Below are 72,089 nucleotides of genomic sequence, written 5' to 3'. Positions count from 1 at the left end.
AAAGGCTACAAGAATAAAAAGCATATAACTATCTGTTTGTGGATTGTCATTACTAAACTTTTCTAAGGGTGCCTTTGTTGTTATTTTTATAATAAGGGTGAAGTTCCTCTTTAACCTTTTATTAACCTCTTGTTATCTATAACTAGCCTAAATAGTTCCTCTCCCCCTGCTCCTATAGGATCCGCTTAGTGGGGCATCACTCCGTGATACCCCCGCAGGAGCTGCGTAGTAGATTGGGTTCTCTGTTCCTCTACCTCGACTCTGAAAACAACCTCAGCCCCACTGACACACCAGGTTAAGCAAATGTGATAACTCCTCTGTAAACAGTAGGCTATATGCAACCATGGAGACGCCGTCCATCCCACGTCTTCTGGTACTTCCGCTATTGCCCTCAGTGGCAAGCACTGGAATCGCCTCAAGCATCCAGTGCGCATGCACCATTTGGCGCACGCGCGGTGTATCGGCGGCCGGTCCGAATCGACGTCGGTGTGCCTGACGTCACTCGGACGGGGTGCATAAAGCAGTGAGGCTGGAACTCCGTTCCCTAGGTGCTCTGAAGGACGGAGGCATACAGCGTTACCTCGCATACAACCTGACCGGTCACTCTTTATACAGGGTATAAAGAGCAATATTTCTTATTTCAGGTATGTTCAATTGCGGCTTAGTTCAGGCTCCCTTGATAGGACTGGATGCCTTCTTACATCTATTTGCCGTACTCATTATGCTTACCGTTATAGGATCTGCCACCACTATTGCAGTGTATGGCCGTTTAAGCAGCTTTCTCTCCCAGGCAGATAGTCCTAGAACTCGGCGATAAATTAAAGGTAGTAGTTTGGTTGGTTTACTATATTTGATATATTTTTTTCCATGTATCCAACCCAATATTATAAATCTAACTAAATATACCTTGCACTATTGGCTTTTAACATACTTAACTATATGGCATGGTAAAATCCTAAATTTAGTCTTTTTTACAGACTATACAAGACTCCCTAAATGCCTATGAACATTTTTAAGGCCATATCATGTTAGCTATGTAAGTACAGTAACACTTATTGCAGCATTATAACTTGTAACATATAAATCAGTTTAGCAGTTATCTGTATATCCTATATTTATAGTTATCTGGCGCACCCCCATACCCCAACTTATGTGCTGGTCTCCTGCTGTTTCAGCGCCTGGTCCTGTGGTCTCCCTCTCCCTTTGGAGAGGTGGTGGGTCTGCTGCTGTGTCCTACCGGCATGGGCTAGCGTTGAAACCCTCTTTAGCACCATTTGTGGTGAGTTCATATATTTTGTGTATATGGTCATGCATATGTGTATATATCACAACAATTGTACATCCTATTACCAATATCTTATTCTAATTGAAGTTTATTCCTTTAACTAGAAATGCAGAAGCTCCTGAAGAAGCAACAACTACAGTCGCAAAAAATATTGAGCAAATTTTAATTTACTAAGGACCTTTGAAAACCCAACGGTCAATGCCATATCTCAGCGTGAGCCTTTTCGATACAAACAGTATAGCCCCATCGGAAGTATACAAGTGGTATTCCCCATGGGACATTTTCTATGTATAAACTAAATGTGTTTTTTATAAATGTATACTGTATATGTCTGGAATTTATATGAACTATTAAAATGTTGCTATTTTTCTATACCTGCCATTAAAGTCCATTTTTCCTCATTATCTATTCTTTCAATTGTTTAGGATGTGGCACATGTATATTGGGGTGTTTGATTGCCACCCCAGGGCAATAGCAAGCAATCCTTTCTTATATCCACTTTAGAGTGCACTTTCCATGAATGGCAGCAATTACATTTAAAACATCCTAAAGAGGTAGAATGTATTATGGACAACAGGTATTGTTCTTGTTATGCCGCTATCTGAATGAGCAGTCCTTAGCCCTAGTTCCTTCAGCCAGCCAGAGTTGGGGCCCATTCTTTACGGTGGTGCACATGCGTACAGTCCCAGTAAAGTCTGCATGCAGTAAATGATGTTGCTAGTTAGAAGGCCAGTCCTTATGTGCTCAGTCTCTGCTATCAGCAACAGGTTAATGGCAGCAGTGTCCTCTCACCAGTCCCAGCGATACAGCAACTGTGGGGGTCCCATTGTTCACATGTCAGCTCACTTCTGGATCTGCCTGGAGCGACTCCCGTCCTTACAAGCTTGTAGTAGGTTGATGTGCACACAGGTGGAGTGAGGTGCACACCTCAGTCTCCCCGCAGCAGAAAGGAAATCTCTTGGTATTCAGCCTGTAAGAATACAACTCTCTCCCTTATTACACCCGGCTTGCATTAGCAATTGTAGTCCAATAGTCCATAGTAAAGTTTCGTTCCCAAACTTCATTTCCCATGATTCAATGCTGCCAACCATCAAGTCTCTTGAGCTCCTTCTGCTTGTTCGCTCCCCTGGTGGATGGAGGTAATGTTAACCCATTCAGCTGAAGTCCATTGGGAGAAGCAGCAAGCACTGCAGCACAGTGTCCTAAATTGCTTTCTGTTTCTAGCCAAGAACTTGGCTACACATATATGCCTGACTTCTGTGTTTTATGCACTAACAAAGATATTGCTAACGTACAGTAATAGGGTAATAGGGGAAATGTGAATTGGGCTCTAGAGCTTAAAAAGAAGAGGATGAAAAATGGTAAAATAATTAATCCCGTGAGAATCAGAGGGTCCAGTGAGTGCCCAGCATCACTTAGGCTGCTTTCACACTGAGGCCTCTAACACCTGAAAACCGCCTCCCCATTCATTTCAATGTGACTTTTCACACCCGGGCTGTGCGATTGCGGGACCTTCTGAAAAGTCCTGCAAGCAACATCTTTGGGGTTTTGGAGGCGGTGTATACACTGCTCCCAAAACGGCCTGCACATTGAAACGAATGGGCAGCGCTGCTGAAGCACCTGCAAAGCGCTCCAGCAGCGCCACAACACGGTTTTAACCCTTTCTTCGGCCGCTAGCGGGGATTAAAAGTGCCCCGCCAGGGGCCGAAAAGCTCTGCTAAAACAACGGTAAAGCGCCGCTAAAACTAGAGGCGCTTTACCACCCACGCGCGGCACTTTCAGTGTAAAAGTAGATTAAACCTTTATGGGAACTTCTCAAACATTGAGATTTCCATCCTATTTATAGATCAAAACGTTTTTTACTTTAAAAATGGCGCAGAACACCACATTAGGACCTGTATGACAACAGATGGGCTGAAGCTGTTGTAATTATGAAATGTGGTCACAATTCTTATTAGGCAGTTTATATGCTTATGTCCACCTCCTATACAGTAGCTCTAGGTTTGCTTTAAATGAGCGTATTTTTTAAATGTGTGCATTTAGTAAAAAACTGGCTTTGGAAGAAAGGCAGACAAAGCAATAGCTAATAACAATTAATATTTAAAAACACATTGGAAATGTTATAACCAATATATGCAGTATATTCAGCACAGGGGATATCATACTGCACAGCTTCACAGAAACTCAGATGTGTTAGGGGTGCAATGAAAGGTGTGGAAGAAGAGCCATGTGTGAAGTCAATCAGCCAGAAAGCTTTACCATCAAAAAAATGCTAAGACTGTGATTACCTAACATTTTCCTTCATCCAAATTTATTCACAACTTTATGTAGTAGAGTTTATTTGGGCTCTTAGATAGCTGAAGAGCAGAGGTGAGCCACCGGATGACAGTTGAATGATGCAACAGCTCTGCAAAATGTTAGATCTGCAGCTGGCTTGAATTTTAAGTGCATGTGTGGGTTGCAGATAAGCACCAAATCTCTTCAAATATTATTTTATTTTTTGTCCAAATCATTAATTTCCACAAAAGTCTTCCAAAAAGATTATATGTGCATTTAATATATGTTATTTACCTGTAAAGGCCTCCCTGTGTAGACACCCACAAATCCTGTGACTGCTCATGGGTGTTGCCATCTTGAATGTGGGGCTGTGCCTGCTGTGTCCAGAGTGCTGGATACCGACCTCGGTGGTCAGTGCCTGGATCCGGTCTGGCCATTGTGATGAACCGCTTACTCGGCTTGGATCCAGCCAGGAGGATCCAAAATACTATCAAGTGGACCTGCATTCAGGACTCTGCACATTGCAGCCGTGGACATCCCGGAAGGCTGAAGCGTGCCTGGAGTCATCCCAGAAAGGCAGGGTTGAGTCTGATCCTGGTGACTCCCCAGCGAAGAAAAGCGACATAAGAGGAGAGGAAACTGCTATGGCTTGCGGCCTGGTCGGGGACCTGCTAACAAGTACAAGGAGCCAGATGTCCCTGAAATGCCTGCTGCATCTATGTCCCTTGCTATCCCTGACTGTAAGGAGCCAGCATTGGAGGGGAGTCTGCCCTCAGGTGAGCTGGAAGGGGAGTGTGGGGGCAAAGCCATAGATTGGGGATCCCCCAGACTGATAGCGGATTTCGGGTCCCTAGAGAGGGGGAATGGGAGACAGGAAGTTCCCAGGTCCTGGAGGTGCCATCTGAGGGAGGAGAGGAGCCAGATTTTGCTGGGGTGCCTGAAAGAGCTATAGGACCCCTATCTGCAGCAGACAACTATTTGTCCCAAGACCCTCCACCACCCAGACCAGAGCATCCACTTATAGGCAGTGGGTGAAGAGGTCCCCTGATGCCTGTGTCCTGCCCGGGAAAGGAAAACCTAGAGAGCTTCGCAGGTTTTCCGGGTTTCAACGGGAGGTCTGGACTTACCCTATGTCCCTCCCGGAGTCATGGATATCGTTGAGGACTCCCGGGGAGAGTGGGAGGATGACCTGATTTGGGAGTTTTTGCACGTCCCTAAGCCGCTACAGGTGCCAGAATGTGAGGAAAACCTGGACCCGCTTTGCAGACATTCAGAAGGAATGGCGGCTGTTGAGGTCCATCTATAGGGACAGAGTGATGGTTGCCAGGACGGGATGGCCTACAAAGAGTCACTCTGTCTCCATCAGGGAGGAAGGGGGTAGCAGGAAGAGGTTGCCTGACCCGCACTTTTACGCGTCAGAAGGACTGTTGGAGTACAGCTGCTACAAAGTGCCACATGGACTGCTGAGGATATGCAGAGTGAATGTGCCCTTCATTTTTCTCTGACTTTGCAGAAACAGACTGACCTGCCACCCTGGGTGCCCAATGGAAGAGATTGGAAGAGATGTTCCTGTTGCAAGGACACTAAGGGTGAGGTCTGTTCTTTGAATTAACTCTTTAAGGAACCTGTTTGCCCGAGGAGGGGCCCCTCCTATCAGGAATTCCAAGAAGAACTGTTATCCCTTAAAAATACAGTGTTTTCCCTTTAATGTTCTGTCGGCAGGTTATAACCCCCTTCTGACAGAACTACAGGTGGAAATGTATTTTTGAAGTGACCTGTGTGTTTTGTTACTGTTATTATTTCTGTCTGCAGGATTTTTAACCCCCTTCTGACAGAAGCTTTGTAACGTGTACATGTAGTGGTAGGATATGATGTTTGTCTGTTTTGCAGGACTCTTCAGGATGGGACGGCTGTCTATCTCCGGCTGGAATAATGGATCCTGCGGACAGTGGATTTCTCCTGAGGGGGAAATGCTCTGGTTCTATGTGTGTGTAATTGTTTGTAGCTGTAGGGACTTATAGTTAGGAATACAATGTACATACTGTATATGCCAGATAGGGATGAGCCGAACACCCCCCTGTTCGGTTCGCACCAGAACATGCGAACAGGAAAAAAATTCGTTCGAACACGCGAACACCGTTAAAGTCTATGGGACACGAACATGAATAATCAAAAGTGCTAATTTTAAAGGCTAATATGCAAGTTATTGTCAATAAAAGTGTTTGGGGACCTGGGTCCTGCCCCAGGGGACATGGATCAATGCAAAAAAAAGTTTTAAAAACGGCCGTTTTTTCAGGAGCAGTGATTTTAAAAATGCTTAAAGTCAAACAATAAAAGTGTAATATCCCTTTAAATTTCATACCTGGGGGGTGTCTATAGTATGCCTGTAAAGGGGCGCATGTTTCCCGTGTTTAGAACAGTCTGACAGCAAAATGACATTTTGAAGGAAAAAACTCATTTAAAACTACCGCGGCTATTGCATTGCCGACAATACACATAGAAGTTCATTGATAAAAACGGCATGGGAATTCCCCACAGGGCAACCCCGAACCAAAATTAAAAAAAAAAAATGATGTGGGGGTCCCCCTAAATTCCATACAAGGCCCTTCAGGTCTGGTATGGATATTAAGGGGAACCCCAGCCAAAATTTAAAAAAAAAATTGACGTGGGGTTCCCCCTAAATTCCATACCAGACCCTTCAGGTCTGGTATGGATTTTAAGGGGAACCCCGCGCCAAAAAAAAAAAAAAAAAAACGGCGTGGGGTCCCCCTAAAAATCCATACCAGACCCTTATCCGAGCACGCAACCTGGCAGGCCGCAGGAAAAGAGGGGGGGACGAGAGTGCGGCCCCCCCCCCTCCTGAACCGTACCAGGCCACATGCCCTCAACATTGGGAGGGTGCTTTGGGGTAGCCCCCCAAAGCACCTTGTCCCCATGTTGATGAAGACAAGGGCCTCATCCTCACAACCGTGGCCGGTGGTTGTGGGGGTCTGCGGGCGGGGGGCTTATCGGAATCTGGAAGCCCCCTTTACCAAGGGGACCCCCAGATCCCGGCCCCCCCCCTGTGTGAAATGGTAAGGGGTTACTTACCCCTACCATTTCACTAAAAAACTGTCAAAAATGTTAAAAATGACAAGAGACAGTTTTTGACAATTCCTTTATTTAAATGCTTCTTCTTTCTTCCTTCATCTTCTTCTTCTTCTGGTTCTTCTGGCTCTTCCTCCGGCGTTCTCGTCCAGCATCTCCTCCGCGGCGTCTTCTATCTTCTTCTCCTCGGGCCGCTCCGCACCCATGGCATGAGGGGGGAGGCTCCCGCTCTTCTCTTCATCTTCTTCTTCATCTTCATCTTCTTCTTCATCTTCTTCTTCATCTTCTTCTTCATCTTCTTCTTCTTCTTCTCTTCTTCATCTCTTCTTCCTTCTTCATTTCTTCTGCGGGCCGCTCCGCATCCATGCATGGAGGGAGGCTCCCGCTGTGTGACGGCGTCTCTTCGTCTGACGGTTCTTAAATAACGGGGGGCGGGGCCACCCGGTGACCCCGCCCCCCTCTGACGCACGGGACATGACGGGACTTCCCTGTGGCATTCCCCGTGACGTCACAGGGAAGTCCCGTCAATTCACCGTGCGTCAGAGGGGGGGCGGGGTCACCGGATGGCCCCGCCCCCCGTTATTTAAGAACCGTCAGACGAAGAGACGCCGTCACACAGCGGGAGCCTCCCTCCATGCATGGATGCGGAGCGGCCCGCAGAAGAAATGAAGAAGGAAGAAGAGATGAAGAAGAGAAGAAGAAGAAGAAGAAGAAGAAGATGAAGAAGAAGATGAAGAAGAAGATGAAGATGAAGAAGAAGATGAAGAGAAGAGCGGGAGCCTCCCCCCTCATGCCATGGGTGCGGAGCGGCCCGAGGAGAAGAAGATAGAAGACGCCGCGGAGGAGATGCTGGACGAGAACGCCGGAGGAAGAACCAGAAGAGCCAGAAGAACCAGAAGAAGAAGAAGATGAAGGAAGAAAGAAGAAGCATTTAAATAAAGGAATTGTCAAAAACTGTCTCTTGTCATTTTTAACATTTTTGACAGTTTTTTAGTGAAATGGTAGGGGTAAGTAACCCCTTACCATTTCACACAGGGGGGGGGGCCGGGATCTGGGGGTCCCCTTGGTAAAGGGGGCTTCCAGATTCCGATAAGCCCCCCGCCCGCAGACCCCCACAACCACCGGCCACGGTTGTGGGGATGAGGCCCTTGTCTTCATCAACATGGAGACAAGGTGCTTTGGGGGGCTACCCCAAAGCACCCTCCCAATGTTGAGGGCATGTGGCCTGGTACGGTTCAGGAGGGGGGGGGGGCCGCACTCTCGTCCCCCCCTCTTTTCCTGCGGCCTGCCAGGTTGCGTGCTCGGATAAGGGTCTGGTATGGATTTTTAGGGGGACCCCACGCCGTTTTTTTTTTTTTTTTTTTGGCGCGGGGTTCCCCTTAAAATCCATACCAGACCTGAAGGGTCTGGTATGGAATTTAGGGGGAACCCCACGTCAATTTTTTTTTAAAATTTTGGCTGGGGTTCCCCTTAATATCCATACCAGACCCGAAGGGCCTTGTATGGAATTTAGGGGGACCCCCACATCATTTTTTTTTTTTAATTTTGGTTCGGGGTTGCCCTGTGGGGAATTCCCATGCCGTTTTTATCAATGAACTTCTATGTGTATTGTCGGCAATGCAATAGCCGCGGTAGTTTTAAATGAGTTTTTTCCTTCAAAATGTCATTTTGCTGTCAGACTGTTCTAAACACGGGAAACATGCGCCCCTTTACAGGCATACTATAGAAACCCCCCAGGTACGAAATTTAAAGGGATATTACACTTTTATTGTTTGACTTTAAGCATTAATAAAATCACTGCTCCTGAAAAAACGTCCGTTTTTAAAACTTTTTTTTGCATTGATCCATGTCCCCTGGGGCAGGACCCAGGTCCCCAAACACTTTTTATGACAATAACTTGCATATAAGCCTTTAAAATTAGCACTTTTGATTTCTCCCATAGACTTTTAAAGGGTGTTCCGCGGCATTCGAATTTGCCGCGAACACCCCAAATTGTTCGCTGTTCGGCGAACTTGCGAACAGCCAATGTTCGAGTAGAACATGAGTTCGACTCGAACTCGAAGCTCATCCCTAATGCCAGAAGAGAACTCTATATTTTTTTTTCATACATCATTTATTTGTATATGTCCCGTCCAAGTTTGTTACCTTTTCCCCCTTCCAATTTGTTTTATGGAATGCCCTTACTCCTGGGCCTAGGAGCTATTTTTTTCTAAATTACCCAGCCAAGGGACTGGCTGGATTTTGGTGGGGGGTGAGTGTAGCACCCTCTAGTTAGGTAGGTGCTAGAGTGAGGATTTTTTTCTGGAGAGTAGGAAAATTTAGAATGGCCTAGCTGGCGGTTAGGCCTGTTTATTTTCATTCTGGGCTGGGAGTGGCTCAGGGAAGCAGCTGATGACTCACAGATAGCATCACTGTCACCTCCCTCTTCTTTCTAGAAGGTACTAGAAAGAGAGGAGGAGAGGAGAGGTGGAGCTCCCTGAGGTATTCTAAGGAGCCCTGACCAATCCCCAACTTGGATTGTCAGGGGCAGGCCTCTTTTAATACCTAGGGTCAGGCCAGCTGGGGAGGAGTTGTCGGTGGAAGAGATAGAGTGGGAGAGTGTGGAGGCTGTCTGGGCCCACAGGGAGCTCCCCAGTCTGGGGGGATGATCCTGGGCCAGGGCTCAGGTGCATCCAGGAGGAGTGAAGAGATGCTGGAAGGAGAGGCACATGAGAGAGCAAGGAGGAGGACAGTGGGAGAGAGCACTGTTAAGAGACTCCAGGGAGGACAACTGGTCGCAGCCGGGAGGGCTGGTGAGTGGAGCACAGTCAGGAGGACTGGGGAGACATGCCTGAGAGAACTGGGAGATTGCAGTTTGTGATGGGTGCAGAACCAGAAGAGAGGACTGTGTAAAGGGCAGTGGAGAGAGTTCATTGCAGCCAGACTGGCTGGCAGAGCCTGAAGAGTGCTATCTGGGATTGGTAGCAGTGCAGAGGACAGTTAGCACCTGAACTATTTCTACACCACAGGGGTCCAAGGTCCCTGCATGCAAAAGGCAGTTCTCTGAGGCCTTGCTGAGATATTGTTAGGCCTAACCATGAGGTGCTAGCTAGTCTGGAGGAGTAACATTCTGTAGCAAGGGAAGTGCTGGAGGAGTAACAGTGTGCAGCAAGAGTTTGTGCTGGAGAGAAGATGTATATAGAAGTCCCAAGCAATTTGCACTGAATATTCCTGGCCATCCCATAATTCCCTATTTACCATCCAAGTTCAATCCCCTCAAATAAAAAAACAAACAAAAACAAAGCTTATGGACTGTTCTATGTCTCTGTCTGAGTGACTGAGAGATGGATGTCTGGCTGTGCAGGGTGACAGGTGAACCACCACATTCAGCAACCCCTAGTGGGGCATGGCTACACCTATAATAAGGCTTACCTACACGTAAATATCTCCTAAATGTGTTCTGTTTAGGAGATATTTACTGTACATGCAGCCAGTGACATCACTGGCGCATGTGAGCCACCTGTGCCATTCCTTCAGAGCCCCGTTCAGTGACCAGTGGCTCCTGCGTGCATGCACAGGAGTGACGACATCACGGCTCCAGCCGGTCACAGAGCCGGAGTCTGTGAACCCGGAAGCAAGATAGGTGAAGATGGAAGCTGTCTCCAGCGATGACAGCAAATCGCTGGAAGGCTTCGTTTTCATGTAAGTTTTACTTAATGTGCTAGTATGCAACGCATACTAGCACATTATGCCTTTGCCTTGCAGGGAATAAAAAACACGTCCAGTGGTTTACAACCACTTTAAGATCGAAGGCACATTGCAAGTGATTAAAACATAATTTATGGAAAGAAAACACTAAAAGTAAACATTTAGAATATTATTTTTTTCCCATGCTTTTACCAGTAATATTTTATGTGGTCTTTGTAGGAATAATACCGAAATGCAGGGCCTGATACGAGCCATAAATCCTACATTGCAGATTACTAGGCAGTGTCCATGCCAGGCACAGAATCACCATTGTTTTCGTAATCATCCAGTTTGCTATTGTCTTTACCAGAAAACCCTATAGACAATATTATAGTGAAAGGCTAAAAATGTAACAGCATGGGGTTAATAGAATTAGCCAGCATGAGAAGTAACTCCACTACATTCTGTTCTCATTTGCACTCTGACTAGATGAATTAGATCAGTCTCATTAACACCACAGCTCAGCAGGGTGACTGCTTCTCCACTTTTTTCATTATCAGTGCTCCGTCCAACCAACCCTACATCGTCTTCTATTAAGAATATCGTATTCTGCATTTTGTGTAAGGCTGAACTCTAGGAAAAACTAAAAGACCTCCCTTGTAGTGGGGCTGCAGCAAGGGTTAACTGCTGGTTGATGTCTAGGGAGGCCAGGTACAGAGGTTTTTCTTACCTGATCCTCCACCCCCGAGGATCTTCTGCACCAGTTCATGCAGCCTCTTCTCCCCTACACTCTGATGATCTAGAGTTCTCTGACATCATAAAGGGCACATAGCTCTGCACTGGAAGTGAGGATCCTGAGGGACACCAGAGGCACCTCTGCTGGAGCAGTGGGGAGCAACACCTACTGAGGAAGCAGAGGAACGGGTAGGTAAAAGTGCTTTTCATGCCCTCTAGACACAAATGCCCAGCCCAACTACAACGGAAAATGTGGGGAAGGTTTGGGACTTTATATGAAGCAAGCAACCAGGGAGATAACACAACAAAATGTGTCTGGTGGGTAGTAGGTAAATTAGAACCACATAGGTACATAAAGCATCATGCATAGCAAAGAAGTAAAATACATTAAATTTATTTCATACAGAATATATGGTAACATGATAATATAGTAACATAGTAACATATAAGTTCATATTGTAAACATAAGTAAAAACACCAAACTCGTTGTGTGGCTCCACAACAAAACAGATTGGTACACTCCAGTATAGCGTGGTAAGTATAATATTAGTAACAATGATGCATTGAACAGAGGGGGCATCTAATGGCTCGACGTGTTTCGTGGCTATCGCCACTCTTCAGGAGAAGATGTAAACTAGGAGTCTATAAAGATAATATAGTTGAAGATTACTATAAAGTAGAAGTAGAAGTAAATTAGAAGTTGTTTAAAATGGGTCTATCTTAAAGAGCAGGAGAAAAACAGGGGATGGAAAAATAAACGAACGAACACCCAATCGTACTTACAGACCAACTACGAATCTGGGTGCAAGCATGGAGAGCCAGGGACCTGCCGGAAAGGTCTTTTTCTATACATTGTTTTGGTGGTTAGTCTGACTCTATTCATCACTATGTATCACCTCTATTGGAGTCTACCATATTATCTTTCATCTTTCACCATCCAAAACTATTTCTTACCTTGGTATAGTTCTACCTATTCTTCACTTTTTTTTTTTTTTGGTCACAGCACTATCACACTTCCCCCTGATTATTAGTCACCTCATCTTCTACCCTCATGTATTATTTCACATTATTATTATACTTTTTTATAGATGGGTATGTTGACATGATTTATATATGGGGGTTCATTCCCGGGGACTGCTGTTCCTTGTTGCCTACTTCCATCACTGCGCCTTGGAGTTTACCACCTCAGCTCCCGGGACTGATGATCTTTCTGACCGGTCCCTGGCTCTCCATGCTTGCACCCAGATTTATGGTTGGTCTGTAAGTACGATTGGATGTTTGTTCATTTATTTATTTTTCCATCCCCTGTTTTTCTTCTCCTCTTTAAGATAGACCCATTTTAAACAACTTCTACTTTATAATAATCTTCAACTATATTATCTTTATAGACTCCTAGTTTACATCTGCTGCTGAAGAGTGGTGATAGCCACGAAACGCTTCAAGCCAATAGATGCCCCCTCTGTTCAATCCATCATTGTTACTAATATTATACTTACTACGCTATACTGGAGTATACCAATTAAATTTATGTTTTATTGTGGAGCCACACAACAAGGAATTTGGTGTTTTTACTTATGTTTACAATATGAACGTATATGTTACTATATTATCATGTTACCATATATTCTGTATGAAATAAATTTTATGTATTTTACGTCTTTGCTATGCATGGTGCTTTATGTAACTATGTGGTTCTAATTTACCTACCATTCACCAGCCAAATTTTGTTGTGTTATCTCCCTGGTTGCTTGCTTCATATAAAGTCCTAAACCTTCCCCACATTTTTCAATGTAATAGGGATGGAGACAATTGTTCTTCTATGTTCAAGGCCTCATATAAAGTCCCAGTTCCCCCTTTCCTTTTTTACAACTACAAGGGAAGACATTTTGTATTCCTGGAGTTGGGCTTTAAACATTTAGGAATGACAGAACATTTGATATGCCAGTAACAAGTGGCAAATGTATAGTGTTTATAAATAAAGTTTTTTTTTTTAATTATATAAATCAGTAGAACAGTCCTTATCCAAGTATGAAGAAAGTCTGGCTGGCCGCACTTCCATAAAATCACCTTTAATGATGTCGAAAATTTCTGACAATCCACAACACACAAGTGAGGGATATAGCCTACAGCTAACGCGTTTCACGCCATTCTTGGCGCTTAATCATAGCTTGGAGCTATTTGTGCATTGCGGACAGTCCTTACATTGTGTAAGGTTTTCTTCTACAAAGACTGTAAACACACTTGTACTAAATATACTGTAAGTATATAGTACATGGTTAAAGAAGCAGAAGGTCTGACCTTAAAGTGGCTGTAAACCTCAGTCATGAAATCTGAATAAAGCACTTCTGAGAAGTTTTCCGACACATGAGATAAATTTGTGACCAGGAGGGAGCTCAGCACACAACTTGTCTATACAGAATACAGCTCTGTAGCCTTCCTTCAGTCCTGTGCAGTGTGTGGAGAGGGGTGTGTGCCTTTCCCCCAATCACCTCTTACACACTGTAACTGCAGCTCTCTGCCCCCTCCTCTGTGATACTAACAGATGCAGAAGATTTTAACAGAATTCTGCCCTTTTGAAGAGGTGTAGGGAAGAAAAGACTGCAGATAAACAAGTAAAACTTATGTAGGAGGATTTGTGTCATCTCTGTGTATCACCCAAGGCCGGTCACTTCATTGGGTATATGAGAGGGTTTACAACCACTTTAAAGTGTAACTAAACACAAAAACACAAATGTAATATATTGTGGCTTACTGGTATTTAGTTGCATATGGTCCTCAGCATTCATGTGAATGAGACCTTAAAGTGGGAGTAAACTCCCATCTCTGGCTTTTACCTATAGTAAGCCTATGAAAAGGTTTACCTATAGGTATTGTAAATATCTCCTAAACGTGCATCCTTTAAGAGATATTTATTGTACATGCAGCCGGTGATGTCACTCTGAAGGAACATTCACCTAAGCTGTTCCTTCAGAGTCCTGTGCCATAAGTGGCGGCTCCCGTGGGAGTGACGTCATCGCAGCTCCGTCTACTCACACAGCCGGAGTCCGCGGACCCGGAAGGAAGACAGAGTGAAGATGGAAGCCCTCTCAGCAGTGACACCGCGGCACTGGAGGGCTTCATTTTCAGGTTATTGCGATGCATACTAGCACATTATGGCTTTACCTTGCAGGTTGAAAAAAAAAAAAAAGAAAAACACACACAGCAGTTCACTACCACTTTAAAGTGGTTCTAAAGGCTGACAATTTTTACCTTCATGCATTCTATGCATGAAGGTAAAAAGCCTTCTGTGTGCGGCACCCCCTTCCCCAACCCTTACCCGAGCCCCCTCCAATCCAGCGATGTTCATGATTCTCGGCTGTATAGGAACTCTCCCTCCTCATTGGTTGAGACAGCAGCGGGAGCCTATTGGCTCCCACTGCTATCAATCACAGCCAGTGAGCCTATAAGTAGGGGGAGCTGTGGCTCTATGTTTCTTATGGATGCATAGAGCAGCAGCTCAGGAGCAAGCATGCAGCGGTGCCCCCAGGGCAAGTGGCTTTCTCTGGGGGCATTGCTTGAGGAGGGGGGCCCTGGAGCGCCAGCAGGGGACCCAAAAAGAAGAGGATTGGAGCTGCTCTGTGCAAAACCACAGCACAGAGCAGGTAAATATGCCATGTTTGTTATTAAAAAAAAAAAAAAAAAGAAGAAGCTTTAAATATGACTTTAACAAAACTGTGTATTCATTCTTTTAAGACAAATATGATGTACCCATAAATAATGTTAAATTATAATATACACAATTATAATATACACAAACATGATAATGTACCCAAATATGATGTTAAAAAGTATATACACAAGACTCTATCATGTAAGAGTCCTAACAAACATCAGTTAGTATATGTTTTATAGAAATCATTTCTCACCTAAGAATATCAGGGGACAAAGATTATAAGGTGTTACAGAAGAGGTAGAAAAGGAGGGAGTGCCCAATATCAAATTAAATGCAAGTCGAGATTTGACATTTGAGGCTGTATATTGAAAGTAGCAACAAATGGTCAAGCCAACGCGTTTTGAGGGGGAAAAGACTCCTTCCTTCCTCGGGGCTGCTGCTGTTTGCTGAAGGTGAACAGGGAAAGATCCTAAACGAGGTTGTCTGACACCAAAACTGGAATGAGCTGTGTCTGCTATGTTTGCAGCAGCATAGACCTGTGCATAGTCTGGGGCCTCTCTGGATAAAGATGTCTGCCCAAAGCTTGAGAAAGCCCAGTGTCCAATCAGATACTGGTTCACCCAAGATGCCCACCAGGAGCCATTTCAGTCCAGATCGTCACCTCACAGTGCCTGTGCATTACAGCCCTATAGACTTTTATGGGATCACCTCCCTTTGTCCCCGGCCTTGGTACACAGCCCCATAGAAAATAATAGGGCTGTAATGTGCAGGACAGTGAAGACTTGCAGAATTCATTGTAAATAAATACCAGATCATGGTAAGTATGCATCTCTGGAGGGGAGGGTGGGTTGAGTCAAGGTAGAGGGGCAAAAAAGATAAATGCACTTTGTTTTAAAGTTTACTACAGAGGTACACTACAGATAATACATTTCTCCAGTTGTTAGGCATTGGCTTTTATCAGTTTATGTTTTGTTCGTGTTTGTTCCCTATTGAAGTTTTTACATTATGTTTATCTTTGTTTTACTACTTACTAGGTGTGTTTTCCTTTATAAAGTAAGAAACATAATGCTGTACAAACTGAAGTAGCAATCAAGACCATCTATTCCTCAAATGTTGGTCAAGATTGCCCTCTGCTGGACAAGCCTACCTAATACAACCAAATTTCCACAAAGCAATTTATCAAAATGAAAAGCAAAGGAAATGGTGAAGGTGCCCATAGCCACTAATCACATTCCGGGTTATTATTTCTTCCTGCAAAGATGTTACATATCTGCACACACTGCAGCCTACAAGCCCTTAGATTCTTTGGCTGCATTTCTTTTCTTTTCATTTCTTTTTTCCTTTTTTTAGCTGGCAATCCTGTCAGTTACACATTTAGGCTCCATTCACACCTAAGCATAACGCAGTTGAACGTTTTTGGAGCGGCACCATTAATTTGAATGGGCCTCCGGCTGCTCCAAAAAAATCTCATGTACCAAATCTTGACAGAGAGCCAGGAGCATTTGCGGTTGCAATGTTTGTGGATGAGAAGGCATGGCTCGCAGTCCCCTCTCTAATACATCCCAAAGGTGTTCTATCGGGTTGAGGTCAGGACTCTGTGCAGGTCATTCAGCTTCCTCCACCCCAAACTCGCTCATTGATGTCTTAATGGACCTTGCTTTGTGCACTGGTGGGCAGTCATATTGAAACAGGAAGGGGCCATCCTCAAACTGTTCCCACAAAGTTTGGAACATGAAATTGTCCAAAATGTCTTGGTATGCTGACGCCTTAAGAGTTCCCTTAAGTGAAACTAAGGGGCCAACCATTTAAAAACAACCCCACACCATAATCCCCCTCCACCAAATGATTTGGACCAGCGCAAAAAACGAGGTCCATAAAGACATGGATGAGCGAGTTTGGGGTGGAAGAACTTGACTGGCCTGAACAGAGTCCTGACCTCAACCCGAAAGAACACCTTTGGGATGATTTAAAGTGGAGACTGCAAGGCAGGCCTTCTCGTCCACATCAGTGCCTGACCTCACAAATGCGCTTCTGGAAGAATGGCCAAACATTCCCATAGACAAACTCCTAAATCTTGTGGACAGCCTTCCCAGAAGAGTTGAAGCTGTTATAGCTGCAAAGGGTGGGCCAACTCAATATTGAACCCTACGGATTAAGATTGGGATGTCATTTAAGTTCATAAAGGCAGGTGTCCCAATACTTTTGGTAATATAGTGTATATGATTGAAAATACTGTATAACTGTATAAAATGTGGGCAATGTAGTAGCTGGTGTAGGAAAAGCCAGAAGGTTTTGGAGAGAAAATTGACAAATACTTAAAGAATAAGTTACCCTGACATTTATTGATATGTGTCTGTTGTACCATGCACTTGTCTTAAAAAGTATCTTGTTCCCTTTGTATTGCTTCATTTACATGAAATCCCTGTGTTCCTTACAGTCCCGTTTGCTTTCCTATGAAAAACTGATCACGCTAGGCATGAGAGCACATCCATCCCAGCGTGGTCGGTTTTCTGGCTGTGCTGGGAGAGCAGCCTGCCTGTCCTCCAATGATCAGACTGGTACTGACACGCCCCCCTGCACAACCATTCCCTGGGAAGACTAGTGTGCTGCTGGCTCTCTGAGCTCCTTATACAGCTGAGAATAGAAAGTATGTAATCACTTTTAACCACTTAAGGACCAAGCCTCTTTTTGACACTTGTTGTTTACAAGATAAATCATTATTTTTGCTAGAAAATTACTTAGAACCCCCAAACATTATATAGATTTTTTCAGACGCCCTAGAGAATAAAATGGTGGTCGTTGCAATACTTTATGTCACACCGTATTTGCGCAGAGGTCTTAAAAGCCCAACTTTTTTGGAAAAAATTCACTTTTTTGACTTAAAAAATAAGACAACAGTAAAGTTAGCACTTTTTTTTATATTGTAAATGATGATGCTTCAAAATTGCGCCCGCTCATGGAATGGCGACAAAACTACCCTTAAAAATCTCCATAAGCGCCGTTTAAACATTTCTACAGTTTCATGTTTAGAGTTACAGAGGAGGTCTAGTGCTAGAATTATTGCTCTCGCTCTAACGATCGGGGTGATAACTCACATGTAGTTTGAACACCGTTTTCATATGCGGGCTCGACTTACGTATGCGTTCGTTTCTGCGCGCAAGCTCGGCGGGACAGGGCCCTTTAAATTTTTTTTTTTTAATCTATTTTACTTTTTATTTTTACACTGTCCTTTAAAAAAAAAAAATGGGTCACTTCTATTCCTATTACAAAGAATGTAAACATCCCTTGTAATAGAAAAAAAGCATGACAGGTCCTCTTAAATGTGAAATCTGGGGTCAAAAAGACCTCAGATCTCATATTTACACTAAAATGCAATAAAAAAAATAAAAAAAGTAATGAAATGTCATTTGACATCGCTTCCGCTATTTAATGTTATGAAGCCAAGCGGGGGCCATTATTCCCTCACTCGGCTCCATGTTACTGAGGAGGAAGGATGCAATCGTCTCCGCCGCTACCGACGGCTCCGTTAAGCTGTGGAGACGACCAGAACACGGCGGGAGAGGGGGCCCCTCTCTTACCCCCGATAAAAGGGATTTTGCGGCGAATACGCAGCTGAGACCACTTTTATCTGAAAGCCAGCCGCTCGCTGTTACATACTTGCCAACTGTTCCAATCTAATCGTTTCCCGGGAAATGTCCTGAGAAATTTGTTTTTTCCCGATTTTCGCCGCCGGCCGCCAGACGATGTCTCCACCGGCCGCCATTTTCTAGGAGACCGTAGGCTGGCTACTGATGGCTACAATATAGATTGAGCTGCGACGCCGCCGACCCCCCGACCCACTCCGCCCTGCTGCCAGTCTCTGTGACCTGGTATGGAAAGGGGCGGGGGATGGGCGGCACCGCAGCTCAATCTCTACTGTAACCATGCGGCTCCGCTCAACCAATTTTGGGGCCGATCTGGATGTCACAGGGGGGGTCGGTCTGGATGTCACGGGGGGCTGGTCTGGATGTCAAGGGGGAGCGGTCTGGATGTCACGGGGGGGCGGTCTGGATGTCACAGGGGGGGGGCGGTCTGGATGTCACTGGGGGGGCCAGTCTGGATGTCACAGGGGGGGCCAGTCTGGATGTCACGGGGGGGCTGATCTGGACTCCTGCTGATGGGGACTCCTGATGTTTTATTTATTATTTATTTATTTCAGGTACTTATATAGCGCCGTCAATTTACGCAGCGCTTTACATATACATTGTACATTTACATCAGTCCCTACCCTCAAGGAGCTTACAATCTAAGGTCCCTAACTCACATTCATACATACTAGGGACAATTTAGACAGGATCCAATTAACCTACCAGCATGTCTTTGGAGTGCGGGAGGAAACCGGAGTACCCGGAGGAAACCCACGCAGGCACAGGGAGAACATGCAAACTCCAGGCAGGTAGTGTCGTGGTTGGGATTCGAACCAGCGACCCTTCTTACTGCTAGGCGAGAGTGCTACCACTACACCACTGTGCCGCCCATGTGAGGAAGGCTCCGCTGGGGACTCCTGATGTGAGGGGGGGCTCCGCTGGGGACTCCTGATGTGAGGGGGGGCTCCGCTGGGGACTCCTGATGTGAGGGGGGGCTCTGCTGGGGACTCCTGGTGTGAGCGGGGGCTCCGCTGGGGACTCCTGATGTGTGGGGGGGCTCCGCTGGGGACTCCTGATGTGTGGGGGGGCTCCGCTGGGGACTCCTGATGTGTGCGGGGGCTCCGCTGGGGACTCCTGATGTGTGGGGGGGCTCCGCTGGGGACATCTGATGTAAGGGGGGGCTCCGTTGGGGACACCTGATGTAAGGGGGGCTCCGCTGGGGGCACCTAATGCAAGGACGGACTCTGCTGGGGGCACCTGATGCAAGGACGGCCTCTGCTGGGACACTTGATGCAAGGACGGACAGCTGGTGGCAGGCGACGTGGCAGGTGACACGCTCAGGGATCTCACTGATTCAGCATTATGGTGAGTTGAATTATTTAATTTTATATTACAATGTAATAATAGAAATAATGCACTTCAATCATCCTGACACCATAACATTTTTTTTTTTTTTTATTTGATAAATTTTTATTAAAGAAAAATAAAACAGAGATATAAATTACATCTCAAAATAGATAACATTTTCATAATAGCAATAACATAGATTACAGTACTCATAGATTACAGCGAATATGTGTGAGTTAGAAATACAATAAATGTCTCTATGAATATACAAAGAATCGACGTTCTCTCTGCTTAGGTAGAGAACATTTACTATGTGAGCACTATAATCCAAACGTATTTGAGACAAGATAAAAGGAAACTGTTGCTTTGGTTTAATGAAAATATAAAATATAAAAGGATAGCGGGGAAGAAGTAGAGTAAAGAAAATAATAAAGAAAAAAGAAGATGGAGAAAAGAAAAAAAAAAGAAGAAGAAGTGAAAGAGAAAATGGTAGGAGGAAGGGAGAGGGGGTGGTGGGTTGCCGGCATGCATAATCATATATTGAAAAGGTGGGAAGGGTATCAAAAATCAAATGTATGGTGGCTAAGTTTGGTTAACAGGTTTTAGGGGGTTTGTGAAATGAGGTCTCTATATGAGGAGGTGGTTTGAAATTTTTTTCCAGGGATCCCAGATTAAAGAATGTTTCTGGGAGGTCCCTCTAATATTGTGGGTGATATTCTCCATGAGGTGTACATTGTCAACAGTTTGTATCCAAACTTTTATAGATGGGGATACTGGTTGGCCCCATAAAATGGGTATTAGGGCCTTAGCAGTATTCAACAGAGGCGTGATTATTGCTAATTGCTTCTCGGCCTTTTGGCTAAGATCAAGTGTAGCATCTGTTCTTATCAGTTTCCAGGAGGTGGCGCTTGCTTCCATCCCTGATCTATGGCGAAATAGAGACGGGATTGCGGTTGCTATGCAAAACCTTCTGGAGTGAAGGTGACCTGGAGCGGTTCGTAGCCGAAAGGGAAGCCTTCTGATGGGGATGGAGAACCACGGGGTCTGAACCGGAGGGTCGGGACCCTGGCCTTCTGGCCTGGATTGGGGCGGATCTAGCTCCAGACAATTATTTGGGAGAGAACGCTTACTCCTGCCTTGCAAGGGGGGGAGGGAGTGGCAAGTACTTCCCGAATGTAATTAGGAGGAGTGATGGGAGCAACGGCAGAGCCTGATGGTAAAGGGCTCTTTCCGGCTTCCTGATCTCCATATCCTTCCTGTCTGTGGTGGGGTCTGCTGTGGTCTGGGCTGGGGGGTCAGGGCTTCTTCGAAAAGCCAGTGGTGAATGTGCCCCTGAAGTGGCAGTTCAGGAGTGCCGTATAGTCACGGTGTGATAGCACTTGATTTTATGGCACCATGGTCACTTTCACCACAACACACGTTTTTCGCACCTGCCTCTTGGGCCGGGCCTTTTGGCCAGGACCAGGGGAAATTTTTATGCCTGACCGGAGGGCCGGCCATTGTATAGCACAATGGCCACTTTCACTCTCCCATCTCACTATCTTCCCCACTCTTTCTTTTACCCCTGTTTGTCACTTTTTTGTCTTTTTTTGGTTGTTTTTGTATACACGTTTTGTCACTGTGTGGCGAGTAGGGTGTGGGTCCTCGGGCCTACTCTGAAAGTCTTGGGAGGGGGTGGACATAGGCCTTTTGGCTTGGTTCGCCCTCTCCTTTGAGGGGTCTCCCTTCGGGGGAGCCCCACTGTACTTGGGTCGGTCTGCTTCGGCAGACCTTTCAGTTGTGGGGGTCCGCCTGGTTTCGGCCACATGGACCCTTTGTCTGAGTACCTCAGTCCCTGTCTGGAGCCTAACGCCCCGGGGGATCAGGGTAAGGTCCTTCCCTATTGGAAGACTCTGTACACCCGTTGCACGTTTTTGTGTTTCACTCTCTATGTGTGGGCACTTTTTTTTTGCCACCGGGTGGAAGTTTTTGAGGTGTGTTTTGCACGCTACTGGCTTTTCGATAGAGTATTCAACAGATGAGGGATGATAGAGCATTTATACAACCTTATAGGAGTTTTTGTAACATGAAAAAGGATAGCCCAGGGGTCATTTGGTATATTGACATCAGCTATCTGGACAATCAGAGCGCGAATGTCATCCCAATATGGTCGAATAAGTGGACAAAACCACCATATGTGTGCATGAGTAGCTTTGTTCCCACAGTTCCTCCAGCACAATGGGGAACTGACGGGGAACATTTGGTGTAACTTTACTGGTGTGTAAAGCCACCTAGTGAGCAACTTATAGTTGACCTCTGACATTCTTGAGGCTACGGATGAAGTGTGGGCTAATTGTAGGATCCTATCCTTTTGGTTGTCAGTCAGGGAAAAAACTAAATCGATTTCCCATTTATTCAGGAAAGGTGGGTTTTTGAAGAGCAATGAGGGCTTTATAAAATAAGGAAATACTATGTAAAGGGGGGTCTTTTGGGTGAAATATTACCTCTATATCATTTAAGTCGCTGACACCCCTAAGTGGAGTAGGAAGAGATCTTACGAAGTGTTGTAGTTGGTGGTATCTCCATTTATCTAGAAACGTGGCAGGTTTAGGTGCGAGGAGTATATTGCCATCCAGAGTATGATATAGTAAGAGAGGCTCATCAGGCCTCCATGTTTTAAAGCCTGGATCAAGAGGGCCTGGCAGAAAATATGTGTGGTGAAGGAGAGGTAATAGGGGGGAATCATAGTTCCAGGAAAAATTTTTATGTATGGCGTCCCATAGATCTAAGGAGGATATGGTAAGAGCCGAGGTATTACGATCAAGGTTCCTGTGAGAACGGGGTATCCAGGGAGCCATTGAGAGATCCACGCCACTTAGGAAATATTCAATTTGTACCCATAACTTCGAGCTAAGAGCATATTTCCAGTCAGCTAGTCTGGCCAATACAGTCACTTGATAATATGCTTTAAAACTAGGAAGTGCCAGACCACCTGAACATTTGGGACGAAACAATAACTCTCTGGATATTCTGGCGTGGCCGTTCCTCCAGATAAAACGAGAAATCATGGATTGTAGAATAGTAAAAAACCCCACTGGAACACACAATGGGAGCATTTGAAAGAGGAAGAGGACGCAAGGTAGTATGTTCATTTTAATTATATTTACCTTCTATAACCATGTGTGGGACAAGCTAGACCATTTTCGCAGGTCACCTCTAAGTGTCGTAGAGTCAGCTTAAGATACTCCCAGTCCACCCTATCGAAAGCTTTTTCCGCATCGGTGGAGAGGAGTAGGGTGGGCTGGGTGCACCGCTGAACATATTGGATTAGAGAGATTGCACGAAGGGAATTATCTTTTGTTTCTCTGTTGGGTATGAAACCTGACTGGTCAGCCGAGATCCAGCTGGGTATAAAGGGGAGTAATCGGTTTGCCATTACTTTGGCGAATAATTTAATGTCGACATTTATTAGTGATATTGGCCTGAAACTGTTACACAGGGTAGGGTCCTTATCTGGTTTGGGGATGACAGTAATATGAGTTGAAAGTGACTCCGGGCGTAGTCCTGAGGATTGAGAAATAGAATTTGCATATGCAGAAAGACGAGGGAGCAAGATGTCACTGAATGTTTTATAATATAAAATAGTGAACCCGTCAGGTCCAGGTGCTTTACCAGATGGGGAGGACTTTAATGCTGCCTGAAATTCCTCAACGGAAAAGTCTTCCTCCAGTTCTTTAAGGACAGATATGGGCAATTTAGGAAGATTGGCTTCTTTTAAGTAGGAAAGCATGCGGTTTCTTCTCTCCTTATGAGGAAGATAGGATAGGTCGTTTTTGACATTATAAAGGTCCGAATAATATTCTCTAAAGGCTTTAGCAATGTCCGGAGTTGCATGAGCCAATTCACCTGAGAGTTTGATTTTGGGGATAAATTATTGCGACTGTTTAGTCTTTAATGATCTAGCTAATAATCTACTTGGTTTGTTCCCCCATTCATAGAATTTCTGTGACATACGTTGGAACTTTCTCTTGGTGTCTAAATTAGGGAGGGATTTTAATTCCTCTCGCTTAAGTGTGAGGGATTGGAGGTGTTCAATATGCAATGAGAGTTGTGCTGCTTGTCAAGAACCGCTATTTGTTGTAACACCTGATCAATTTGTTGACCATGCTCCCTTTTCTTCCGAGCACCAAGCTCAATGAGTCGGCCTCTAATAGTAGCCTTATGAGCTTCCCATATAATAGAGGGGGAGGTGTCAGAGTATTGTGACAAGTGAGAGGCCAATATGGAAACCTCAGTTTCATCAGTGAGAAGGAAGTCATTAAGTTTCCAGTTGGTGGTATGACGTGGTAGGGAAGGCATGGTCAATGTCATTGACACAGGTGCATGATCTGAAACAGATGTGGTGCCAATGTGAGTGGATTGTAGAAGGGGGAGATGAAAATGGTCTAAGAATATATTGTCTATTCTAGAGTAAGATTGGTGTGTTGAGGAGAAATGTGAAAAATCCTTCTCTTTGGGGTGAAGGAGGCGCCAGACATCCATTGATTGGAGATCTAGAAGCCTTTTTTTACAAACTTTAACCCCTTCCCGCCGACCGAACGCATATATGCGTCCTCGGCTTTCCGGGGTTATACCGGGATGATGCCCGCAGCTGCAGGCATCATCCCGGTACCGTTGTTTTCAGCGGGCGATCGGCTACCCGAATATAACAACCGATGCGTCTAAAAGCCGCTCGGTTGTTATACCGGAGGAGCGGGAGGGGACATCCCCCCCCTCCCGCCGCCTCCCGCCGCTGTTACCGGGCCTCCCGTGCGATCGGGAGGCCCGGTGTCCGGTCCGCTGCCTTCGGCGGCTGGGGGCGGACTGGAACGAAGCTGCGAGCGGCTTCGTTCCAGCCTTCTTCTTGTAAATGCGGAAGCGACGTCATGACGTCACTTCCCGTTTACTCGGCTGCCAATGGCGCCGAATTTAAAAAAGTACACAGTATTCAGAATCGCCGTTTTCGGCGATCTGAATACTTTGAAGTGTAAAGGAGGGATGGGGGGTCTTTTAGACCCCCGATCCCTCCATAAAGAGTACCTGTCACCACATATTACTGTCACAAGGGATGTTTACATTGCTTGTGACAGCAATAAAAGTAAAAAAAAAAAAAAACAAATTTAAACACAATTTATAAAGTACAAAAATAAATAAATTAAATAAAAAAAAAAAAAAAAATTTTTTAAAGTGCCCCTGTCCCCGCGAGCTCGCGCAGCGAAGAAAACGCATACGGAAGTCGCGCCCGCATATGTAAACGGTGTTCAAACCACACATGTGAGGTATCGCCGCGATCGTCAGAGCGAGAGCAATAATTCTAGCCCTAGACCTCCTCTGTAGCTCAAACCTGGTAACCGTAAATTTTTTTTAAAGCGTCGCCTATGGAAATTCAAAGGTACCGTAGTTCGTCGCCATTCCACGAGTGCGTGCAATTATAAAGGGTGACATGTTTGGTATCTATTTACTCGGCGTAACATCATCTTTCACATTATACAAAAAAATTGGGGTAACTTTACTGTTTGGATTTTTTAAAATTCATGAAAGTGTCACTTTTCCAAAAATTTGCGTTTAAAACACCGCTGCACAAATACCGTGTGATAAAAAATATTGCAACAATCGTCATTTTATTCTCTAGATTCTTTGCTAAAAAAATATATATAATGTTTGGGGGTTCTAAGTAATTTTCTAGCAAAAAATATGGATTTTAACTTGTAAACACCAAATTTCAAAAATAGGCTTAGTCATGAAAGGGTTAAACGTTTGAAAGAAATGTTAGAGCGGCCCTGTGACGTATCAATAGTGGGGTCCAGTGACATGTTTATATCCCCCGCTAGGATAGTAAGTCCCTTAGCAAAATGTGACAATTTAGTCAGTATTTGGGAGAAAAAAGCGGGTTGATTATGGTTTGGACAGTAAATATTTGCAAGGGTGCATTGAGTGTTTCCAATAAAGCCTCTAAGGAAGAGAAAGCGACCATGATCATCCGCCAGCATATCAGACAGCCTAAAGGACACATTTCTGCAAAAACCAATGGCTACTCCCTTGGCCTTATTGGTGTCCGATAAGCTATAGTACCACTGCGGAAAATTAGGTGATGTTAGTTTAACAGGTGTCGTGTGAGTTAAATGCGTTTCCTGAATAAAGGCAATGGAACATGTGGCTTGCTTCAGTTCCCGAAAAATTTGGTGTCTTTTAGCAGCGACATTAAGACCCCTAACTTTATAGGAAACAATCTTTACCGTAGCCATTGATAGGATAAAATGTGGACCTTTAGCCTATCCAGCCATGCATGCCAGCAGGGAGGGGGAAGTAAAGGGGAGAGAGAGGAAAAATAGAAAGAGAGATGAAAAAAGAAATAAGAAAATAAACATAAACATAAAGTATATACGCAAATCAAAAAACTTGTGGTAAACATATGAATATCACGCAGAAACCTGCAGTGGTCCCATTGGGGAAAGAGAGAGCGAGAGGCCATCCCAATCCCTGAGCGGGGATTAAATAGGATAACTACAGGGCCTCTCACACTCAACAGCCCCAGAAGGAGATGGGGATGGGGTTACGCTGTAGGGGAGAGGTAGTGAGGGAAGTGCGCCTCAACAGCACACGGCCTGTAAAGAAATACAATTAGTTTGTAACTATAAGTAAACATTTAGTTCCAGTTAGGGATATGAGAAACTGTTCATGTAGAACCAGGCTCGTTATAAACGGTATACATCCTACAAGAAAGCATAAATGTAGACCAACTGGGAACATGAACCAAAAACAAAAGAAAAAGAAAAAATGTGAACGTTGGTCGGTATAATGGTAGGTCCGCTTTGAGGATATAAAGGCAAGTAAAAAAAAAAAAACTGCAACCAAAACCGGACTCCATATTAAAATCCCTGTAGGAGAGAGGTTGTTTACATTATTAACCTTGGCATAGGTAAAAGATTAAATGTTTCAACCATGCTTTTGTGCAGATCCCGGAAGAGAAGTACGCCCCTTCTTTGAGGGGGTCTTTCTCCAAAGGGGATCCATTGGGCATGAGAATTTGGGGATTGGATCCCTCCAGCCTGGAAGCTCCATGGGCGAGAGATGAAGATCCTGCAAGAAAGTTGGGAGTTCTTCAGGGAACCTTAGTGTATGAGAGCGGCCATTTTTCGTGGCGATCAGGCAGGCAGGGAAGCCCCATCTGTATGTGATCCCATCAGAGTGTAGGTGGTCAAGAAGCGGCTTTAGGGTTCGACGACGATCCAGTGTATCCTTAGAGAGATCTGGATATATGGTGATGGTAGCCCCGTCGAAGTCAATATTAGGCAGTCCCCGCATCTTCGTCATGATAGCATTTTTATCTTCAAAGTAGTGTAGGCGACAGATAACATCCCTGGGCAGGTCTGAGTTAGCAGTACCGGGTCTCAGAGCACGGTGAACCCGGTCGAAACGTAGCGGAGCAGTAACAGGGTTACCCAGAATGGTATTAAAGATGCCTCTTATGGAAGGTTCAAGATCAGAATCTCCAGTTGCTTCCGGCAGATCTCTAACACGTATATTATTTCTACGGTTACGGTTCTCGAGGTCTTCAAGCTTATACAAAGATGCCCGATGGGCAAATGCCAGTTGGGTAACAGTGTCCTGTAGTTCTTTAATGGCTACCGCCTGTGTGTCTTGCCGTTGTTCCGTTTCCTCTACTCTGACCAGGAGATGTGACATATCAGATCTAACGGCAGTGATTTCTTTTTTAATGGATTTATCCAAACTATGAAACATACCAGCTAGTTCTTTTTTTAGACCGCTCATGAGTGTAGACATTTCAGAACCCGCGGGGGAACCAGGATCGTCAACAAGGTCCGAACAATAGGAGGATGCCGGAGAGCTTTCTCTCACTGAAGCTGCGTGAGACGATGGAGAGACACTTGTTCTCCAAGTTCGGGCTTGGTTGCCACGTGCGTTGGCTAAGTTTTGCTGAATGGAACCTGTAGAAACTGGAGTAGACAGTGATCTGTTGTTTGGGCGTTTGACTGTGGCAGACCGGAGTTTCTGCGTTTTGGTGGGCATAGCTGGAACTATATGGCCGATAGCTGCAAAGGGCACCTCTTACTCACATCCAATGAGTATTGTACTTACATCATAATGTTGCCAGCATGTAAAGGAGATCTCATATAGATTGGAAGCAGGTAGCATTCAATGTTCTCCATCAGCCTCGGGAAGGAGCAAGAAAAAATTATCTTGAGTAAAAATCTTCTCAGTAGCAAAAGCTGCGTAGGTGATGCGTCTGCTAAGAGTGAGTTAGGTAGCACTGGGAGCAGAAAGATGGCCGCTGGCTTCCAATACTGGGCCAAAGCCGTGGGCTTTCCTAGCTGTAGTGGCCGTCTGAGAGTATCAGTACTGTGCAGGACTCAACAGACTATAAAAAGAACCAAATGCAGAGTCACAGCAGCAGAAATAGGGCTCAGTGCTATATGAGAGGGATCTTACTGAAGAAGGAGTGCTGTTAGAGGGCTCTAGTGAGGTAGATAACGGAGCAGAGTGAAAATGAGAGTACTCGGAGCACCAAGATGGCCGCCGGGCTCCAGTAGTAGGCCGAAGCCGCGGACTTTCCTGACGGCCGTAGCCGGCCGAGTGAGCGCCGCCACTAGTCTGCCCAGGGCGCTGATATAGGGGCTAGAATTCAAGGCTCCGCTCGTAAGCCAGGCCGTAAGCACCACCACCAGAACCGTCAGGGGGATGAGTGTGCGGATGGAGTATTACTCACACTGTCCAAGGAATTCCGGGGCCGGTACAGCAGGCCACAAAATGGCGTCCAGACGAGGGGAGCCGCCGGCGGTAGAGAGGGACCTCAGACGGTATAGCGCCGGCTCCCAGGCCCTCCGAGCAGAGTATAACGATCCGATCTGGTGGCCAGGGGAGATAGGTCCCTCCGCTCCCTCGATCCGCGGGAGACAGAAGCGGCAGATCTCGGCCTCCTAGTAGGCCTCAAGATGGCAGCGGAGGGCTCGAGTTTGTCAATAGGCCGCGGGCCAGAAAGTGCACCGAAAACAAATAATGTCCTCCAATAACAGCTATATAGGGGAGCCAAGTGCTTGAGGCATTAATAGAAAGCTGTACAGCCTGAGATGAGCTGGGATGGCTGTGGATTATATTGTTCAGGACGGAGCTCAGCTTCCACACGTCCTCTCTGTAGCTAGGTTGGACACGCCCCCGCCCAGGGGGCATTTAAGCAGACCACTCGCCCATGCTCTTTGTCGGTTCCAGTGTGCAATACTGCACATCACTAGGCCAATCCTTCCTAACTCACCTCGTGTTCATGAGTCTGTGCGTTTGATTACAAATGTGTTGCGGCTTCTCAGTTCGTGGTCTTTGTCTGTGGTTCTCACTCGCTGTTACAGGTATGATTCAAACCTTTTCTGTATCATACGCAATGTTGCGATTCATTATGTTTCCTATCCTGCATCCCTTTTGTACTTAAGCTGCCTCCGAGTTGTTGTCAGTCATGTCCCGTCATCATTTGGCACAGGTGTAGTACATTCGTAGGTTCCCTCTGTCTTGTTTGTCATCCCATCTACAAACATAAGGGAGGACACACAGGCACAGCTGATCTTACGGCTCCCCTTTCTCCCCCCTCCTCCCTCCTGTGTGTTCCGCGGGCAGTCAAGTGTGAAGCTAAAGAGCTCACATTTCCTGCGGAACACACAGGAGGGAGGAGGGGGGAGAAGGGGGAGCCGTAAGATCAGCTGTGCCTGTGTGTCCTCCCTTAACCCCTGCCCGAGAGCAGGGCCATCTCTAACGCGGGGCAAACAGGGCATCTACCCCGGGCCTTGTCTTTGCTGCCCTGTTTGCCCCAAACTGTCCGCAAATTGTGGCCCCGATGATGGCACCGCAGAGTGCACCGGGGACACGGGCAGCAGAGCTGTATTAGCGAGCAGAGAAGGGGTGGGGCCAGGAGCTCCACTGACACGCTGCTGTGCCCTATGCAGCCTGTGTATTTGGGAGGGAGTGGCCGTAGTAGGAGCTGAGAGCCCCACCCCCCTGTATTCCTCAGCCAGCAGAGAGGGGCGGGGCCAGGAGCTCCACTGAAGCTCTGACCCCGCCCCATGCAGTCTGTGTACTCAGGAAGGAGCGGCTATAGAAGGAGATTTGAGTGGGAGTCCTGCCCCAGACCTCTAAAAGTGTATGAAGAGCCCAGCTGGCCAGGTATGTCCTTCCCCCATAGACTGCCTGAATGCTATCCTAAACCCTGAGCTGTTGTACAACTGCAAAGCTGTGCATTTCTGAAAGTTCTCTGACCGTCTCTTGTAGTTTGTCCACCGTCTCTGGCCATCTCCTGTAGTATGTCCGCCGTCTCCTGTAGTAAGTCCGCCGTCTCCTGTAGTAAGTCCGCCGTCTCCTGTAGTAAGTCCGCCATCTCCTGTAGTATGTATGCCGTCTCCTGTAGTAAGTCCGCCGTCTCCTGTAGTATGTCTGCCGTCTCCTGTAGTATGTACATTGTCTCCTGTAGTAAGTCCACTGTCTCCTGTAGTATGTCCGCCGTCTCCTGTAGTATGTCCGCCGTCTCCTGTAGTAAGTGCACTGTCTCCTGTAGTATGTCCGCCGTCTCCTGTAGTATGTACGCCGTCTCCTGTAGTAAGTCCGCCGTCTCCTGTAGTATGTCCGCCGTCTCCTGTAGTATGTCCGTCGTCTCCTGTAGTAAGGCCACCGTCTCCTGTAGTATGTCCGCCGTCTCCTGTAGTATGTCCGCCGTCTCCTGTAGTATGTCCGCCTTCTCCTGTAGTAAGTCCGCCGTCTCCTGTATTATTTCCGCCGTCTCCTGTAGTAAGTCCGCCGTCTCCTGTAGTATGTCCGCCGTCTCCTGTAGTAAGTCCGCCGTCTCCTGTAGTAAGTCCGCCGTCTCCTGTAGTAAGTCCGCCGTCTATTGTAGTATGTCCGCCGTCACCTGTAGTATGTCCGCCGTCTCCTGTAGTAAGTCCGCTGTCTCCTGTTTTAAGTCCGCCGTCTATTGTAGTATGTCCGCCGTCACCTGTAGTATGTCTGCCGTCTCCTGTAGTAAGTCCGCCGTCTCCTGTAGTATGTCCGCCGTCTCCTGTAGTATGTCCGCCGTCTCCTGTAGTATGTCTGCAGTCTGACCGTCTCCTGTACTATCTCTGCAGTCCCTGACCATCTCCTGTAGTATGTCTGCAGTCTCTGACGTCTCCTGTAGTGTGTGTATTAATGTGCTGCTTTTCTTGCTCAATTATTTGGGATTGCTCAGTGAGTGGTAATGATATGCAATAACCTGTAGCAACCAATCAATGAACAATAGCGATTTGCTGTAATCTCTAGCAACCAGTTAGCAATAATGATGTTCTGTGACCTTCTTTCAACCAATCAACAAGCAGAAATTATGTGTTGTAACCTCTAGCAACCAGTCAGTGTGCAATAATTATAGGCTGTGACCTCTGGCAACCAATTGCAATCACTGGGTGATCTGCTGCAGTAAACTGATTTTGAGTCTACCTGCTATTTTTTTTGTATGCCTCAGAATGGAGGGCCCAAGAAAATGTTTGCCCGGTCCAATCAATATTAAAGATGGCCCTGCAGAGAGGACGGACGGGCAAATAGAATGTTAATGCCGGTGTCTCTGTGCTACTGTTCCATGACAGACACCGATCTCCGCTCAGAGCCGTGCTGTCCTGAGAAGGCAGACGGCACTGATGGAAATGAATAGCATTCACTGAAGAGCACTGATAGGAGGCACTGATGGGCACTGATAGAAGGCACTGATGAGTACTAATAGGAGGCACTGATGGCACTGATAGAAGGCACTGATGAGCACTGATAGAAGGCACTGATGGGCACTGATAGAAGGCACTGATGAGCACTGATAGAAGGCACTGATGGGCACTGATAGAAGGCACTGATGGGCACTGATAGAAGACACTGATGGGCACTGATAGAAGACACTGATGGGCACTGATAGAAGGCACTGATGAGCACTGATAGAAGGCACTGATGGGCACTGATAGAAGGCACTGATGGGCACTGATAGGAGGCATTTATGGGCACTGATAGAAGGCACTGATGGGCACTGATAGAAGGCACTGATGGGCACTGATAGAAGGCACTGATGGGCACTAATAGAAGGCAGTGATAGGAGGCACTGATGAGCACTGATAGAAGGCACTGATGGGCACTGATAGGAGGCATTTATGGGCACTGATAGAAGGCACTGATGCGCACTGATAGAAGGCACTGATGAGCACTGATAGAAGGCACTGATGGGCACTGATAAGAGGCATTTATGGGCACTGATAGAAGGCACTAATGGGCACTGATAGGAGGAATTTATGGGCACCGATGAGCACTGATGGGAGGCACTGATGGGTACTGATAGAAGGCACTAACGGGCACTGATAGAAGGCACTAATGGGCACTGATAGGAGGCACTGATAAAAGGCACTGATGCGCACTGATAGAAGGCACTGATAGGAGGCACTAATGGTCAATGATAGAAGGCACTGATGGACACTAATAGGAGGCACTAATGGGCACTGATAGGAGGCATTTATGGGCACTGAGAGGAGGCACTGATGGGAACTGATAGGAGGCACTAATGTGCACTGATAGGCTGCACTGATAGCTGGCATTGATGGGCACTGATAGGTGGTACTGATGGGCACTGAGGAACACTGATAGGCAGAACTCAGGCAGTATTGATGGGCTTTGATGAGCAGAATTGAAGAGTACTGATAGGTGGTACTGATGGACGCTGTTAGGCGGCATTGATGAGCACTGATAGGCAGCATTGATAGGCACTGATAGATGGCACTGATGCTTGAGACACTGATTATCAGTGTAAACAATTTACTGTCATTCTTGACAGTTAACGGCAGTCCTTTTCTAACACAGACACAGTGTGGGAGGAAAGGGCTGCGGATAACCGGCAAGTCTGTTTACATGTGATCAGCTGATCACATGGTAAAAGGCTGCTGTGAATGTGCTGGATGTACGTCCCAGGAGTCATGCGGGAAGCACGGTTTTGGGAGGATGTCCATGGACACCCCCCCAAAATTGGAAGCCCGGGGCTCGGATGGAAGGGGGGCCCATCATGGTTTCTTGCATCGGGGCCCTGAAGGTTCTAGTTACGCCTCTGAGTCAGATTCAAACCCAATCGCATTGGCGGCACAACGGTTTGCATCAGATACATTGCACACGCCAATTTGTATCGATTCATGACGCTTACCCTATTACCAATTCGTATCTGTTCATGTTACATTACACACGCCGATTCGTATAGGGTAAGCAACATCAATCTATAAGAATCGGCGTGTGCAATGTAACATGAACCAATACGAATCGGTGATAGGGTGAGCAACAAGAACCGATACGAATCGGCGCGTGCAATGTAACATGAACCTATACGAATCGGTAATAGGGTAAGCGACATGAATCTATTACCGTTTCGTATTGGTTCATGTCGCTTACCCTATTACCGATTTGTATCAGTTCATGTAATTTCTTCTGTTCATGTCATTTACCCTACCTACCGATTCGTATCGGTTCACGTCCTACTCTACAACCGATTTGTATCGGATTTGTTTTTCCTTGTCAAAAGAAGTTTATTGAGTATACAATGTTATAAAGATACATAAAGTAAGTTTACAAGGATCTATAAAGTAAGCTCATTGTTTTACAGTAGGGTTTATATAGGTAAATATCATGAAATTTCAAATATTAAACATTGGGTTCACGTAAACCTAAATTAAAGATATATATATCATTTCCTTAGTTACTTTTGTAGGTATTTAAATGATTTATACCTATTATACATATTGTTTACAAGTAGAGTGTATATAGGTCAAATAAATTCTGATAATGAGCTTTAATCGTAAGGTGGAGAAAAGGAAAGAGAAAGAAGAAAAAGGGTTGAAAGGTAGAGGTATGGTCCACAAGGTTGTCCCGCTCGTCAGTTTATTATTCTTTTTAGTTCTCTTTGAAGCCTTAGAATGGGTGTCTCTGTAAGTCATTTAATCTGTTACCATGGCAACAGGACAGAGTCATTGAAGTTTGACAGGAACTGTTTTATCCAAGGATGCCAAAGTTTTTCAAATTTTGGAATTTGATTTTGATCGATGGCTACCATCTTAGCATGGGACATTGTATTATTCATTCTGTGAATTGTTTCTGCTAGTACCAATGTAGGAGATTTCCATGCCTTGGCCACTGTTTGTTTTGCAGCCGTTATTAGTTGGATCATAAGTTTGAATTGAGAGAGTGTTAACCATTCCGGTTTTAGATTAAGTAAAGTTAAATATGGATCTGGTTGTATTATTTTTTTAAATATTTTAGATGCAATCACGAAGACTTCCTTCCAGAAGGTTTGGATTACTGGGCACGTCCACCATATGTGTAAATATGTGCCTATTTCTGGGCATCCTTGAAAACAAAGAGCTGAGGTATTAGGTGAATATTTTGCCACTCTAGCGGGTACAAGGTACCAGCGAGTTAGGACTTTATAATTTGTCTCCAGTGCTAAGATGTTGGGTGAAGATGACTTAGATGTGAGCCATATGTTAGAGTTCGTCCCAGGTCCTCCTCCCACCTCTGAACGTAAGAGGGTCTATTAAGATTTGCTACTCCATATAATTGATTATAAAGTGATGAAATTGTACCTTTAGCAAATGGATCTTTTGTACAGATTGATTCAAAAATGGATAATTGGGATAATGGTGTATCCCCCTTTAGGAATGGTGTATAGAAATTTTTGATTTGGAGATATCTAAATATCTCAGAGTTTGGTAGATCATATTTTTCTCTAAGCGATGGGAATGAAAGGAATGATTTAGATGCTATGAAGTCATTTAGTGTCTGAATGCCTGATGTTGTCCAAGCTTTAAAAGAGTTTGGGTAGATCCATGCCGGATAAAAGGCCGGATTTCTGATAAAAGAGAGGAGAAGATTGTGTGGAGATTGTAACTGATATTTGGTTTTTAGTTTATCCCAGAGAGATAAGAAGTGTTTAGTTATGGGATTATGAATTTTAAAGCGGTCTTTAGGATCAAGCCATAATAAATTTGATATTAATAGAGGGTCATTTTCTGAAGCCTCTATAAATACCCATAATGGGATTTCCTGTTTTGCATGGTATTTGGACAGACTGGCCAAATGTGCTGCTCTGTAGTAGTTAGTAAAATTAGGGTATCCCAGGCCTCCTTTATTTTTGGGAAGATGTAGTGTGTGTATAGGTATACGTGGTTTAGAAGAGCCCCATATAAACGAAGTTGCTCTTTTTTGTACTATTCTCAAAAAATAGGAAGGAATTGGAATAGGGAGGACTCTGAATAGATAAAGCAATTTGGGTAGAATAGTCATTTTGATTGCATTAATCTTCCCCATCCAGGATAAAGGAAGTTGCGACCATTGTTTTATTAGATTTGTGATCTGTCTTAATACAGGAGGATAATTGGTTGAGAATAAGTCAGAATGAGATGCTGTTAAATGAATTCCAAGATATGGGATTGATTTTTCTGCCCATGTGAATGGGAGTGCAGCCCTAGCCGGGATCAATTCCATGTTTGTGAGTGAAATATTAAGCACTAGGCATTTCTTAGGATTAATCATAAGGCCGGATAGGGCTGCAAATCCATCAAGAGCTGGTATTAAGTTAGGACCAGAGACCTGTGGTGATGATAGAAAAAGTAATATATCGTCTGCAAATATACATAATTTGTGTGTAATACCTCCTACTTCAATGCCAGTTATAGTTTGGTTTGTTCTGATGTATTGGGCCATGGGTTCGAGTATAAGGGCAAATAATAAGGGAGATAATGGGCAACCCTGTCGGGTACCTCTTTCGATATTAAAGGCTTCAGATTTGTATCCAGCATATTTTATATAGGCTTTGGGTTTATTTTATAATGCTTTGATCCATGTTAAAAAGTGGGGTCCAAAACCCCATTTTTGTAATGAATATTGCATATATTGCCAGGATACTGTGTCAAATGCCCTCTTAATATCGAGAGATAGAAAACATAAAGGGATTTTCCGTTTTTTAGCAATATGTGCCAATAACACTGCCCTGCGTATATTATCGCCTGCCTGTCTATTTGGCATGAAGCCTACTTGATCTCTATGTATTAATTTTCCTATAATGCTATTGAGGCGTTTTGCTATTATTTTTGCTAATAATTTAATATCGAGGTTTAACAGAGAGATAGGCCGATAATTCACACAGGAAGTATCATCAGAAAGGGGTTTTGGGATCATACAAACAATTGCCATTAGTGTTTCTTGCCGAAAAGAATGTCCATCTAGAAGTTTGTTAAAAGTTTCAGTGAGAATGGGAGAGAGTATTTCTGAGAATGTTTTATAGTATAAAGCCGAGTAGCCGTCTGGGCCTGGTCTTTTGTTAAGTTTTAGGTCTTTTATGGCGTTAGCAACTTCATCTATAGTTATAGGCTCATCCAAACTGCTTTTTTGATTCTGAGATAACTCAGGTAAGGTTATTTTTGAGAAATTGTGTTTGGAGCGTTTGAGGGATTTATCAACTGACTCAGTGAGAAATAGATCGTATTCCAATCTAGATTTTTCCAGATGAGATTTTGTACTCTGAGATGGATTATCTTGAAATGATATGTAGGCTGCATTAAAATTGAGTTCTAGTTTTTTTGCTAGATTTTTGCGTTCCCGTTTAAATAGTGCCATTTGTCTTTGTATTGTACCACGCAAGACAGGCTTATGAGCTTCCCACAGTGTTATTGGGGAGATGTCTGTTGTATTATTAATTGATATGTATTCCTTTAAAGCTTGTTCAATGGCCAACTGATGTAGTGGGTGTTTGAGCATTATGTCCGGTAAGTACCACGTTGGGTCATGCGCTTTTGGTATGGCTGAGGCTATAGTAGTGTATACTGCATTATGGTCAGACCACGGAATCGGAATTATATCTGATGCAATAATTTCTGGTATCATTCCTATTGTTAGAAAAATATGATCTATTCTGGTGAAGGTTTGATGAGGGTGCGAGAAATAAGTTAAATATTGGGTTACTTTCTCTCCACGAATCTACCAGATTGTATTTGGAAAGAAGTTGAGAAAAAGGTAATCTAGAGGTTATTTTGGATGGTGTAAAAGGTGATTTATCTAGAAATGGGAGGAGGACCTGGTTCGAATCCCCACACATTATCACTGTTCCTATTTTGTGTGTATTAATCACTTGTAATATATGTGAGAGGAATGGTGTAGGTTGTTTGTTAGGAGCGTAGTAGGAAATCACCGTGATTGCTGTATCCATTATATAACCCATGAGTATCAGGTATCTACCTTCTGGGTCTTTCATTTCTGATGATAAGGTGAATGGTGTGGATCGGTGAAATGCAATTAGAGTTCCCCTTTGCTTGGTACAGGCAGAAGCCGTGTAAATTTGTTGATAAAAAGGAGAAATATATTTTGGAGTAGAATCTTTGGTGAAGTGTGTTTCTTGGAGGCATACTATGTGAGCCTTCTTGTTATGGAAAGTACGGAAGGCTTTGGTCCTTTTTTGAGGGACATTTATTCCCTGAACATTCAGGGAAAGTATATTCAGTGGTGCCATGGCAACAGATCAAATAGTTTTGACTTACTTTTTGTTATGCAGAGCTGACTGCGCAGATCAACCTGTGTGGACTGAAGAGATGAATAGATAGAAAAGAAACCAGTGAATTCTGGAGTAAAGAGTAAACAAAAAACATATGAGATTAGATGATTCATTGTATAAATTATTTTTTGCAAGTAATCACAATTTACCCGTGAAAGAGAATAAATATCTCTCTCAGGGGAATAAGTGCCTTCGTCACACTCCCACATAATATGGTTGGGAGAATGAGGAGGGCTAATGGGGGTACACGGATCTTCCGCTTACAGGAGAGAAGTGCTATGTCAAAAGACATCAAAATGATGTTTCATTAATTGGAGTGCAGAATATAGTTTTTGTTGAAATTATTTATTCCAGGGTGGTTGTATATGGTTAGTCTTGCCCTAGGCTAAATAATTCAGTTAGAAAGGTACTGTTAATAACTTTGGTATTGATGAAGATAGTTTGAATTATTTTGGGATTTTAACCCTTTTAGAGTAAACAATTACATATTTTATTCATATGTAACTGTTTAGATATGTTAACTCATAAAATTGAGGTTGTATTGCTTCAGATTAGAATAAATAAAAACACACAGAAGACTTGTCTTTTTACGGGGGGGATGGGCGGGAGGACGTAACGCCCGTCACGGAGGGAGAGATCAGAGCGTGTCAGGCGGCGCTCCTGGGCTCCATGCCGTTCGTCTCCTCCCCCCCAGAGTGATGAGCCGTGTGTAAGAAAACCTGACACGGCTGAAGGACAGGAAGGAAGACTCCCGGAAGTGGCAGTCGAGTGGACCTGAGAGGAGGAGGAGAACGGGTCTCCGCATGCCACGTGCCACCGCACACCGCCGTGTACCGCCGCCGAACGAACCTGTGGAGGAGGTAGGAGAGGTGCCCGAGCACACAGGCAAAGCGCTGGACGGCGAGCGCGGGAGGTCGGGCTCATCTCTGTCTCCCCCCCCCCCTACACCCCTCCTGAGTGGGGACTCCGGTAAAAGGAAGTGCAACCCTATGACGAGAATTCCGATCCCAGGATACCGGTAAAGTACAGGCATTTGGTTTTCTTGTATGTGTTCTCTGCCTCTCCTCCCTGGAAGCCTACTGCTTGAGTTGATCAGGAAGCAGGACGGAGGTGAGCAGAAAGGGACAAGTGAGAGTAAAGATATACCAATGTTTTACTGCTGATGATTTAAACGAGAGGAATTCACACACAGCTAATGCAGAAAGAAAGGATATGGTGAAGGGATACTGTGAATGAGCAAAAAGTGTAAAGTGTACTGCATATACAGGAGAGTTGTTATACCATCTCTTAATAATCATAACGTGAAGGGAAAACACAATTGAATGGTACACAGGGTCACACTCCCGGAGGGATTGAATAAAGGAGTGAGGATGGATGGACTATTGACATTTTAATCTGGAAGTGGAGAAGTGAGACTCCAAAGTTGGACACTTTCCAAATGTTTGGGGACACTTTTTTGACCTAAACCGGTGTCACTGCTAGATACAAAACCGCTATCCTTTGGTACATGCTGGCTGCAGTAAGGAGAGGGACAGGCGGATCGGCGTCTGGGGTTCGAGCTGTTTAAGGGACCTCTCGGGGTTAAGAACACCCCCCTCTTCTCCCTTTTTTTTTTTTTTTTTTTTTGTAGATTGGTTCCTACCCCCTATATCTGGTAGACCCTCCAACGGGCGGAGGGACTAGGTTAAAGTAAAACGGGGGTACAAACGAGAGGGGTAAGGAGGAAGGGAGCGATGAATAAGGCAGCAACCAAGGCAGGAAAGGGGGGAGTATCTAAAACCCCGAAAGATAAGACCTCTAGCAGTACAATAAAACAATATATGTCCCAAGGAGCTAGTCCAAGAGGGGGGGACCCAGAAGCTCAAGAAGGATTAAGGACAGAGAGAAGAAGGGGATCCCCAAACAAAGGTGAAGAAAGGACGACGCAATCAAGAGAGACTTCCTTTATGGAAGGCGAGACGGAAAGGAGTCGGGGGGAAGATAGTAGAATGAGCGTCCAGATTGTCTCTAAAGGGGAACTGAGCGACATGCTACAAAAAATGGAGAATGCAATAAAATCAGAAATTGGCCTGGTGAGAGCAGATCTTGGGAGTCTCTTGGAAAGGGTAGAAACAACGGAAAAAAGAACAGATGAATTAGAGCTGGAGATGAGTAATTTGAAAGAGCAATTAAAAATTTCAAGACAAAACCAGAAGAAAATTCTCTATAAGATCGAGGATCAAGAAAATCGAGACAGAAGACAAAACTTAAGACTCCGTTACGTTCCAGAAAATAAGGAAGAGGATCTGAGGAAGATTGCATCCATAATTCTGGGCCCACTCTTTGGAGAGGGGGCGGTAGGGTCCCCCAAGATAGAAAGAATCCATCGAGTTGGAAGATTATATAATAGAGAAGCTCAGAGGCCTAGAGATGTGATAATCAGATTTAGCTTCTTTGAAGAAAAAATGACAGTCCTATCTAAATTGAGATCTAAACCCCCTCTAAAATTTGAAGGATCGGAGATCCAGGTGTTTACAGACCTTGCGCCTGAGACGTTAGCAAGGAGAAGACTTCTGAAACCTTTGTTAACCCAGATGAGAGATCAAAACGTAAAATATAATTGGGGGTTCCCAGCCTGTTTAATGGGTTATAAAGACGGAAGATCAGCAAGATTAAGGTTCCCCGAAGAACTGAAAGATTTCTGTGACAAACTGGACATACAAGAGCCAAACCTGCCGGGTTGGGAGGAACAGTAACCGGAGCTATTCGGGGGGTGGGGGGGGGGGTGGGAGGGGGATGGTGGAGGTGGGCTGGTGGTAAGAAAGGGAGATATAAGAAAGGGTCACTCTGGGGGGGGGGGGATGGGGCGGTGGGAAAAGTTAGTGGAAAGCCAATGTGGACGCCGGCCTATTCCTTCCTGCTAGTACTATCACGCAGGAGGGGGTAGGGGGCACGCTCGAGATCTCACCTCAAAAAAAAGAGATTCGCACACGCTCTATGGAATCCATGGGGCGGGGCGAATGGGGGGCCAAAGGGTGGCCGAGAGGGATGGGAGAGGGGGAGGGGGGGGAGGGAGGGGAGGGAGGGGAGGGAGGAGGGGGAAGGGGGAGGGAAAGTAATCTGTGCACAGAGTCAAAGATAAAGGAAGGAAAGAAAGGAAGGGGAAAAGAAAAGAAGAAAGAAGGGGAAAAAAATCAATGGTCAACAGGCTTCAATCTAAGAAAAAAGTAATGAGATGAGGAAGCTAAATTTTATGACCTATAATGTTAAAGGTCTCAATACGCCCGGGAAACGACATAAGATTTTGGAGGAATTGGGGAGACATAAAGCGGAGGTGGTGTTTCTTCAAGAAACCCACTTGACATACGGTTCTAATATAAAGTTGTGGTCAAAAGCTTTTCCAAACTGGTACTATGGGGATTCCCTCACTAAAAGAGCGAGAGGAGTGGCAATAGGAATAGCAAAAGGGTTAAACTTTAAAGAGGAGGAGAGATTAATTGACCCGGGTGGAAGGTATATCTTCTTGAAAGGCTCCCTTGAGGGATGGCAATGTACATTGGCTAATGTATACGCCCCAAATAAGGAGGCTAGCGGTTTTTTAATAAGTACATTGGAAAAACTAATGGATTTTAAAAGGGGGGGTGTGGTTCTGATGGGGGATCTAAACCTCTGTATGGAGCCGGAGGTAGACAGTACGTCGCGTGCGCTGGGGAAGATGAACGGGAACCTGAGAAAATTACAAAGAAAGTTTCACTCCTGCCAACTGGTGGACTTATGGAGGATAATGAATCCTAAATTGAGGGATTACTCGTTCTACTCCCCAGTGCACGGGACGTACTCCAGGATTGACTACATCTGGATTGACCACTCACTCCTTAATAGAGCCGCGGAACCCAAAATAGGGGCCATAACACTGTCGGATCATGCCCCAGTTACTATGGAATTGAATGTCTCTAATACCCAAAGAACTCCAATAGCATGGAGATTAAACGAAGACCTAATTCAGGATGAAACAAACATAAGAATTGTAGAACAGGAATTAAAACAATACTTTCTAACAAATGACACAGGAGAGATCGCCGGGTCCTCCCTGTGGGAGGCCCATAAGGCCTATATTAGGGGGATTCTAATAAAAATGGGAGTAAGGAAGAAAAGGGAAACAAGGGAAGAAATCAAAAAACTAACTGAAGACTTACATCAATTGGAGCAGGAGCACAAGAAAGGGCTAGGTCAAAATAAGAGGGTGTACCAAAACTTAATCCTAAAAAGGGAAGAACTAAAAAATCAGATTGATAGAGAAACTAAAAAAGTATTCTTTAAAGTAGCAAAAGAAAGATATCTGGGTAGGAATAAGAGTAGCCGATTTCTAGCCAAAATTATGCGGAGAAAGAAAGCTAGAAACTATATAGAAAGAATTCAAAATAGTAAAGGAGATATGGTGTATACAACAAATGAAATAGGGGAATCCTTCAGGAGTTATTATAAGGACTTATATACAGCTGGGAAAAATAAAATCCAGGACAGATCCCATAAAATAAAGGTAGGAGAATTTTTGAAAAAAGCTAATCTCCCTAAGATCACGGAAAACTGTAAGGATGACTTAGAAAGGCCTATAACGATTGAAGAGATTAATATAGCATTGGGAGAGTCAGTTCCGGGGAAAAGTCCAGGTCCTGATGGATTCACCTCCCTTTATTATAAAAAATTCAAAGACATACTAACACCTAGACTTTGTGATTATATGAACGGGCTGGGCACGGAGTTTGAGCTTAGTAGGGAGGCATTGAAAGCTGAGATTACGGTTATTCTAAAAGAAGGGAAAAATGCTACGATCTGCTCTAGCTACAGGCCAATATCACTAATTAATACAGATGTTAAACTATATGCTAGAGTCTTAGCTAACCGGTTGAAAGAAGGGATGAGCGAATGGATACACCCAGACCAAGTAGGGTTTACTCCAAAAAGAGAAGGTAGGGACAATGGGGTGCGTACTCTCCTTCTCTTGCAGAACATCAAGGATAGGGGGCCCCCAGGTCTACTCTTGTCTATTGACGCAGAAAAAGCGTTTGACAGAGTGGACTGGGGGTTCCTGTTCCAAACCCTTAAACATCTGGGATTGGGTCCGAAGATGATGGGATGGATTCGTGCCTTGTATAATCACCCTACGGCCTCGATAAAAATCAATGGGTCCTCTTCGGCCACTTTCGAAATGGAAAACGGGACAAGACAGGGCTGTCCCCTGTCCCCCCTTCTCTTTGTTCTGTCCTTGGAGCCTTTGCTCGAGGTGATCAGAGAGGACCCGGACATAAGCGGATTCTGGGTTGGAGATGAGGAGCATAAGGTCGCGGCATTTGCCGATGACGTGCTGCTCTTCATAGCCAACCCTAGAATCACAATGCCAAATGTGCTGAAAGTATTTAGACAGTATGCGGAGGTGTCCAACTTTAAGATAAATTTGTCAAAATCCGAAATACTGAATATTAATATAGACAAAAAAGAAGAAAGTAAACTGAAAAAAGAATTTCAATTTATATGGAAAAAAGAAATAAACTATTTAGGCATAAAGTTAGCAAACTCATTAGGGAAAATCTATAAATTAAACTTCATCCCATTACTCAACGAAATAAAAGCTGAGAGTAAAAGGATAATGACTAAGCCTCTCTCGTGGTTTGGCCGCATTAATGCTATAAAAATGACTCTGTTGCCAAAAATTATCTATAAGCTACAGATCCTCCCATTGGCAATACCTCAGTATTACTTTAAGAAACTTAATTCAATCATAATAAAAACAGTTTGGAAGGGCAGAAGGGCCAGAGTCTCTTTTAATATTATAAAACAGGAGAAAAAAAAAGGAGGTTTGGCGGTTCCTGACATCCAGGGATATTATAGGGCAATATTGGTGTCGAGAGCGATCGAGTGGGTCAGAGAAAATAAACACAAGAGATGGGTGAATATAGAAAATAAATTAAGTAAGACACATTTAGGGCACATAATCTGGAATCCCCCACATTATAGATTATTAGACGGATGTACACACACACTGACGAAGGTGGTTATAAGAGCATGGGACATAATATATAAACAAATAAACAAGACATTTAATTCTCCTTTAATTTCACTGAGGGAAAATGATTATTTTGCACCGGGGAAAATTATAATAGGTGGTCACCTGATCAAGAAAGGAAATGCACAGCTAAGAGATATAATAAAAGGGGGAAAGATTGTTACGTTTCACGAATTAAAGCACAATAGAGAAGCCTGGGCGATAGATGAATGGAGATATCTCCAGCTAAGCCATTTTGTTGATAGTCTGCCACGGCCAATAAGGTCTGGAAAAGAGCTCTCAGAGTTGGAGAAGCTGTGTCTGATAAGCAATACGAAGGGTATAATATCAAAAATCTACAAGATGGGGCTGAGGATGGGTAGGCTGGAGGTGCCTCCATACATCACAAAATGGGAAAGAGAATTGGGATCACAGATAGATAGTAACACTTTAAGGAAAATGCTAGAACTGGTACACCGTTCGTCGATCGACACCAATGTTGCCGAAATGAATTACAAAATATTGACAGGGTGGTATGATACCCCTGACAAAACATGTAAATACCAAAGGGATAAGACACCGGAGTGTTGGAGGGGATGTAAAGGAGTGGGCAATATGGCTCATGTATGGTGGAACTGCCCACAAATTAAAAGATACTGGGAAAAAATTCTGGGGCTCATTAAAGAAATAACAAAGATAGAAGTAAAAGCTGATCCTTGGGAGGTATTACATCATGCAGTAGGAGGGGAGGTCAAAAAATATAAAGAGTCCTTGGTTCCACACTTGCTGAATGCGGCAAAAAAATCTATACCAAAAAAGTGGCAGAAGGTAGAAACCCCATCAATATGGGACTGGGTCAACGAAGTTGAAGGTATCCGCCTGATGGAGGAAGAGAACTATGAGATAGAGGGTGATACAATGGGAGAGAATAACATCTGGCAGTGTTGGAATGAATTTAAAAAACAGTGGAGTATTTCTGAGGGATTGAAATTTAGATTTAACTAAAGAGAATAAAGTTGGCTAGGGGTGCACAGATGATGGGGGGGGGGGGAGAGGGGGAGGGAGGGGGGGGGGTTGTGGTGGGAGGGTAGGGTTTGGGGAGACATATAGGGTAAGGTAGAGGCAATAGGGAAAGGGTCTAGTCCCTGAGTATGAACCTTATACGTTTCCTCTTCTTACGTATTGTATTTATCTTTTTGTTTTTTTTGATAATAAATGTTTTGGATTCTTGTCAATTAAGCTACAATGATGTGAAAAGCTGAAGGGACGTGGATGACACTCATAAGGTGGATTAAGTCTCTTATAAGATTCACTGAGGTAGCAAAAAAAAAAAAAAGAAGAATAAATAAAAACATAGTTCTAGGAAATAGTTAGGTAATAATATATTTGTTTTAAGAAAAGAAAGAAAAAGCTTCCATTACTTCTGGATTATTGAACATATTTGTCCTAAAAAGTAATAAATCTATTGTTATTACCTGATAATAAATAACTGAACAAGAATTTCCTTATTTCACTTATATATTCTAAGGCTATATGAATCAGAAGTAATAAGAAATATAACTGGAATGTAACATGATCCCACACAGTGTGTGACTATCAGAATGCAGTTACATTCAGTTATAAATACAGGTTTTTTTTATAGAGAACCATCTCTTAGTATAATAAATGAAGAGATATCAGGAATTAGGATGTCAGTCCATTGAATCTTCTTGGTCCATGGATGATGTGGCATAACGGCCTCTTTTGTGAGAATGATGATTCCCATTTTGTTCTGAAATTTTCTGGGTGCTGCCTGAAGGTGAAGATGATGCCATTCTTCTGCGTGTGGGAGTGTTGCTGCTTGTGGGTTCTGTCAGATTTAATTTTAAAAGGGTTTGTTGTAGTTCATCTGCTGATCTGCTTCTGTAAATTGTACCTTGGTAGTTAAATCTGACTGAAAAGGGGAAGCCCCATTGATACATAATGTTGTTGCGTTGCAGTTCCATTAGTTGGGGTTTCATGGATCGTCTTTTAGTAATAGTAAGTTGGGATAGGTCAGCAAAAATTTGATAATTGTGTCCTTGAAAATTAAGTTCCTTTTTTTCTCTTGCAGCAATTAGTATTTGTTCTTTCGTTCTGTAATAATGAAATTTTGTGATTATATCACGTGGGGGTCCATCTTTCTTTTTGGCTGTGAGGGCTCTGTGTACTCTGTCCAGTTCTAAACGTTCAATAGGGATATCTGGCTTTAGTTCTTGTAATAGAGCAGTAATAGTAGATTGCAGGTCTGTCACAGTTTCAGGTATTCCCCTTATGCGCAAGTTTGAACGTCTGGCTCTATTTTCGTAATCTTCGAGCTTAGTTTGAAGTATTAAATTCTCTTTTTTTAATTGTTCCAATTCTGTTATATTTTCTTGGGTTGTAATTTCAATTTCATCCATTTTTATTTCTAAGGCTGCGGTGCGGTTTCCCAGCTCTCTTATTTCTTTGGTTAGGCTTTTTGTTATTTGGTCTGAGGTTTGTTTTAAAGCCTTATGAAGCATCTTTTCAAATTGTAATAATATTACTGGGGATACTGAGGAGGCTTGTGGAGAAGTTTGTGAGAGGATTTGTTCTGTATCTGTCTCAAATGGAGAGTCTTGCTGTGACATTTTCTGTCTGTGAGAGCGCCCTGATGCTGTATCTTGTGAGGTGACTGGAGCTGCTTCAGCTGCAGTGAGTGCCTGTGAGCTCTTTGTTAGGTCATTTTTATTTCTGCCACGGTTTCCTCCCAGTACCATATTTCCTGCCCAAACTTTCACAGTTTGTTCCCTGGGGCAAAAAGGTTCAAATGCATACCTTTTGAGCCTGCAGGCTCCGCTTTGTCCTTCTCTTCTCTCCTCAGCGGTGTGGAGCTCTAACAATGCATGTCTGCTCCGCTAGGCTCCGCCTCCTGCCCCCCCCGGATTTGTTTTTCATACTCATCACAGTTCGATGCGAATCTAGTTGCATCAGCGGCACAATGATTCGTATAGGATGCACTGCACACACTGATTCGCATCGGTTCATTCCCTACCCTACAACCGATTCGTATCAGTCATGTATTTATTCATATCATTTACCCTACTACCGATTCGTATCAGATACATTTCATACCCACCACAGTCCGATTCGAACCTAGTTGGATCAACGGCACAATGGTTCGCTTCGACTACATTACACGCCGATTCACATCGGTTCATGTCACTTACCCTAGAAACTGATTCATACTGGTCATTTCTTTATTCATATCACTTACCCTACTACCAATTCATATCGGACTTATTGCATACCTACTACAATTCGATTAGAGTCCAGTCGCATTGGCGGCACAATAATTCGCATCGGATGCATTTCTTACACTGTCAAACATAGCAACAACCGGTTATGATTACGATCCATTCCTACACATTTAAATTTTCTGCTATCCTTTTCTTTTTTCGCCTATCAGCAGGTTCTATTCTTGCAATTGTTGCGGGCACATCTCTAACAGCACAAACATCTTGCAATCGTTGCAAGCACATACAGAAACACAACTTCTCACAGTCACTGCAAGTACATTCAGTGACACAACTCCCTTGCAATCATTGCAAGTGTAGCAAGGTCCCAGGCCTCCTTTGGTCTGATGAGAACCTCAAGGGCCAGGGACAGCTGACATACTTCTGTATGTAGTAGGTTGTGCGGCATATTGGTGCAGAGCAGTTAAAGTTATTGGGCGCCAGACACTTCTTGAATGCAAAAGAAAGTTTATTTCTCTTAGCAAACTTTTTTGGGGGAGAGAGGGTTAGGGCCAAGTAGTTTCAAACACAAGGCTCAACAGTTCCTTCACTTTCACTACAATCTCTCCTTGTAGTTCTTCAGCCCACTGAGCTCCCGGTCTATCACTAGACCCTCTGATTCACTCTCACTGAATCCCTTGAGCTCCTCCAATCTTCACAGTGGTATATTCTTCAAGCGTCACCCCAATTCTCTGCTGGGTCCATAGCTTGGCACTCTAGATACCTCTCAAGCTTCACCCATGCTGGCCTGCTCAGTCCCTAGCTTGACACACAAGGCTGCTCTGAAAGTGTCACCTCCACTGGCTGGGTCCCTGGCTTGATACCCACTGAAGTTTCCCGATTCTTCACCGTCCCCATCTGGTGAGAATTCTGCTCCAGTACTTGCTTCAGTTACTCACCGTGGTCCCTGGTAATAAGGTGTATAGTACCTTACTGGCGACAGCTTCCCCTCTACCTCCGACCACGTCAGGTTCTCCGGCCCAGGGAACTGTCACTTCTGGTTGGACTGCAAGCCGCAATCCCAACACTGCGCTGCTCTCTTACTTCTGGCTAGGCCCTCAGGCAGCCTAGCAGCCAGATGTTCCCTGGATAGGCCCAATCTCTGGCTTAGCAGCCCGGGCAGTACAACACTCATCCACCCAGACAGCCGTCCAGGTGGCATCAAACATAGATTACCTGACTCCACCCGAATATATAGGCTCTCCCAGCAGGCCAAGGGATTCAAGAAAACCCCTGCCCATTGGCTGAGATACCCCATATAACCATAATCTGACCTTGGGTTGCCCTTCTCATATCTAGTACCACCAAGTACTCGGCCACCTAGTGATAGAAAAGAAAAGTGCAACAAGGCCAAACTTAGGGAGAAATCAATGGCTCTTTAACAATCAACCAGGATAACTACTCCTGGCAAGTAAATTTGTGAGGAGCAACCCTGCCTAAACTCCAGGGTGCTACACAAGCACACATCCAGGACAAATCTTTGCAATCATTGGAAGCACGCATACAAGCATAACTCTTGCAATCGTTGCAGGCACACATCTCAATATAACTTGCATTTCAGCATAACTTCTTGCAATAGTTACAAGCACATTCTCAGTGGCACACCAACAGCCACACAACATTCTTTAGTGGCACTTAATCAGCCACTCTTCAGCTGCAGCATTGTAAACATGTTATATATTCCACCCTAAAATGTGGTGGAGCATGTAACATGTTCCTAAGGCCCCTTTCACACTGGCTTTCTGCTCAGGTCCGCCTGTCAGTTTTTCAGGTGGACCTTATCGCTTATCGGATGCTCCATTCACTCCTATGGGGCAGCGGGTGTCAGCGGTGACATGTCCACTGACACCCGCTGCTATCCAATCCTGTCTGTGAAATACAGTTGGATGGAAAGCCTATTTTCCATCCGTCTGGTGGATGGGATCGGATGAAAATAAAGAGGGTCGCTGTTTTCATCCGATCTCCCCATAGAGGAGAGCGGGACTCTGACAGGTCCATTACTGCACAGTGAGTGGAGATGAACCTGTCATCCGCCTGCTCAGCGGGGAATCAACGGATCGATCCCTAGCTGAAGAAAACAGAGTCCACCGGGCGGACCGCCCGTGTGTAAGGACCCTAAAGGTGAATTTATTCTTTAAGTGAACAAGCTGAGGTTAGAAGTTAATTGGCTACCATGCACAGCTGCACCAGATTCTAAGAGCTCCAGTTTTAGTAAAACTTCCCCTTTATGTCTGTCTGTTTTTAACCAGTAACCTTGTTTTCACAAGAGCAGTTAACACCGAACATAAACTCGAGGTTGAAATGTTACGCAAGACCCTTATATATCTGCAGAATTTATTTCCTTATATCATTGCAGAAGTTATTTCAGGGCAGCAGCAAGTAAACTATTGAACTTCTGTTTATCTGGGTCCAACGTGCAAATCTGTAGTGAACATTTTCCTCTTTTCTGGTTCACACAAAAATGATTGGAAGCGTATAACACTACAAACATTTATGTTCAGTGTATAACCTTGTAGGATAGTAAGAGAGATTACTCAGTGGCATAGAGAATAGGGTCACAGCTGCTCCTGGTGGGTTCAGTTTCTATGCCATCTGCCCTGCTGTGGACTCACTATGAAGTAGAGAGCACCAAAATGATGTATGCATGTCATAGCTGCAAAGAAAAGCTACAGGCCAGGCACAGGGAAGCTTCAACGTATCATTATCTACTCTTGGTCATATGCCATCGGATTACTTCAGATGACCAGCACTGAAGGAAGGATAATTTCTCATGACCAAATGCAGAGAACACGTGGAGAAATGTTGATTCGGCCAACAGCTTCCCTGCACAGCTCTGCTTGTCAGCACATTGTCTGTGTGGATTAGGGATGAGCTTCGTGTTCGAGTCGAACCCATGTTCGACTCGAACATCGGCTGTTCGATCGTTCGCCGAATTGCGAACGTTATGGGCCGTTCGCGCTAAATTCGTGTGGCGCGTCACGGCCCATAATTCACTGCGGCATCGCAGTGCATTGCTGGCTGATGATTGGCCAAGCATGCACTATGACCCGCATGCTTGGCCAATCACAGCGCTGTCAGTAGAGAGAGCTGTAATTGGCCAAAGCCAGGGTGGCTTTGGCCAATTATGGCTCAGGGGATTTAGTACACACCCCACACTATATAAGGCCGCCTGCACGGCGGCCCTGTGTAGTGTGTGTTCCGGTGTGCTGAGAGATAGAGAGAGAGAGAGACAGTGTCATTTGATTTGAGTTAGATAGATTAGGCAGAACAGTCAGTCAGTTAGCTGCACTTACAGTGTATTGTGTATATATATGCATCCCAGGTGTTGCATATATATATATACACTGTATTCAGTTTAGCTAGATCCGTTCCTGTTATCTTCTATCTAGACTATTTACATTTAATGCAGTGCGTCCTGCTCACAGTGTTCAGCTAGATCCGTTCCTGCTATTTACATTTAGTGCAGTGCGTCCTGCTCACAGTGTTCAGCTAGATCCGTTCCTGTTATCTTCTAGACTATTTACATTTAGTGCAGTGCGTCCTGCTCACAGTGTTCAGCTAGATCCGTTCCTGCAATTTACATTTAGTGCAGTGCGTCCTGCTCACAGTGTTCAGCTAGATCCGTTCCTGCTATTTACATTTAGTGCAGTGCGTCCTGCTCACAGTGTTCAGCTAGATCCGTTCCTGCTATTTACATTTAGTGCAGTGCGTCCTGCTCACAGTGTTCAGCTAGATCCGTTCCTGCTATTTACATTTAGTGCAGTGCGTCCTGCTCACAGTGTTCAGCTAGATCCGTTCCTGTTATCTTCTAGACTATTTACATTTAGTGCAGTGCGTCCTGCTCACAGTGTTCAGCTAGATCCGTTCCTGCAATTTACATTTAGTGCAGTGCGTCCTGCTCACAGTGTTCAGCTAGATCCGTTCCTGCTATTTACATTTAGTGCAGTGCGTCCTGCTCACAGCGTTCAGCTAGATCCGTTCCTGCTATTTACATTTAGTGCAGTGCGTCCTGCTCACAGTGTTCAGCTAGATCCGTTCCTGCTATTTACATTTAGTGCAGTGCGTCCTGCTCACAGTGTTCAGCTAGATCCGTTCCTGTTATCTTCTAGACTATTTACATTTAGTGCAGTGCGTCCTGCTCACAGTGTTCAGCTAGATCCGTTCCTGTTATCTTCTAGACTATTTACATTTAGTGCAGTGCGTCCTGCTCACAGTGTTCAGCTAGATCCGTTCCTGCTATTTACATTTAGTGCAGTGCGTCCTGCTCACAGTGTTCAGCTAGATCCGTTCCTGTTAAATTCCTACTGACCGGCAGGCTTGTCTGGTTACAGTATATAAAGCTACCTGAAGAAAATTACAGGTGTTCTATTTGATCCTATTAGTACCACGGTCAGGCAGCTAGACTATTTACATTTAGTACAGTGCGTCCTGCTCACAGTGTTCAGCTAGATCCGTTCCTGTTATCTTCCTACTGACAGGCAGGCTTGTCTGGTTACAGTATATAAAGTTACCTGAAGAAAATTACAGGTGTTCTATTTGATCCTATTAGTACCACGGTCAGGCAGCTAGACTATTTACATTTAGTACAGTGCGTCCTGCTCACAGTGTACAGCTAGATCCGTTCCTGTTATCTTCCTACTGACAGGCAGGCTTGTCTGGTTACAGTATATAAAGCTACCTGAAGAAAATTACAGGTGTTCTATTTGATCCTATTAGTACCACGGTCAGGCAGCTAGACTATTTACATTTAGTACAGTGCGTCCTGCTCACAGTGTACAGCTAGATCCGTTCCTGTTATCTTCCTACTGACAGGCAGGCTTGTCTGGTTACAGTATATAAAGCTACCTGAAGAAAATTACAGGTGTTCTATCCCAGCTTAGTGCAGCTACAGGCCATTAGTATGTCTGGAAGGCCAAGAAGGAGAGGCAGACAGTCACAAGCCAATAAGAGAGGGCAAGCAGGCTCTGTGTCTAGTGCTGGTCGTGGAGACGGTGCATCCTCATCAGCACGTGGCCATGGGACACGCTTGGCCTTTTTTTCGGCAGCTGGCCATGTTGAGCCGCAACATGCGGAAGACTTGGTCGAGTGGATGACCAAGCCGTCCTCATCCTCCTCATCCTCTCTCACCCATGCCCAGGGTGCTTTGTCTGGCAAAGCAGCGGCCTCTTCCCTCAGCTCAATGTCATCAGTGACTCCTTCCCTAGCTCCACCATGTCCTCATGAGGATTCCCTCGAACTGTTTGACCACAGTGTTGGGTACATGCTCCAGGAGGATGCCCAGCGTTTGGAAGGCTCTGATGACGATACTGAGCTCGATGAAGGCAGTAACATGAGCGCGGACAGAGGGGGTGCCCAAGAAGGACAGCAATCTGGCAGTCATGCTCCCCCTGCTGCAGCATACTGCCAGGTTTGCTCCAGTGATGAGGAGGGAGGGGATGATGAGGTCACTGACTCAACGTGGGTGCCTGATAGGAGAGAGGAGGAGGAGGAGGAGGAGGAGGAGGAGGAGGCGGCGGCACATCACCAACGAGGCAGGATGCCCTCCAGGGGCCAGCCTAAGGGCAGCACATTGACTGCATCACACCCCAAAGCTCCACATGTGCAGGGCGCTGCAGTCTCTGCGCGTTATTCAAAAAGTTCTTTGGTGTGGGCCTTTTTTGAGACGAGTGCATCAGATCGCACCGCTGCTATTTGCAACATATGTCTCAAGCGTATCTCGCGTGGCCAAAATATCTCCCGCTTGGGTACCACATGCTTGACCAGACATATGTTGACCTGCCATGCAGTTCGTTGGCAAGCGTATCTAAAAGACCCACACCAAAGAACAAAGAGGATCTCTCCTTGCTCCTCATCAGCTGAGATTTCCAACCCCACTAGACCTTCAGTCCTCTCTGAGACCTGCAGTGAGAGGAATGAAGGTGTAGAATTAGGTGTGTCACAGCCAAGTACTTGTGGGCAATCTGCTTTTGGTACACCGACGTCAGATTGTACCAGGCAAATTTCCCTGCCCCAGCTGCTGCACCGCCGAAAGAAGTTTGCTCCCAGCCATCCACATGCCCAGCGGTTGAATGCTAGCTTGGCAAAATTGCTAGCACTTCAACTGCTGCCTTTTCAGTTGGTAGACTCTGCCCCCTTCCGTGAGTTTGTGGAATGTGCGGTTCCTCAGTGGCAGGTACCCAAACGCCACTTTTTCTCACGGAAGGCGATTCCGGCTCTCTACCGGCATGTGGAAGGCAATGTCCATGCCTCGCTGGACAGGGCGGTCAGCGGTAAGGTGCATATTACCGCTGACTCATGGTCCAGCAGGCATGGACAGGGACGTTACCTAAGTTTCACGGCGCATTGGGTGACTCTGCTGGCAGCTGGGAAGGATGCAGGACAAGGTGCAGTAGTGTTGGAGGTTGTTCCGCCACCACGCCTCCAAAATGCTGATTGTGACACACCTCTCTCCTCCACCCCCTCCTCTTCTTCTTCCTCCATGGCCTCTTCCTCGGAACCAGCGGTGCTCCGTAGGCGTTCAAGGGGCTACGCAAGTACGCAGGCCAAAAGATGCCATGCAGTGCTTGAGCTGGTGTGCTTGGGGGACAGGAGCCACACTGGGGCAGAGGTTCTGTCAGCTCTGCAGGGGCAGGTTCAGAGGTGGTTGACGCCACGCCAACTTAAGGCAGGAATGGTGGTTTGCGACAATGGCACCAACCTCCTCTCTGCCCTCCGACAGGGACAAATGACCCATGTGCCCTGTTTGGCTCACGTCCTTAACTTGGTGGTGCAGCGGTTCTTGGGCAGGTACCCGGGCTTACAGGATGTCCTGAGGCAGGCCAGGAAAGTCTGTGTGCATTTCCGCCGGTCATATAATGCCAGTGCTCGGCTGACGGACCTCCAAAAGGAGTTTAACCTGCCCAAGAACCGCCTAATCTGTGACATGCCCACCAGGTGGAACTCAACGTTGGCCATGCTGCAGCGGCTGCACACGCAGCAGAGGGCCATCAATGAGTACCTGTGCGACTATGGCACCAGGACAGGGTCAGGGGAGCTTGGTTTTTTTTCCCCCACGCCAGTGGGCCATGATCAGGGATGCATGCACTGTCCTGTCACCATTCGAGGAGGCCACGAGGATGGTGAGCAGTGACAGTGCATGCATCAGTGACACTGTCCCCCTTGTCCACCTGTTGGAGCACACGCTGCGTGGAATAATGGACAGGGCACTTGAGGCAGAGCAGAGGCAGGAAGAGGAGGACTTCCTTAGCTCTCAAGGCCCCCTTTACCCAGACAGTGTTCCTGCGTGCCCGCCGATCACACAGGAAGAGGACGAGGAGGAAGAGGAGGAGGAGGAAGATTGTGTCAGTATGGAGGTGGAGCCTGGCACTCAGCATCAGCAGCAGTCTTTAAGGGATCAGTCCCAAGAAACACATGGACTTGTACGTGGCTGGGAGGAGGTGGCTGCGGACCATGTCGTTCTTAGTGACCCAGAGGACTCCGGACCGAATGCCTCAGCAAACCTACGCTGCATGGCCTCCCTGATCCTGCAAAGCCTGCGTAAGGATCCTCGTATTCGTGGTATCAAGGAGAAGGACCAATACTGGCTGGCAACCCTCCTTGATCCACGTTACAAGGGTAAGGTTGCGGACCTTATCTTGCCATCGCAGAGGGAGCAGAGGATGAAACATCTTCGGGAGGCCTTGCAGAAAGGTCTGTGCAACGCGTTCCCAGAGACTGGGAGGTTACAAACTCCTGTTTCTGGACAACGTGTTGCTGAGGCTTCGGTCAGTCAAAGAAGGAGCGGTGGAGAAGGTGGCCGTCTGACCGATGCGTTCAGACAATTTTTTGGTCCGCAGCCCCAAGGTATGATCGGTTCCAGCAACCATCGCCAGCGTCTGTTTTACATGGTGCAGGAATACCTAGGGGCAAGATCAGACTTGGACACCTTTCCCACCGAAAATCCTCTGGGTTACTGGGTCTTGAGGATGGATCACTGGCCAGAGCTTGCACAGTATGCAATTGAGCTACTGGCCTGTCCTGCATCCAGCGTTCTTTCGGAACGCACATTCAGTGCTGCTGGAGGCGTGGTAACCGATCACAGGGTGCGTCTGTCCACCGACTCGGTCGATCGGCTGACCTTCATAAAAATGAATGAGTCTTGGATCACCACCAGCTACCAAGCACCTGATGCTGATGTAACCGAATAATTTTTTTTGAAATCTCAGATCCCTTCAAAGACTGCCTATGCTGATGCTGAGTGACTATCCCTGAGTAATTATCCTCTTCCTCCTCAATCATCACGCTGATAGCTTGTAAGAACATTTTTGGTTCTGGGCGCCACCACCAGTGCCTAAGGCACAATTTTTCAGCCCCTGTTTAACAGGGGCGTGTAATTACAATTTTTGATGTAATACTTTGCAGCAGGGCTCGTTCCTGCGTTCCAACTAGAGTGTCTGTGAGGGGTTGCAGTGTTGTGGCACCAGCACCAGTGCCTAAGGCCCAATTTTTCTGCCCCTGTCTAACAGGGGCGTGTAATTACAATTTTTGAAGCAATAATTTGCAGCAGGGCTCGTTCCTGCGTTCCAACTAGAGTGTCTGTGAGGGGTTGCAGTGTTGTGGCACCAGCACCAGTGCCTAAGGCCTAATTTTTCAGCTCCTGTTCAACAGGGGCATGTAATTACAATTCTTGATCTAATATTTCACAGCAGGGCCCTGTGAGGGCTTACAGTGTTGTGGCCACAGCAACACCTAAGGCCCAAATTTCTGCTGAGTATATAGGGCAGGACCCTACTTTCAAACATCTAACTTACAAACGACTCCTACTTGCAAACGGAAGGAGACAACAGGAAGTGAGATGAAATCTACCCCTAGGAAGGGAAATTCTCTCCTGTAAGAGTTAATATGGGAAAACAAGTTCTCCTTTCCACTGATGCTTTCCAATCCTTGTTCCACAAAAAAACCCAAATTTTCAAAAAACATTTTTCATTGGGACAAAAAAGTGAGGTGAAATCTTCTGAAGAGGAGGAAAGACAGCAAAACAAATGTCACAGGGGTGATAACCCTTCCCTATGTTTTCCAAAAAGCTTAGAAAAGATTTTTTGGCTGGAGCTAAACACGTTAAAAATGTTCAAAATTACAAACAGATTCTACTTAACAACAAACCTACAGTCCCTGTCTTGTTTGCACCGCCTGTATACTGCTGTTCAGAGTATATAGGGCCTGGTGGCCCCACACCTTTCCTTATTTTAATTTGGGTGCGGGGTTCCCCTTAATATCCATACAAGACCCAAAGGGACTGGTAATGGACTGGGGGGTACCCATGCCGTTTGTCTCACTGATTTTCATCCATATTGCCATGACCCGACATGACATTAAACCCGCAAGCAGTTTTAAATGAGATTTTTTCCTTTAAAAATGACATTTGGTGCAGGGACTGTTCTAAACATGGGAAACACGCGTCACTTTACAGGCATACTATAGACACCCCCCAGGTACGATATTTAAAGGAATATTTCACTTTTTTTTTTTTACTTTAAGCATCATTAAAATCACTGCTCCCGAAAAAACGGACGTTTTTAAAAGTTTTTTTTGCATTGATACATGTCCCCTGGGGTAGGACCCGGGTCCCCAAACCCTTTTTAGGACAATACCATGCAAATTAGCCTTTAAAATGAGCACTTTTGATTTCGAACGTTCGAGTCCCATAGACGTCAATGGGGTTCTAACGTTCGTGCGAACTTTCGGTCCGTTCGCGGGTTCTGGTGCGAACCGAACCGGGGGGTGTTCGGCTCATCCCTAGTGTGGATATGGGCACATTGGTACAAAGTGGGCTCTTTAAAGCTGAGTCATGCCTTAGCTCAAAACTGAATGATCTTTTACCTGCATCTTTGCGATCCATGATCTCTAATCCTGAAATTGTACCTGACATTTGTTACTGACCCAGCTTTTGTCTGACCTGCTCTTGGATTTCCCTTGTCTGCCATTGGTTACTCATTACCCCCATTACGGACTTCAGCCTTCAGACCAAGATTCTGTTCTCTAACTTTGTACCTCTCTGCCTGCATGTTTCTGAGCTCTGCCTACTCCTGATCTTGATTCTGCTTACGATGTTATGCATTGCTGATCATCTGTTACCAACCCAGGTCTGTGACCCAACTCCTTGATCTATTCCCAGCTGTACTCCTGCACAGATCTCCAGGTCCTCATTTTTTGGATTCGCAGTCTGCAAGCAAATACAAACACCACAACAAAATGTTTATCTAAACAGGTAGATGTTAGTCCCTTAGGACGGCCATAGATGGTTCGAATCTTGGCCGGTTCAACAGGAACTGGCTGAGATTCGAACATTGTATGGGCAGGCTGAATATACCAAGCTGATCGATCGATCAACATGGGTACCAGCATGCCGGGTTTTACCTACGATTATCGCTATCGGCTGCTTTCAGGATGCCAGACGCATTAATTACTATGGCAGGGATAGGCGGGGTGTGTGTTTTGAAGCACGTGATTAGAGCCAGAGGCTCTAATAGGCTTCAAAATAGGGTGGGCTCGGGGCTCGGAGCACTGTGTCGCGATCCCACCCTGTTGTGTGATGGTAAGGAATTAATTTTTGCTATTTTCATGCTAACGTTCCTCCCTGCCAATTAGGAGGCAGGTCAGTGAGACCTGTCTCCCAATTGGCCAAAGCGTCAGGCAATCCTATTGGATGCCTAGCTTTGGAGGAACAGGAAGAAGGCACACAGCTGCAGGAGTAGCAGACACCGGAGCCGTTGCCTGCATCCCATCCCGGGAGAGGAGAAGAGGACACCGCAGCACGCCAGCCCTAGATCAGGTAGGTGCCGAAAGTCCTGCTGGGGGAGGGTTGATGTCAGTGTCACACAGTGATCCACGGGGGGATGTGGCTGGTGTGTGTCACGCCGCAGTCTTCAACCTGTGGTTGCAGGAAAGAAATTCACTCCGTGTGGGGCCGGCCTAAGGCAGGAAACCACTACTAACATTTGAGCAGAACTCCCACCACAAATGTGAAAAATTAAAAAAAGATAGTCATTGACAAGGTAGAATAAGTATGCTGCATTTTGCCGCAATGTTCACCTTTAATCCAGAGCTGTCCCCTGTAGTACTTCACTCTTGTCATTAGATGTCCTTTGTCTTCTGGGTTGAATAATTGCCATCCTCATTTAACATACTTGTTCTGAGCCCTGGCTGCCATAGACCCAACCCCAGCCTGGGACAGTGATAGAAGAAGTAGCACAGTGGTGAGCTCATCTCACTCTGCTCTCTCCTGTTAGCATGTTTCTCGTCAGCACATGAACTGATCACTCACTGTGTTCATTCAGGAAAGGAAAGGGCTGGTAAATATAACTATTCTGTTCAGTAACGAGAAAAATTGTACAGTTTGCTGCTTCAGTAAATTTCTTATGGAAGGTCTGAATTGTCTCTTGGAATTTGTGTACAGGAATGAAAATGAGATGAAAATCTTATGAATGTTCAGAATACAGAATTTTCCCTTAATAATTACCATATAATGTGTAGGCCCCATTAGTGATTGCCAAATCTGTTACAGCAGGGGTCCCCAACCACTGGGCTGTGGCCCACTACCGGGCCGTAGCCTCTCTGCAGCCGGGCCACGGAATGAAAGAGCCGGGTGGGTTGCATGAAAGAGCCGGGCGGGCGGCATTAGAGACCTGGGCAAGTGGCATGAGAGCCGGGTGAATGGGAGAAGCGCGCGGACGGGTAGGCAGAGATGACATCATCTCTCTCCGCCCACCCCGCATCACCGCTCTTCCGCCCTCACAGCCGGTTTTGAGAGAACACCAGTGTTCTGTCAGTCTCTTCAATGTTGGAGGTGCAGCGTGGAGCAGAGAGATGACATCATCTCTCACCGTCCACCCCGCTTCACCGCTCTCCTGCCTCTGTACTAAATGTTACCAGTCCTGCCACCAATGCAGTGACAATCCACATCTGGTGGCACTGGCAGGTGACGTGGCAAGTGACAATCCACATTTTGGTGGCAGGCAGCATGACAGGCGAAGTGGCAGGTGACGTCGCAAGTGACAACCCACATCTGGTGGCACTGGCAGGCGACATGGCAAGTGACAATTCACATCTGGTGGCAGGCAGCGTGGCAAGTAACAAGCTGCATCTGAAGGCAGGTGACGTGGCAAGTGACAATCCACATCTGGTGGCAGGCAGCGTGGCAAATGACAATCCATATCTGGTAGCAGGCAGCGTGGCAAGTGACAATCCACATCTGGTGGCAGGCGACGTGGCAAGTGACAAGCTGCATCTGGTGGCAGGCGACGTGGCAAGTGACAATCCCCATCTGGTGGCAGGGGACGTGGCAGGTGGCACGCTCTGGGCTCCCACTGAATCTGTATTATGGTGAGTTGAACTATTTCATTTATTACTACATTTACTACTAATAGAAATAATGCACTTCAATCACCCTGACACCATATCAACCATGGTGCTGGGATGATTGAAGTGCTAACACCAGTCATTGCCCGTGAAAAGTCACTTCCCCCCCGCCAGTTATAGCAGGACTGCAATATTGCAGCAGACAATCTGACATTAACTGACACTTTTGACACTTTGTGGGAACCAGTAACACTAATACAGTGATCAGTGCTAAAAATATGCACTGTCACTGTACTAATAAAACGGGCTGGGAAGGGGTTAAACATCTAGGGTGATCAAAGGTTTAAATGTGTGTCTAATAAGTGTTTTTGCGTTTACTACGTGCTGCTTTTAATGCAAAAAAGACTCGCATCTTGGTACTATATATCAAAATAGTCGGGCTGCTGCTGTCCAATATTGTCCCCCCTGAGGGGCAAATTAAATGTATATGGCAAATAGACTGCGCCTGCTCCTCCTACAGTTGTGCTCATAAGTTTACATACCCTGGCAGAATTTATGATTTCTTTGCCATTTTTCAGAGAATATGAATGATAACACAAAAACTTTTCTTTCACTCATGGTTAATGTTTGGCTGAAGCCATTTATTATCAATCAACTGTTTTTACTCTTTTTAAATCATAATGAGAACAGAAACTACCCAAATGTCCCTGATCAAAAGTTTACATACCCCAGTTCTTAATACCGTGTATTGCCCCCTGATAGCTTGAAGTCTTTTGTGGTATTTGTGGATGAGGCTCTTTATCTTCTCAGGTGGTAAAGCTGCCCATTCCTTTTGGCAAAAAGCCTCCAGTTCCTGTAAATTCTTGGGCTGTCTTGCATGAGCTGTACGTTTGAGATCTCCCCAGAGTGGCTCAGTGATATTGAGGTCAGGAGATTGAGATGGCTACTCCAGAACCTTCACTTTATTCTGCTGTAGCCAATGACAGGTCGACTTGGCATTGTGTTTTGGATCATTGTCATGTTGGAATGTCCAAGACTGTCCCACGCGCAGCTTCCTGGCTGATAAATGCGAATGTTCCTCCAGTATTTTTTGATAACATACTGCATTCATCTTGCCAACAATTTTGACCAAATTTCCTGTGCCTTAGTAGCTCACACATCCCCAAAACATCAGCGATCCACCTCGGTGTTTCACAGAAGGAATGGTCTTCCTTTCATCATAGGCCTTGTTGACTCCTCTCCAAATGTAGCGTTTATGGTTGTGGCCAAAAAACTCAATTTTGGTCTCATCACACCAAATGACTTTGTGCCAGAAGATTTGAGGCTTGTCTCTGTGCTGTTTGGCGTATTGTAAGTGGGATATTCTGTGGCATTTGCGCAGTAATGGCTTTCTTCTGGCGACTCGACCATGCAGCTCATCTTTCTTCAAGTGCCTTCCTATTGTGCACCACATGTCTTCAGAGAGTCCTGTATTTTCACCTAAAGTTATTTGTGGGTTTTTCTTTGCATCCCGAACAATTTTCCTGGCAGTTGTGGCTGAAATGTTAGTTGATCTACCTGACCGTTTGGTATCGACAGAACCCCTCATTTTCCACTTCTTGATTAGAGTTTGAACACTGCTGAATGGCATTCTCAATTCCTTGGATATCTTTTTATATCCCTTTCCTGTTTTATACAGTTCAACTACCTTTTCTCGCAGATTATTTGACAATTCTTTTGCTTTCCCCATGACTCAGAATCCAGAAACGTCAGTGCAGCACTGGATGAAAGATGCAAGGGTCTGTCAGGAGTCCAGAAACTCATTGACCTTTTATAAACATACACACTAATTACAAGCAAACAGATCACAGGTGAGGATGGTTACCTTTATTAGCCATTCAAATCCCTTTATGTCAACTTGTGTGCATGTTATCAGGCCAAAATCACCAGGGTATGTAAACTTTTGATCAGGGTCATTTGGGTAGTTCTGTTGTCATTATGATTTAAAAAGAGTAAACACAGTTGATTGATAATAAATGGCTTCAGCCAAACACTAACCATGAGTAAAAGAAATGTTTTCGTGTTATCAATATTCTCTGAAATATTACCAAGAAATCATAAATTCTGCCAGGGTATGTAAACTTATGAGCACATGTATATGCTTATGTACTAATTACTCTTTTGAGCTATATCTGTATTTTACTTTTAAATCTATAACCTAGGATCAATAAATAACACAGGAAGTTTGCATTGCTAGCTTATGTGCATGCTTGTATATAACAAAATATAGTTAATAAATCACATTGTGTAAAGTGACAATGATTAAAGTGCATTCATAAATGAATATAACGTTACATTGATTAAAGTGCATAAAGTGTTATAAGCGCACTAAAGTCCTTTTTAGTGCAAATAAGAACAAAGTGCTGCAGTGCTCCGTGTGTCCATCTATGTCAATACTTCCACCTACTAGAGTGGTGTAAAAATCCAAACTCACCGGATGTGTTGGACTCCTTTGCCCTATAGCAGAAAGAGTCTTCTGTGCTTTTAGGTCATTTACTGGGGACCAAACCCAATGCAATGTTCTCTGATGTCCTCCACTGACTCCTCTGTGGTAGATTCCTTCAGTTATGGCTCCAGAGCTCCCAGAGTGGGCGGTGTGCAGTATATAATGTATAAAAAAGAAAGCTTCTCATAGAGTATTATCCTCGGGTTTATTGTAAAAAATCAACTTACAATTAAAATATTAAAACTGTCTTATAGACAGAACCGGTGTCACCAAAAACGTTGGCACTACTGTTAAGAAGACCATGCAGCATATAGTGTGCGTTCCACTTTCCTGGCCGGAAATGACATTTGAGAGTATCAGCTTGACGCGTGTCATCACAGGAATGCAACGTTTTCAAAGGCTCCCTCCGGCTGAAGTCCTTAGATCAGGAAAGGAGAACGGCAGGAGGTCACGTGACCACACAGCAGCATTGGGAAATAAGGTATTTAACTTAATAATTAAAAAAAAAAAACACTGCACTGTATACTGTACATAGCTTGCTATAACAGAGGAGATACCAGTAATTGTCCTCAGTGACTTTACAACCACTTTAACTCATTGGATCTTCTTAAATGGCATTGTGTATGTATAGTATACTCATTTGAATGCTCCTTGTTCCCCCCTCAACCCTATTCTGGTGGCAGTGGATGGTGTGCAAAAGTGAAGGCATAACATGCTTGTATTGACTATACAACTCATGTGTGTCTTAAGGTATACAAAAAAGAAAGTATCATCGATCATGTGAGTTTCATGTTAGTAATAGTAATTACATTTTTATACAATGCATAAAGATGCCGCTATACTTTCCAATAGAAGAAATTAGTGGTATTTCTTGAATAGTATGAATGTGTTTGTGGTTCAGCACATGTTGATAGTCTTGTAGTTCAACAATTTTTATACATCATAATGATAAAAATGTACCTATAATTTCATGTTTAAATATAAACATTAAACAGGATAGGGATTTTCAAGGTGCTACATGTATTGTTCAGACATGGCTGTTAAAATTATAACATTTATTAGAAATTCATAATAAAATCCATAGTGAAATACAAAAAGGTGTATGTTATTTCATCCTCTGGATTTAATGGAGTTATTAAGGTTCTTTATGCATGTTCTTCTACATGTTTCGCCACTTGGTTTCTTCAGGAAATATGCATATAGAATACTAGCAAAATATAAATATATACAGGTAAGATAAACACCATTTGTTAATTAAAATAAATACATCACATGGGAAGTTGAAAAACCCACCCATATATGGACCATCAACCTTAACGGAAAGAAAAGGCACCAAAGGAGCACCGCTGGAATGGACAAGCTTCACCGTAGGCCAGAGGGGAGTATGGGAAACTTGTCCAATCCAGCGGCGCTCCTTTGGTGTGTTTTTTTTTTTTTTTTTTTTTTATTCGTTAAGGTGGATGGTCCATATATGGGTGGGTTTTTCATCTCCCCATGTGATGTATTTATTTTATTTAACAAATCTACACAGAGGTCAGAGATTAGCAGGAAGTGATGCAGAGCTCAGATCAGTAGGAAATGATGCTAAGCTCAGAGATCAGTAGGAAGTGATTCAGAGGTCAGAAATCTGTAGGAAGTGACTCACAGATCTGTTGAAAGTGATGCAGAGGTCAGAGATTAGTGGGAAGTGATGAAGAGCTCAGAAATCAGTAGTAAGTGAGGCAGAACTCAGAGATCAGTAGGAAGTGAATAACAGATCAGTAGGAAGTGAGGCAGAACTCAGAGATCAGTAGGAAGTGATGCAGAGGTCAGAAATCTGTAGAAGGTGACTCACAGATCTGTTGAAAGTGATGCAGAGGTCAGAGATTAGTGGGAAGTGATGAAGAGCTCAGAAATCAGTAGTAAGTGAGGCAGAACTCAGAGATCAGTAGGAAGTGAATCACAGATCAGTGGGAAGTGAGGCAGAACTCAGAGATCAGTAGGAAGTGAATCACAGATCAGTGGGAAGTGAGGCAGAACTCAGAGATCAGTAGGAAGTTATGCAGAGGTCAGAGATTAGTAGGAAGTGATGCACAGCTCAGAGATCGGTAGAAAGTGACACAGAGTGCGGAAATCAGAAGAAAGTGACACAGAGATCAGTAGGAAGTGACGCAAAGATTAGTAGGAAATGACACAGAGCTCGGAGAGCAGTAGGAAGTGACGTAGAGGTCAGAGATTAGTAGGAATTGATGCAGCTAGGGGATCATTAGGAAGTGATGCAGAGCTCAGAGTTCATTAGAAAGTGATGCAGAGCTTAAAGATCATTAGGAAGTGACGCAGAGCTTGGAGATCAATAGGAAGTGATGCAGAGGACAGAGATCAATAGGACGTGATGCAGAGGTCACAGATGTGGGAAGTGATGCAGATTTTGGAGATCAGTAGTGAGTAGAATTATAGGGGTCTGATAATGTTGAGATATATATGTATAAAGCGATTGTCACTTTAAGAATTTATAATATGCTTGATTTGTTTACTTTTCCTAGATGTTCTCCTTTTTCTTTGTTTCATATCCTGGGAAATCGAAACCACTGGATATGTGAAGACACAGACTACTGATAAGGACTCAAAGGCCGCTCAAAATAGGCTTTCGTACCAAAACCAGTCTGAACTGACCAGATACTGCTGAAATCAATTTTTTTGCCAGTCACATGATGTAACCACCCATTTAACTGTTCCCTAAGTGTGCTACTAAGAAGATATGAATGCTGATTGGACTAAACTATATGATCACACCTATAACACGCCTAGAACTTATGCATATTCATACGTATATATTGTTAAACTTGATGTTTGTACGGCAGAAACACTTTCACTTTTATTCGCTTATAGTAGCCGAGAACTGTGTTGTATTTATACACTGCAGTGAATAAAAAGCACCTACTTATATTATCTTAAGATGTGGATCTACTATCTCATCTGAATGTCTTGTTTGAAGACCCCTAAATCAGATTTAACAGAATGGTGCCTTGACTCAGATACAGTCCAGTGGGCTCCCCGCCAGAGAGACACGAAAATCACGTTGAGCACGGTAAGAAACTGTAATGCCCTGTACACATGGTCGGATTTTCCGACAGAAAATGTTCAATGGGAGCTTGTTGTCAGAAATTCCGACCGTGAGTAGGCTCCATCGGACATTTTCCATCGGAATTTCCTTCACACAAAATTTGAGATCTGGATCTCAAATTTTCCGACAACAAAATCCAATTGTCGTAAATTCTGATCGTGTGTACACAATTCCGACGCACAAAGTTCCACGCATGCTCGGAATCAAGCAGAAGAGCCGTGCTGGCTATTGAACTTCATTTTTCTCGGCTCATCGTACGTGTTGTACGTCACAGTGTTCTTGGCGATCGGAATTTCTGACAATATTTGTGTGACCGTGTGTATGCAAGACAAGTTTGAGTCAACATCCGTCTGAAAAAAATCCATGGATTTTGTTGTCGGAATGTCCGATCGTGTGTACGGGGCATTACTCTTACTTATTCTGCTTTCCATGGCGAGTAGTTAGTGAGTGTCTGGGGTCCATTGGCTGAAGGAGTCTTATGCTGTTGATGACATGGTGAGATTAAGGTAAAATTAAGTGTAAATTAGATTAATGTTGATGTTACACAGTTTGACCCAAATAACTCCTTTACTTTACTTGTTGCAGAAATAATAGAGCCGATAATAATTATCAAGGTTGATGTTTTGTTTCTATGCTTGTCATTAGAGTTATGAGACTTGTGAGAAGGTCTGACCAGAGGACTGTAGTAATGAGTGTGTGGCAAGTAATGCCTATGTGGCAAGTGTACAGGCCTGTGTGGCCAAGTGTAATAAGTGCCATTTGACGGTTTGTATATGTGCCTCCCACTTTTTAAGGGACCAAAAGTAATGGGACAATTGGCTGCTCAGCTGTTCCATGGCTAGGTGTGTGCTATTCCCTCATTATCCTATTTACAAGGAGCAGATAAAAGGTCCAGAGTTAATTTCAAGTGTGTTATTTTCATTTGGAATCTGCTGCTGTCAACTCTCAATATCAGATCCAAAGAGCTGTCACTATCAGTGAAGCAAGCCATCATTAGGCTGAAAAAACAAAACAAACCCATCGAGAGATAGCAAAAACATTAGGTGTGGCCAAATCAACTGTTTGGAACATCCTTAAAAAGAAAGAATACACTGGTGAGCTCAGCAACACCAAAAGACCCGGAAGACCACGGAAAGCAACTGTGGTGGATGACAGAAGAATTATTTCCCTGGTGAAGAAAATACCCTTCACAACAGTTGGCCAGATCAAGAACACTCTCCAGGAGGTAGGTGTATGTGTGTCAAAGTCAACAATCAAGAGAAGACTTCACCAGAGTGAATACAGAGGGTTCACCACAAGATGTAAACCATTGGTGAGCCTCAAAAACAGATTAGAGTTTGCCAAACAACATCTAAAAAAGCCTTCACAGTTCCGGAAAACCATCCTATGGACAGATGAGACCAAGATCAACTTGTACCAGAGTGATGGGAAGAGAAGAGTATGGAGAAGGAAAGGAACTGCTCATGATCCAAAGCATACCACCTCATCAGTGAAGCATGTTGGTGGTAGTGTCATGGCATGGGCATGTATGGCTGCCAATGGAACTGGTTCTCTTGTATTTATTGATGATGTGACTGCTGACAAAAGCAGCAGGATGAATTCTGAAGTGTTTCGGGGCAATATTATCTGCTCATATTCAGCAATATGCTTCAGAACTCATTGGACGGCGCTTCACAGTGCAGATGGACAATGACCCGAAGCATACTGCAAAAGCAATCAAAGAGTTTTTTAAAGGAAAGAAGTGGAATGTTATGCAATGGCCAAGTCAATCACCTGACCTGAATCCGATTGCATGCATTTCACTTGCTGAAGACAAAACTGAAGGGAAAATGCCCGAAGAACAAGCAGGAACTGAAGACAGTTGCAGTAGAGGCCTGGAAGAGCATCACCAGGGATGAAACCCAGCGTCTGGTGATGTCCATGCGTTCCAGACTTCAGGCTGTAATTGACTGCAAACGATTTGCAACCAAGAAATTAAAAAGTGAAAGTTTGATGGATGATTGTTAATCTGTCCCATTACTTTTGGTCCCTTAAAAAATGGGAGGCACATATACAAACTGTTGTAATTCCTACACCGTTCACCTGATTTGGATGTATATACCCTCAAATTATAGCTGAAAGTCTGCACTTAAAGCACATCTTGTTCTTTTCATTTCAAATCCATTGTGGTGGTGTATAAAGCCAAAAAGATTAGAATTGTGTTGATGTCCCAATATTTATGGACGTGACTGTACCTACAGGAACATGGGTGCACACCGTAATAGAAGAAAAAGACAATTCCATAGCTCAACTCACCAACCAGCCTGCTGACCAACCAAATTTACCTGTCTAACCGTATGTTAAAAGCAGGGGTTTAGTTAGCACACATTTGCAAACGCATGTGAAAGCTGCAAGGCCTCGTCAAGGCACCCTGTATTACTTGCAGTCCTAACACTAAATTTATAAGTGTCTCCACAGTGGAAGCACATGCATTGAATGGATAGGTGTGAGACAGGTGAGCCAGGAGGCCGCCCTAGCCCCCTTAAAGGGACAGGACACACACTGGACACCCAGCAATAGCAGCAGAGGCGTCCAGTGTGTCCCCGACCCAAATATACAAACGGTAACAAGACACTGGTCACCGCCCACACCCATAACTGGCCTTCACAGTAAGGAGCACATGGAGGGCATATACATACAAGAAAAAGACAATTCCATAGCTCAACTCACCAACCAGTCTGCTGACCAACCAAATTTACCTGTCTAACCGTATGTTAAAAGCAGGGGTTTAGTTAGCACACATTTGCAAACGCATGTGAAAGCTGCAAGGCCTCGTCAAGGCACCCTGTATTACTTGCAGTCCTAACACTAAATTTATAAGTGTCTCCACAGTGGAAGCACATGCATTGAATGGATAGGTGTGAGACAGGTGAGCCAGGAGGCCGCCCTAGCCCCCTTAAAGGGACAGGACACACACTGGACACCCAGCAATAGCAGCAGAGGCGTCCAGTGTGTCCCCGACCCAAATATACAAACGGTAACAAGACACTGGTCACCGCCCACACCCATAACTGGCCTTCACAGTAAGGAGCACATGGAGGGCATATACATACAAGAAAAAGACAATTCCATAGCTCAACTCACCAACCAGTCTGCTGACCAACCAAATTTACCTGTCTAACCGTATGTTAAAAGCAGGGGTTTAGTTAGCACACATTTGCAAACGCATGTGAAAGCTGCAAGGCCTCGTCAAGGCACCCTGTATTACTTGCAGTCCTAACACTAAATTTATAAGTGTCTCCACAGTGGAAGCACATGCATTGAATGGATAGGTGTGAGACAGGTGAGCCAGGAGGCCGCCCTAGCCCCCTTAAAGGGACAGGACACACACTGGACACCCAGCAATAGCAGCAGCACACCGTAATAGAACTGGCAAATGCTTTCTTCAGTGTCGCCTTGGATGAAGAGAGCCAAGGACTCTTTGCTTTCCGGTTTGAAGGAGCAAATGTTTATGCTCATCTGATGCTAGAGACCAGCAACATGAAGAAAAAGATTGTGACGAAGACAAAGATGGAACTGGTGCCAGTACTTTAGCATTAAGTTCAACTGAGAGGTGTCCAATTTGTTTGAACAGTCTTTCCCTGGAGGCTGGCTTTCCAGAAATATGTTGTCACGTTTTCTGTATATCCTGCATTTTTAAATGGTGTGAAACCTCCTCATCCTACCCTGTTGGCCGCAAAACCTTTCAAACCGTGTATGAAATAGATCTGGTTGGTGGATGCACCAAGATCCATGTTATGGCAAGAACACAAAAAGAAAACTGCAGCTGCAACCTGTGCCAGTGGTGCTGTACAAAAGGGAAGATATGTTTTAGAATGGATGTTATGAAGAAATATGCAAATGAAATCTTGAAAAGACCAAGGACAAAACATTAGTCATCAGCAAGGCTGAGTGAGTATGAAGCAATCCTGCTTGAATTAGGAGAAATAGAAGTGAAAAGATGTACTACGTTCAATCCTGACAGCTTTTTCTTAGAGAGAGAAGACCTCGAAGAAGATGGTAACCACATCTGCTTAAAACTTATGGAAGAAGAAATGCAGCAAATCTCCCCAGAAAGGACACTCCTCTTGAAAATCCTGATCTGATCCTGTTTGTAGACAGTTCACGCCTGTACATACATGGAGTCCCAAGAACGGCATATGCGGCAACAACATTGGAGGAAGTGATTGAGATCCAACTACTCCCTTCATCACTTTCAGCGCAGGTTGCCAAAGTGGTAGCACTCACCGGAGTCTGTGAGGCCGCAAAGGATCAAACAGCAAACATATACACTGATAGCAAGTATGCTCTCAAAGTAGTCCATGATTATGGACCCATAAGGAAGAACAGAAGATTCACAACTGGAAATATGTTCAAGAACTTTTTGAAGCAGTCACCCTCCCAAAGGAAGTAGCCATCCTGAAGGTCAAGGCATATAATGCCAGGAAGACTGCTGAAACACCAATGGAAGCAATCATGACCCTAATCACTGATTATGCAAAGGAATAAGAAGATGCCTGTAACAAATTTAAGAAAAAAGAAGAGAAGAAATACTCAAAGTAAAAAGAACTGATTAAGAAATTGCAAGAATCTGTACCTGATGATTGGAATGAAATCATGGAAAGGGACCGAGCAAAGAAGAACCAAGAAGGACTCTTGTGCAAGGAAAATGGAATATGTGTCCCACCTCAAACAGAGAAGATGATCATGCTACTAGCCCATGGCCCGAGTCATGTAGACTCTAAGGCAATGGAGAGAAACATAAGCAAGGCTGGATAGTTTATTCGATACTCCAAAAATTCATGTCAAGACTTTGTTGAAGGATGCATAATCTGTGCTAAAATAACCCAAGAAAACAGACCAGAGTAACATAAAGACATTTGGCCAAGCCACTTTTCCTTTTCCAAAAACTTTAGATTGATTACCTCCAATTGCCCAAATCAGGCCAATATCAATATGTTTTCTTGTGCATAGACATGTTTTCAAGCTGAATAGAAGCCTGACCGGTGGCTAAAGCAAATGCCAAGAAGCTCCTTTCCGAAGTAATATGCTGCTTTGGAGTCCCTGAAACCATAGAGAGTGACAGAGGAACACATTTCACTGGACAGATTCAGCTCCATGTCCCCCCAAAACACACAGACTGTGGGAACCCTTTATATGCCATATTAGAATGATAAGACTGAATTATACTGTTGGGACACATCCTGTGAGGAGATGCTGGTGTCATCAACTCCAACTACCTGTGTTTATGTTAATTGAGTGAGCTGATCACATTAGCCACCAGCACTGGCTAGGAGACGAACTGTTGATGACTAGGCTGAGGAGGGGGGAGATTGTTGTTTGTATTGTTAATTGTAATTAGCTCCAGCTATTGTGTTTATACTACTGTGTGAAGCTCGGTGCCCACAAGTCTATCATCTGGTCTGGGTAAATGTTTTAGTAAATTAGCTCATGTTAATTAGGTTAGCTTTGAGTCAGCCTGCTGTGTAAATGTGTGTGAGATCTCAAATAAAGAGTTAGTTCTGATGTACTCCAAGACTGGTGTTGTCTAGTTCTTGGGGGTTCTTATAGCCAGATCCATTGGGCTCGTGTTCCAGAACTTAGGAAGCGGTATACTGACGGAAGCACTCAAGCGGAGTGAGGGACGTTCTGTGACATTGGTGGCAAGCAGCGGGAAAGCTTCCTGCAGTCTGGGACATCCAAACCTCCAAATGGATCCAAGATCAGCATAGGAGACTTCAGTCACCCCAGCGGAAATATGGACCTGGCATCAGAGTTCCCGGGGCTGCTGCGGATCATCCTTTCAACATACACCAGCACTGTGTCTAAGGATGAATACCTGGAGCTCAGGCAGCAGATTCGGGTGGGGCTCTGGATCGGAGCCCTCCAGCTCGCTGGTATAAAACAGGGCAAGTGCTTTCCAACCCAAGAGCAACGGGCCAGTGACCAACGGGCATTGCGGATGGCATTCCTGGGAGAGCGGCCCCAGGAGCAATGGGTGACTGAGTTGGACAGGCTGGTCCAGCAGGAGATAGAGCTGGACAATCGTTATCGGGCTCTGCAATGGCACGCTGAGGAGGGATATTTAGGGGAGACAACAGAATGCTCTCCGGAGGGATATGACTTTGGCGGCCCTGGATTGCTGTGGGAGAGCCTTACAGATCATTTTATGTTTGGCGATGAAGGGGAACCTGACCTTGAGGACCTGAGAGAATATAGAGAGTCTATGCTCGGTCTTGCAGGGGTGTCAGAGCTCAAACCTGATCTGGACCATTTGCTAAGGAAGGAACAGCATCTGGAAAGGGCGTACAGGAAACTGCTAGAACAAGTTCAGCAGCATGCCAGAGAATCGGCAGTGGAAAATCCAGAGATTACCGTCCCCAAACCTGAAGTGCTGACAACAGGGCAGAGCTCTGCTAACCTCTGCCCAGAAATGATAGCATCTTCTGGGTTCCATGGACAGGTGATGGTGAACCTCTATCCCCAGACATCAGTTGCAGAGACGTGGGATTTGATAGACTTTTCTGCTGAGGAAGAACAACCTGATGAGCCTCCAGCAGAAGAGCTGCTATCAGGGCCAAAGTTCACTGTGTTCTGCCCAGCACCAACAGTGGCTTCGGCCTTCTTGAGAGAAGAGGTAGTCGGCCTTTCTCCCACAACACTGACAGGGACATGTGATTTTCTGCCAGCAGCATCTATGGAGTTAAAACAAACTTCTCCAGCTGAAGATCTGGTAACTGAACAGAGGCAGATCCATTGGGCTCGGGTTCCAGAACTTAGGAAGCGGTATACTGACGGAAGCACTCAAGCGGAGTGAGGGACGTTCCGTGGCATTCACATAGGCCAGATATTCAAAAAAAGGCACACACCTGGTACCCATTTACTTTCATTTTGAGTTTAAGCCATACAAAGCTGCCCAAAATATACCAGTATGTCTAGAAATATCACAAATGTTCTATTAATTTGAAAATACATTTTATGCTAAATATAACTTAAGGCCTTTGGGAATATCCCCTTGTTTAGTAAGGGAAAGAGGTATACAATGTGACATTATGATAGGAAATATGACAAACTCAGATTACACTTTGTTTAGAAATGGTAAATTTTCATGGATTCAACAGATATTTTTTTGTCCTCATAGGAATCGTCGTTATAGGATTGCTTGTTTATTTGTTTTTTCCAGTTGTGCTAAATGTGAAATACAAAGATTACTACAATGGCAGTAAGAACTGAGGGAGATGACCCCAAGGAAGAGATAGAGTGTTATCAGATCAGCAGATTCGTATGATGCCGAGATAGGCGATACGAATGAGTAAAGATATCTATCCACATACACCCTAAGAAGAGCTTTACTCCACATATATGTGAAGTAGTACTGTGGACCCTCTGGTACCATACTAGGTAGGAAAGATAGTGGTAGTGACCCCTCCATAGGGGTCAAGAGGATGGAAATGAGTAGAAATATATAGGGGTCTGATAATGCTGATATATATGTGTGTATAAAGCCATATTCACTTTAAGATCTTATAATATGCTTGATTTGTTTACTTTCCCTAGATGTTCTCTTTTTCTT

General features: G+C 44.8%; 1 long non-coding RNA gene and 1 pseudogene across 1 annotated transcript; both read left to right on the top strand.

Moving 5' to 3' along the window:
- Window positions 1–20,514: 20,514 nt before the first annotated feature.
- On the top strand, window positions 20,515–20,647 carry LOC141124344 (U2 spliceosomal RNA; annotated as a pseudogene).
- A 38,077-nt stretch (window positions 20,648–58,724) lies between these two features.
- On the top strand, window positions 58,725–65,128 carry LOC141118843 (uncharacterized). Its single transcript, XR_012238707.1, has 3 exons — window positions 58,725–58,934; window positions 61,650–61,876; window positions 63,918–65,128. It is a non-coding gene; the product is annotated as an uncharacterized lncRNA (long non-coding RNA).
- Window positions 65,129–72,089: the final 6,961 nt, after the last annotated feature.

Source organism: Aquarana catesbeiana, linkage group LG01 (assembly GCF_042186555.1).
Source record: "Aquarana catesbeiana isolate 2022-GZ linkage group LG01, ASM4218655v1, whole genome shotgun sequence".
Lineage (NCBI taxonomy): Eukaryota > Metazoa > Chordata > Amphibia > Anura > Ranidae > Aquarana > Aquarana catesbeiana.
This window is presented reverse-complemented; position numbering and strand designations above follow the sequence as displayed.